Source organism: Phocoena phocoena, chromosome 8 (genome assembly GCF_963924675.1).
Source record: "Phocoena phocoena chromosome 8, mPhoPho1.1, whole genome shotgun sequence".
NCBI lineage: Eukaryota > Metazoa > Chordata > Mammalia > Artiodactyla > Phocoenidae > Phocoena > Phocoena phocoena.
Window position 1 is genome coordinate 97,376,677 of NC_089226.1, and position 72,089 is coordinate 97,448,765.

The 72,089-nt window shown below is 40.4% G+C and overlaps 2 protein-coding genes across 2 annotated transcripts in view; both read right to left on the reverse strand.

The window, feature by feature from the left end:
- Nucleotides 1–771: 771 nt before the first annotated feature.
- Nucleotides 772–41,413, reverse strand: AGBL2 (AGBL carboxypeptidase 2). Its single transcript, XM_065882103.1, is given in 18 exon segments — nt 772–945; nt 2,493–2,576; nt 5,070–5,180; nt 5,691–5,816; nt 7,533–7,599; nt 10,889–11,019; nt 12,066–12,166; nt 12,708–12,834; nt 14,884–15,040; nt 16,810–17,592; nt 19,404–19,557; nt 24,594–24,701; nt 35,643–35,884; nt 36,576–36,678; nt 39,621–39,730; nt 39,732–39,753; nt 41,025–41,088; nt 41,378–41,413. Coding segments are annotated over 18 exon segments (2,700 nt in total).
- Nucleotides 41,414–44,676: 3,263 nt separating this feature from the next.
- Nucleotides 44,677–72,089, reverse strand: part of FNBP4 (formin binding protein 4) — a 37,429-nt gene continuing 10,016 nt past the window's right edge. The window contains exons 7-17 of the mRNA XM_065882434.1: nt 71,041–71,376; nt 69,786–69,996; nt 66,322–66,446; nt 65,322–65,426; nt 64,293–64,426; nt 63,114–63,301; nt 57,907–58,217; nt 57,217–57,361; nt 56,145–56,479; nt 47,354–47,511; nt 44,677–44,767 (exon numbers count right to left, since the gene is read on the reverse strand). Of these exons, the coding sequence (XP_065738506.1) occupies nt 44,677–44,767; nt 47,354–47,511; nt 56,145–56,479; nt 57,217–57,361; nt 57,907–58,217; nt 63,114–63,301; nt 64,293–64,426; nt 65,322–65,426; nt 66,322–66,446; nt 69,786–69,996; nt 71,041–71,376 (2,139 nt within the window). The remainder of the gene's footprint in view (nt 44,768–47,353; nt 47,512–56,144; nt 56,480–57,216; nt 57,362–57,906; nt 58,218–63,113; nt 63,302–64,292; nt 64,427–65,321; nt 65,427–66,321; nt 66,447–69,785; nt 69,997–71,040; nt 71,377–72,089) is intronic.

Sequence of the window (72,089 nt, forward strand, 5' to 3'; positions counted from 1 at the left end):
AAAGGAAGCAGGTAAAGTCAAAACAGGAGGCCTGGCATGAACTGGAGTGACCCTTGTTTAACGTGACTCCTGCACGTTGACATGCAGGCTGTAGCCAGCAGATGGTGCTTGGTGCTTGCGAGGGATAGAATATCTAAAATATCTATTCACATAAGATTATGCAGTTAACCAATCAAAGGGAACAATTTGTGGGAGAGAAAGAATTTTAATCGGTGGGTTAAAAAATTTACATAACCATGCTGAACATAATATATGCAACATTGACTTCCAGGTAGTACATGAGTTGTTTTCTCTATGTGGGAACACCTCACCCTGAGCAAACCTGACATACCCCAGTCAGACTAATCATTGAACACTAGAAAGCTCTGACACAAGACTTTTAACACAGTAAACTCCCAGAATACGTTTAAAACAGAGTTTGCACTTTTAAAATTGATTTGCACATAATTTTAGAGAGAATATCTATTGGTTAAACTGAGGTATATCTGTGTTGTAGTTTCACGAGCACACACTTCAATTTCTGATAAGGGAAGCTTTTGGATACATCACAATAAAATTTCATTTTATGAAAAAATAATTTCGTTCGTGAGGTATGCATCTGGAGCGCACGGACACAGTGTAAGCACCTGGGGTGAGGACAGCGCATGGTGAACACACAACACAGAATACCACAAATGAACGTAATTCCCTAGCATACAAATCCCTTCGTTACAAGATGTGTCTAACCCAAAACACAGCAAGGAAGCGCCTGTGTGGCATGGCCCAGGCACCCTATGGGTAGGTGTATATGTGCAAGGATGGGTATACCACCGCGGTCGTACGGCCTCCCTTTGTGGCAGGATATCTGTTCCTGGACCAGTTTGGCTTCGTATCTGGAGCTCGCTCTTGGCTGGGGTTTGTGTTTCTCTTTGGAGAGCATGATACTGTAAATCCTGGCTTCTCTCTCTGTGCAAACAAGACATAAAAGGTGAACCACTTGATGCTGCAATTCCTGAAGTTATAGTTAGGGTTGGTGCTGGTTTTGCAGGAGTCAGTGAGAAGTATTTGCATTTCCCCTCAAATACCAAAGTAGCTGGCGTTGGTACAGGGCAGGCATCAATCAAGCACTTGTCCTAGTCCCTCTGATAGCCAAAGGAAGGTCCATGGGCAATATTTTAATTGCCCTGAGAAGTTTAGGGACTGCATTTTATAAGCTGTCTAGAAACATTACGCAAAGGAAGAGAAGAGCTTAATTTACAGGCTGGGAGACTGTCTCCTTTTTTAGACTCTGCTTATCTGACCTGCCACAGAATTTAAATGCCTACATCTGTTACAGAAACATTAAATTAGAAATTTAAAGAAAATGAAGTAAAAGTAAAGGTTTGGATGGCATTCGTCTACTACATTGTGTTTAACTGAATCCCTGGTTACATGTTACAGCCTAGCTTGCATGTTTCAGTGGTAGGATATGGTTTTAGCCACCCACAGACATCCTGCAGTGGATGCTGTATGAGGAAAGAGGACAGTCATCACTTATCAGCGTGTCAGGACAGAATCCTCTTTGATTTGACTTTATCTACATCTCCCTTGTCACTGCTCTGTTTCTGTTATATCATGGTGGTTGGACTATCTACCTTGGTACCCCTCCTAGAGGATCACGGCCTTAAGGGAGGGCTCATGTCATACAGTCTTCAAAGGGCCCCACACATAGTAGATCCTCCATAAAATACTGACGGGTAAATGAGAGCATCATCCTGAGAACTGCCAAGCAGCAGACTTGGGAAGACGGCAGGGACTTCACCTTGAGAGAATCATCCGTTCTATACCTAGCGCACCTACAGTAATCCAGTGGTCCTCAATCTTTGCCCCACCCGGACACAGGTGAACAGCACTTTGCCACAGACACAATCAGGGCTATTTGAAACCGCAGCTCACCAGCTGTTTCTTTACTTCTTTTTCCTCCCTCTCAGGAAAGAATATGCAAGTTCAAAGGAGCAAGAGAGATGTTATTATAGGGATAAATAGGAATTCATTCTAACTTATTATTTTAAAAAAGCAAATCGTTCACAAACCTCGGTACCGAATGATCACTGTAACAGTGGATGTGAAACACCCCTCACAACTGATGGTGACACCCCGGTTTGTTAACACCTCCTAGGGTTCAGAACCACTGCGTTCACCATCACTTTTTACCTGAAATGTTGCCATGGATTTACAAAATAATAGCTACCTAACAAATGTTCATTGAAATGAAACTAAATTCTCCGTGGCAAGCTTTCAGCCCTGGGTGGGCTTCCTCCATCCTGCAGTACTTTGTGGGCAATGCCCCTGGCTGGTCAGGTGTTTTGTAGCCTGAGGCTACATCTAACTACGTTAGATGTTCACCTCAGCAGAACAAATCCAAGGAGGTGATACTGTGTGGATTGCAGACCACCACCCCTCCAAATCACATAACACATTTGAAAAATAAATTAATTGCTGGCATATATATATACATATATCAGGTGAAATACCTGCATTCTCTCTTTATTCTTAGTCAAAATCAAGGTGGTCATTTTTGATGGGCCCAGGGAGGTGCCTTTGTCTCTTCCATTTAACTAAAATAAATGAACACATTTTCACTAAATTTTCCACTTGGACAAGTGTGATTATATAAAACACACAGAGTAATTTTTATACATGCATGTTGGTTCATTATGATACTCTAACATGGAAAGAGAGGCAGAACACAAACAAATAGTAGTTTGAAGAAAAGAAGGAAACTAATACTTATTGAATGCCTACCATATGCCAGGCATTTCACACACGGTTTCGCATTGAATATTCTCAACAACCTTGTGTGTAGATATTATTACCCCAACATTTTAGATGCAGCAACTGAGCCCCTGGGTGGTTAAGTAACTCACGGAAAACTACATAGTGGGGATGGAATTTGAACTCAAGACAGACCCCATAGCTTGTGCTCTTGCCATTATTACACTAGACACTGAATGGCCCTCAATGCTGAACAGAGATGGCTGTGCTTTGGGCGGGCTCCTCCGTGTAATGCTGTGGGACCTTATTCTATCATCCCTAACCACAGGGCAGCATTCCACACGAGGAGGGCCTCATGCACCCTATTTGGCTACTATTGTACCCAAACCTATTTTTTTTTTTTTTTGGTGGTATGTGGGCCTCTCACTGTTGTGGCCTCTCCCTTTGCGGAGCACAGGCTCCGGACGCGCAGGCTCAGCGGCCATGGCTCACGGGCCCAGCCGCTCCGCGGCATGTGGGATCTTCCCGGACCGGGTCACGAACCCGTGTCCCCCGCATCGGCAGGCGGACTCTCAACCACTGCGCCACCAGGGAAGCCCCAAACCTATTTTTATACATAAAAGAATCAAGGATTTTATAGCCACACTCCAGAGTACTAAAAGTTAGGTGAATTTGTCTCCTCTGTTTCCTACTGCATCCTACTCTGTATGTAGCTTCCTGCTTACTTGTTAAAATACCCAGCAGACCCTAAGGTCCCTGAGGCAGGGATAGTGTTTTGTTCAATGTTGCACTCCCAGCATCCAACAGACAGCCTGGCGCATAGTAGTTACACAATACAATTTGCTGAATGGATGGATGGATGGTTAAAGCAGCCAGCTCTTATGTTTTGGGTATAAAATCACAATTCACCAATATGTGATATCAGACTTCAGTGGTGTCTAATCCAAAGCAGTGTCAGTGTCCCCACCAATTTTAATGTTCCTCTGCTCCCAGTGGTACTGACAGTAAGAGTGACACAGGGCTATTGCACTCTTCACCCTCTGAGAGAGACGTACTAATTGGAAAAATCAGAGAATCTGTGTGACAAAAAGTCAAGAATGGAACAGAATAGAGAGCCCAGAAATAAACTCATGCATATATAGTCAATTAATTTTCAACACAGGAGCCAAAAATAACCAGTGGGGGAAAAGACTGTATCCTTAATAAATGGTGCTAGGAAAACTAGATATCCACATGTGCAAAAGAATTCAACTGTACCCCGTCTTATACCATACACAAAAGTCAACACAAAATGGATTAAAAATTTAAATTCAAGATCCCAAACTGTACAACTTTTAGAAGAAAACATAGGGGGTAAAGTCCTTGACATTGGCAATGATTTTTTGGATTTGACATCAAAAGCAAAGACAATAAAAGCAAAATTTTTTACAAGTGAGACTAAAACTGAAAAGCTTCTGCACAACAAAGGAAACAATCAATAAAATGAAAAGATAACCTATCGAATGGGAGAAAATACTTGCAAACAATATAATCCAGCCTTAAAAAGGAAGGAAATCCTGCCATTTGCAACAAAACATATGCACATGGGTGGAGGGCATTATGCTAAGTGAAATGAGCCAGACAAAGACAAATGCTGCACGGTATCACTTATATGTGGAATCTAAAAAAAAAATTCAAACTCATAGAAACAGAGAGTAGAATGGTGGTTGCCAGGTGCTTGGGATTGGGGAAAATAGGGAGAGGGTGGTAAAAGGATACAAACTTTCAGTTATAAAATGAATGAGGTGTGAAGATTACCATGTATAGAATGGTGCCTATAGCTGACAGTACTGTGTTGTATAATTTAAATTTGCTAACAGAGTAGGACTTAAGAGTTCTCAGCAAAAAAAAAAAAAAAAAAAAGTGAATATTTCTTTGAGGTGAAGGATGTGTTAATTAACTAAACAGTGACAATCCTTTCTCAATGTGTATATATATATATATATATATATATATATATATATATATATATATCAAATCATCATGTTGTAGGGCTTCCCTGGTGGCGCAGTGGTTGAGAGTCCGCCTGCCGATGCAGGGGACACGGGTTCGTGCCCCGGTCCGGGAAGATCCCACATGCCGCGGAGCGGCTGGGCCCGTGAGCCATGGCCGCTGAGCCTGTGTGTCCAGAGCCTGTGCTCCGCAGTGGGAGAGGCCACAACAGTGAGAGGCCCGTGTACCGCAAAAAAAAAAAAAAAAATCATCATGTTGTACACTTTAACCATATTACCAAAAAAAAGGTTTTTAATAAATTTTCCATGAGTGAGTGAAAAAAAAAAAAAGTCAAGCAAAAATACTACCTCATTCAACCTTGGTTTTTCATTTTTCATCATTGAAGAACTGGTATTCTCTGAATTTTTGAAAAAAGCAGGCTGCTTTTGCAGAGTGGAAGCAAACCCTGCCCCTTCCTAGAAGGATTGCAAAGAGAATATTTTTCAGTTGCTCTATTACAATTAATCAACTCATAATTGACCCAATTCACCCAAGAGTAAAACTCCCACCTCTGAAAGCATTTTCATCTTTAGAAAGCAGGGGGTATGGTGTGGGCGTGGCAGGCAGGAAGGAGGTATCCAAGTGTCCTTAGCCTGGACCAGGCCTGAATTCTCAGCCACCCGGAATCTCTGGTCTAGTTCTAGCCACCACTTTTCCATTACCATCTCCTTCCTCTGGAAATCCAGACTTGGTGGAAACCCAGACTTGCTATGCTAGAGTGTAGTGGAGGATTAGTGCGCTAAGCTGAAGTCTGCTTAGGGATATCCAGAGGACCCATGGGAGAGTTCTGAAATCCAAATAGAAAACTTCCCCCTGCCCTATTTCCCATTCCCTTTCTGGCTTAGAGTAAGCCTTAACTCTTTGTCCTGCTCCCTCTGTAGAAAACTCTAACTGGACAGTAGAAGTAGGCAACAGAGCTTTCTTACTGGGGCATCTTCTGTTAACTTTGACTCCTGCATCAAATTACTTTTCTGATACTGTTTATTTCGCTGTTTCCTAGACTGAAGTGGCTTCCTTTTTTTCTTCTTATACATCTTCTTCTTCTGATTCAACTATTCCAGAAAGTACAGAGAAATTAGCCGTTGATGATTCCAGCGGTACGCCTACCCACATGTAGCACTCTTTTCACACAACACTCAAGACACAATGGCTAACCCAGTATGTGTGCCCTCACAGTTTTGAACTGCTGTTGGTTTGGAGAATCAAAAAACAGTTCAGTTACCTCATTACCAGAGACCCCTCCCCACTTAACACCATCCAAATCCCCCTATTATAGATATACTGCCAAAGGGGCACCTATACCAATAAACACATATCTGTGATATAAAATTTGAAAGCACATTACTTATGGCAATATTGGCAGGTACAGATAATACTGATTATTAGATGTGTGCTTAATAGATACAGTTTGGTTGTTACCATAGGGTGGCTTTAATAATTAAGCAAATGAAGCTCAGGACTAATTTTCCAGGTACCTATGGTGTGGTGAAGCTTATACTGATGCTGTTGTAAATCCAGCTGAAGAAACCGTAGGGTCCAGTCTGATATGGCTGGTTCCTTCTGACACAGCCTTAAACTCACCCTATGATGAAGACACTTCTTAATGCAACTAGGAAATCAGGTGCACAGTGAACCACAACAAACATTTTGCTGTTTCTAAAGCTCTTATACCATCTATGTGAAGAACAAGTCTGTTCATTGATGGGGCAGAAGAAAAATTACTTAATATATGGAAATATAAAAAAACTACCTAAGACCATGTAAACAAACAAATTTTTTAAAAAGTATGGCTCATTTGTGGGACTCCCCTGGTGGCGCAGTGGTTAGCAATTTGCCTCCCAGTGCAGGGGACACAGGTTTGAGCCCTGGTCTGGGAAGATCCTACATGCCGTGGAACAACTCAGCCCGTGTGCCACGACTACTGTGCTCTAGAGTCCGTGAGCCACAACTACTGAGCCTGCGTGCCACAACTACTGAAGCCCGCGTGCCTAGAGCCCGTGCTGTACAATGAGAAGCCACCGTAATAAGAAGCCCGCACACTGCAACGAAGAGGAGCCCCTGCTCGCCGCAACTAGAGAAAAGCCCTTGTGAAGCCAAAAATAAATAAATAAATTTATTTTTTAAAAAAAGTATGGGTCATTTTTTTAAAATTTTGTTTATATTTTATTTATTTATTTTTGGTTGCGTTGGGTCTTTGTTGCTGCGTGTGCGCAGGCTTTCTCTAGTTGTGGCGAGCAGGGGCTACCCTTCATTGCGGTGCGCGGGCTTCTCATTACGGTGGCTTCTCTTGTTGTACAGCACGGGCTCTAGGCAGCGGGCTTCAGTAGTTGTGGCACACGGGCTCAGTAGTTGTGGCGCAGGGGCTTAGCTGCTCCCCAGCATATGGGATCTTCCCAGACCAGGGATCGAACCCGTGTCCCCTGCATTGGCAGGTAGATTCTTAACCATGGCGCCACCAGGGAAATCCTGGGTCATTTCTAACAACCTCTATCTCTTAACATGGGTTTCACTTTTAGTTAAACTTTTTTTCCCCACTTTTAATTAATTTTGGAATAAATATGGAGTTCTCGCATGTTTCCCCCCTAGATTTAAAAAAGAAAGTCATAGAGGACAAAATGAAAGACTCCAGGGCAGGGTAACCAGTTAGGATGTTACTGCTGTATTTTCTGCAGATCTTGGGATAGTTGAAAATTCTTCCAAATTATCCAGTAGTGTCATGCTTTCTTTAGGCTGCTACTTTCTGGGTGCAAGAGTCTCTATAATCTTACCTCATCTGTTGTGTTCAGTAGGTGAACAGGGAGACCATCTGAGAAGGAGCTGTCAGAACCACTGGTGCTGTTGCCAAAAGGAAAGGAAAAAGGGAAATACCTGTTATTAATGTCTAGGATGTAAAACGCCTAGCAGACCAGCAGCATGGGATTAGGACACCTAGTCTGCTATTTGCCCCCATTGTCTGTGTTTCAATTACTAAGAATTCTTGATAAGCATATCCATTCATTCATTCTGAACACCTACTGCATGCCAGGCAGTGCACAGGAAACAGAGATGAACCAAGTGGCAAAATAAACACTGGCCGGATGGGCAAAGCTGCCCTTGGCAGTGATTGTGAGAGACTGTAGGATTCTTAATGAGCGGCCCTGGAGAACGGCAGGGGACTGGGATTTGTCTGCAAGCAGGGGCTTTGTCTCGTTCATACCTGTCTAGGCACTACCAGTTCAGAGAGCAAGGATCTGACTGGGTACTCTTCAAACATGTGTTGAATATGCAAATAGATATATTTAATAACAAAGAATCTGTAGGTCAGAGATTAGGAGTATTACTTTTATCACCCCAATTCCCCCTTCAAAAGTTTTGGAGCACATCTAGATTGATCTCAAGTCCTCCCCACAAACTGTCCCCTCCCCTTTTCTTCAAAGGCTAGGAGGAATGAAGACACAGATAATCCATCCTTTCTTCCTTCATCATGTCCTTTGCTTCTGTGTCACATTATATTTTCCCCTTTCCTGGGGTGTGGTTGGCTAGAACTGAAAGCTGTGCTCTATGACACGTCCTCCATATATAAAAAAACGTCTTAGGCACAAAACTCAAATCTCCTGGGAAAAGACCGCACTTCAAACCACTCTTGCTCAGCACTTTCATTCTGCTCAGGCCCCCCCGCCCTCCCATCAGTGCACAATGAGGAGCCCCACAGCAAGGCAGCAGGAAGAAAGCCCTCTCTTCTCTGATCTAATTCCCAACTCCCTGTTCTCACAAGGCTTTTCCAGTCTGAGGAGTAGCCTTTGAGGCCACTAGATAATAGCCTCTGAAGTCCCTTTCGGAGGTAATAGAAAACTTTAACAAATGGGATAAAAAACATTAGATGCAGTATACCCCAGATGATGTCGAAAATCATGTATGTGCACGCAGACCAAGCAAACTCAAACTGGGCTTGCACACAAGTCTGCTTTTCTGTGTAACCGTGTGAATGGATAGGAGGAGCCCCATGGAGGCTGGTGCAGAGGTTGGCAGATTGGTTTCAGTAACTCTTAACTAAATGCCTCAGAGTATCCCTGCTGAGCCTGTCAGAATGCAGTCAGGATGCTTCTGAGTTGGTCCCCCTGGGCCCTATATGTATGACTTGATATGCGGGAGGCATTTTGTTTTTGAGGCTGAAAGTGAAGAGGGTTTGATGCAGTGGTCCTGGAGAGTTAGGCAAAGGATTCTGGGAGAGTGGAAGAGGCGACGTGGTGAATGGGACACCCTACCTGGGCTGCTGGTCTGGTTTAAGGTTCCTAAAGAGACATTTGGGAGACTCAGCCAGCAGAACTACTTTAGGACCCAGGATCAACGTGCTACATAGAGTGGGTGGGCGAGCCATCCCCTTCCCACTTTCTACCACAGACTACAGTGCAGTCTCTAGCAGAAGGCCGCCATGCCCTGACCAGAACCTTCTGACTGGGGACAGCTGGGGCGGTAAGCTTGAGTAGCAGGTGTTCTGGTATACCTGTGAAATAACCACCCCCTACCTGGGGGCTTCTTAAAATAGCTGTGGAGACTATTAGAGTGGGCCCGAGATCCTACATACTGAATGAACTCAACAAATATTTATTGAGCTCTCCCTATGTGCCAGGTACTGTTCTAAGTAAATGAGATACAGAGATGAACAAAACAAAGATCTCTGACCTTGTGGAACGTACACCCTAGTAGGGGGAGACGGGCAATAAATAACAGACACAACAAAGACATAAGTGATATAGAATGACAAATGATACAGAAGGTGGTAAAATGCTATGGAAAAAAGCAGAGCATGTAAAGGGGTTGAGGAACGGCAGGAGGGTGAAGGCAGGGGAGCAAGCTGCAATATTAGAGTAATGAGGGTAGAGGCCACACTGTAAAAGCTGGCGCTTAAGCAAAGACTTGAAGGGGGTGAAGGAATTAGCATTGTGAATATCTGGGGGAGAGCAGTTGGAACTGCCAGTGCAAGGGCCCTGAGGTAGAGCGGGGAGGCCAGTGTAGCTGTAGCAGTGTGTGAGAGGTGAGGGTGGAGGTCACAGAGGTAGCAGATGGCTAGATCCTATAGCCTTGTAGGCCACTGTAGGGTCCTTGACTTTGTATCTGAGTGAAGTGGTGGAGCCACTGAGGTGTTTTTAAACAGAGGAACGACACGATCTGATTTACTTTAAAAGAATCACTCTCCTGGTTTTCTTTTGGCCGTGCTGGTCCCTTCCTAGTCTTATTCGCTGGCTCTTCACGGTCTCTTTAACCTCTTACAGCTATGGTACCCAGCTCAGACTCAGCCCTCTTCTCTACTCTACCTGCACTTACTCCCTTGGGATATCTGCCACACTTAAGGTTTAAATATCATCTATCCATGATGACTCTCTCCATCAGACCTCTCTACACTGAACTCCAGACTCATATATCCAACTGCTTATTCCATATCTCCATTTAGACATCTACTAGACACCTCAAACTCAACATACCCAACACCAGATTCCTGATCTTCATCACCCCCCTAACCTTCTCCTCCCACTTCATCTTCCCCAGCTCAGTTAAAGGCAACTCCATCCAACCAATTATAGAGTCATTCTCTCTTTCTCTCATGCCCGATATCCAATCCATAAGCAAATCTTAATGTGTGAAACTTCAAAATATATCTAGAATCCAACCAATTCCCACAGCCCCAAACACTGCTACACCCCTAAGCACCATCACCCTTCTTCTGTATTATTGCAAGAGCCTCCCAATGAGTGTCCTGCTTAGACCTTTCCTCTTTACAATCTCTTTTCCACATAGCAGCCCCAGTAAAACCTAAGTCAGGTCACGATACTTGTGTACCTAAAACCTTCCGAAGGCTTTCCATCTCCCTTGAAGTAAAAGACAAAGGCTTCACAATTGCCTATGAGGCCCTACACAAACTGCCTGCCCATCTCCCTAACGCTTTCTAGAGCCTAGAAGAGAGGCTGTCAAAGATCAGGCACTCAATACAGAGTTGTTGAAGGAATGAAGTGCATTCAAGGGTGCCGTGATTTATTCAATATTTTGCACCTGAGGTTCAAAACCGACAAAACAACAGAGCAGGCAAGACAATTAAAAAAAAATATATAGAACCCCTATGTTTTTTCTTTGAAATGAAGTTTGTTACCTGGATTCAATGTCAGTCAAAGAGATGTCACTCCAGCTTCCTGCTAAATCCATATCTTGTCCAAGTTCTTTGAATTTTTTATGGATCTCCTGTTGTAAGAGCTCTTTAAGCTCTGCTAGACACTGCATGAACTATGGAAGTGAAAAAAAGAACTATTTTTGATTATTCATTTAGTTATTCATCAGATATTTACTAAGTATACGCTGAAAGGCACTTTATTTATTGCTGGGGACATAAAGATGAGTAAGCTGTAACCTCTGCTACTAAGGACGTGTTAACAATAAGTTACATGAGCTGTAAGAACAGACAGAAGCATTTTTAGGGCAGAATATCAGTGAACACTGCTTTAGTCACTTTTCCCTGGCTAAAGCCAATAATACACTTCTTGAACAATGCAAAGGTCAGATTTATTTTATTTTATTGAGTAGGGAAAGTTAGAATGGGGTTGTTCAGAATTTGGCCTACGGCAAATCTGATTTAACAGGCCCTATGTTGAGGTCAAAGTGTCTTTTAAGTATTTTTTAATTGAACAGTTGCATCCAGAGTGGTGCATGTCATGTGTTCCCAGGGCCGACATTTCAGAGGCGGTATGAGAGACGAGTTAGAGCCCATGAGTACAGGCTCCCTTTTAAGAAGGCGAGTGGTGATGCGAAATAGAAATAATCTCCTGGAGCAACAAGGCTAAAGGAAGCCTTTGTTTGTATTTAGGATGGGGGCAGCTTGAGAACATCTGCAGTCGAGGGGAAGAAGAAAAGGAAAAAACTGAGGGCACAGAAAAGAGAGGAGGTAACTGAGGCAAGACCTCAGGGAGGCCACAGGGGAGGCTGGCAAGTGCTTGAAGGACAGGGATAGTTCTGGAGAAGAGAAAGGACACCTGATTTTCTGAAATAGGAGGAAGGGAAGTAAGAATTGGTGCTGCCACAGCTAAGCCTAGAAGTGAGGGAGAGGGGTGCTGAAGGGAAGCTGGCACCATGGCCTCTGTTCTTGGGGAAGTATGAGGTCTTATTGTTTGCTGAGACTGCAGGCTGGGGGCTTTCTTATTTTCTTTGATTAGAAAAACTTCAGAAAAATATTAAGAGGAAAATAAAGATTGCCTGTAATCCCACCGGGCTGACTTCGGACCCATGTGAAAACGATCACAGTAACGTCACCATATTTCCTGAAACCCCATTTTTACCTTGGTTCTGTCAGGATCACAGAAATCCAGAAGGGTGTCACAGACATGATAACCCAGGGATGTTAGATCCTCAGGGGTAAAGTGAGTGTCTCTTCTATTGCCTGCGGGAAAAATCCATAACACTTCTTATTAAATCTTAATGAGCAAATGCAAATCTAATTTATGAATATCTCGTTAGAAACACCACCTATGATTCTAGAATATTACGCTTCTGGACAGGGTCTCTCTCCTTCTAGTTTTAGTTTGATTCAGGAGAACCTCTGACAATGAATAAGTTTACAATCATGATGGCTACAGTTACTGAGGCTTTACTCTGTGGTAGGCACTATGTCAAGTGCTTTACATGCACTGCCTCATTAAGTAGTGCCTGTAATGCAGGTACTATTATTATTGCCAGTAAACGGAAATTCAAACCCAGAGCTGTCTGATTTCCAGGGCCTGAGCAACGACTATGCCATACTGCCCCATCAGGTATTATGTTTCACACTCATATTTTGGGTTCTCAAATTTAACATTAAGGCACAGACAAGAAAATCTTCTACGTCAATTATTTCCCCAACATTCAAGGAGATTTCATCTCCCCAGTGCTTTGCTTGGCGTCCCCTTGCCATGCTGGCTTATGATATACAAAAGAGAGCTTACCCAGTGTGGACCCACCAAAGGTAGACTCCATGGTATAGCTGTTTAGGATTCCCATCCGCCACATCACGACTCGTCCTGTTCCTTCTTTGCACTTTTGGACTTTAAAATTACAACTATGGAAAGAGAACTAAAGAGAAATCCAAGCCCTCTGTTAATTATAAATTGGCAAACGTTAAGATGTCTAAAATTCACTAATATGAATTAAAAAAATGGTTCCCTTGGGTTCTATATGTTACTTCCTAACGTATGTTCCATAACGTACTAATTCTAAGAGATGTTACTAGATGTAACAGAGGAAAAAAATGAGTTCTGTTGGTCAGGGGGAAGAAGGTTTAACAAGACCAAACAGGCCTCCTCTGCGGGACTTCTCAGAGCATTTAATATGTTGTTGTGAACGCTGACCCTCCAAAGGGGAGAGAGTATATTCTGATTTTCATTGCTCATGAACCCTTCCTTTCCTTCGCCACCTTCCCCAGGGACATTTTGCAGGACTAGGGTTCCTTGAGGGCCTGTTTGGGAACGCTGGCTTACTTTAGCATTCAAGGCACTAGCCAGCCTTTCTAAGGTTTATTTTCTACCCCTCCCCAACTTGAACCCTTGGGTCTAGCTGCATTTGCCCTCTTTCTATGAGCTGTGTGTGCCCCGCCCCTACAGCCTCTGCCTAGAGCTCTTCTGCTGCTCATCACTAACGTTTCTGGCTTGGAGTTCAATATCCTCCACTGTCTTTCATGACCGCCCCAATTCTCTTTCCTCACTTGGAGTCTGTAAACATATACTTTGCAACTATCCCAACCTATCCTGTCCTGCTGAAAATGCTTTAGAGTTGGAAGGCGTCTCACTACCAGTGATTTCTGAATTGTGCTCTCTGAAATCCAGAGGTTCTACCGAGGAGCCCCAGGGCGCTCCTGCTGCAAGAACTGAGGAGGACACAGGACGGCAGGGTGCTGAGCCCTCCCTCCGCCCACTTCCACTAGCCCAGCGCTGCTTTTCATTGTTTTAAATGCTAGGTTCCCGATGGGATTTCATGTGAAGAAAAGAGATTCCTGGAAAAAACAGGAAGATTGAAAAAAGAAAAGGAAAAAGAAAGGAAAGAAGGGAGGGAGGGATAAAGGGCAGAAGGAAAAAAGGCTTCCTTTTTCTTTCTTCTCTGTTTTTACAGATAAGAGTAGCAGAGACAAAACATTTGTCCTGTATCTTTATGTGAGAAAATTTACACTCTCATTTAAATACTTTTCTGAATCCAGCCTTCTTCTTTCTTCTTTCCAATGACAGTTACATTTTGTGAATTTATTTATGATGTTGAAAACCAGCTTCTAAATCAATGCAGATACAACTGTCACAGAGCTGTTACTCAGCCAACTATTAAAGACTTTTAAGTTGTTTTTATTAGCCCTTTAATATCTTGCAGTTATTTGTGATCTTGTATTACATAAACGTTTCTGTGGAGGCTCATATAATATTAGCATTTTGCTATTAGCAATATTAGCATTTGTCCTTCAGTCCCTTCTTCCACTGCCAAACACAGGATGAAAGATGATAGAGAATTCTACCTACTAACAGTTTGAACCTGTGCCTAGAGCAATTAAAAAAATCATCTTTATTGAGATATAATTCACATACCATAAAATCCACACATTTAAAGCACACAATTCAGTGATTTAAAGATATTCAGAGTTGTGCGACCATTACCACAACCTAAGTTTAGAACATTTTCATCACCCCGAAAAGAAACCCAGTACCCCTCATTAGCAGTCACTCCCCATGCCATCCTCCCCACATCAGCCCTAGGCAATCATTAACCCACTTTCTGTCTCTATATATTTGCCTCTTCTGAACATTTCATAGAATGGAATCATATATGTGGCTTTTCGTGTCTAGCTTCTTTTACTTAGCATAATGTTTTCAAGGTTCATCCGTGTCCTAGCATACCAGTACTTAATTCTTCTTACTGCCAAATAACATTCCATTGTGTGGATATACTACATTTTACATATCTTTTCATCGGACACAGAGTAATTCTTAAAGCCACACGTTTCTAAATTCTTGAAGTCCAGGTAGCTGGGATTTACCCAAGATAATGGAGAGATAAAAGTGGCAAATCAAACACTGCATATAGGAAGCAATGAGTTATCCTTCCCCCTTAGTCAATGGACAGAAAATTACCTTACATGCTTACCTTATCTGGTGCATTTTTGCTTAACATTAAAGGAAAGACTCGCTCGTGAAGCCAGAACTTGTGATCATTGTTATTACAGCCGTACAGGAAGATATTACTCTTACGGCTGTGGCCGTGGAAATCACAATACAAGAGAACCTCCCTTTCTTCAAGAAGTCTGTTGGGGGTGGGGGAGGCAAACAAAGAACTCAGTGGATATACAGGGCATGAGCATGATCAAGGATCCTTTGGAGTCTCTTCCTTAAGGATGTCTGTTGATACTTTCCCCCCTAAGAAAATTTCAGCCCCTAATGACCTTCAAAGGACCCTATGCCCAACCTCAGCCCCTGCTGGAAACATGTCACCAGCACTCCTTGCCTCTGCCAGCCAGAGGAACTTGATGGAAAAGGGGATGTGGAAAGGGGAGATGGGTAGGCCTTGCATAAGCTGACAAGAAAGAGGAGAAAATCTACCAAAGGAAAGCCCACTCTGGTGCAGAACTGTGGAAAAGAGAGAGAGGTAGAGAGGGGAAAGAACCAAAGAAAGCCTTGGTTTCTGACATTCCAGGGCTAGTTCCTTTAAGACTCAGCTCTTCTTTGTTTCCTGATTACCAGGACACCTCCAAACATCTTCTCCATGATGAAGGTGGTGGTAACAATAATGCCCCACATTTACAGCGTGCAGGGTACTGTGCTATTAGATTACATGGATTATCTCATTGAATCCTCACAGTCACCACCCAGCACAGGTACTATTATCCCCATTCTACAGATAAGAAAGCAGAAGCACAGAGAGGTTAAATCACTTCCATGGTCCCAGAACCAGCCAGTAGTAAAACCAGGTCTCAAACCCAGGCCTGCCTGACTCCAATATATGCTCTTAGCCATTTTGCCTACCAACCCAACACAACTCTCAGCCATTCACACAGATATGGTGAGAAGGTGCGTGCGTTCACATATTCGTATCTGCTGCAGTTGCATGCCCAGCGAAATGGAAGCTCCCTTAAGGCGGGTGCTATTCTATCATAGGCTTCAACTGCTTTTATATATGCTTGGAAAATGCAGATTGATTTATTATTCTTTTTTTTTTAAAAAAAAATAAATTTATTTATTTATTTTTGGCTGCATTGGGTCTTTGTTGCTGCACGCGGGCTTTTCTAGTTGTGGCGAGCGGGGGCTGCTCTTTGTTGCGGTGATCAGGCTTCTCACTGCAGTGGCTTCTCTTGTTGTGGAGCACGGGCTCTAGGCACATGGGCTTCAGTAGTTGTGGCTCACGGGCTCTAGAGCGCAGGCTCAGTAGTTGTGCCCCACGGCATGTGGGATCTTCCCGGACCAGGGCTCGAACCCGTGTCCCCTGCATTGGCAGGCGTACTCCCAACCACTGAGCCACCAGGGAAGTCCCATTATTATTCATTCTTCATAAGAGGCAATATAAGATGGTAATAAGGCATTCAGACTCTGCAACCAGAGAACTAGCTCTATGACTGGGCAAGTTTCTTAAACTTTCTGGGCCTTAATTTCCTCATCATATACAAGATGGGGATATTGATTGTGCCTACCTCACAGGGTGAATGTGAAGATTAAACGGGTCATGTGTAATACTGCCTGTCGTACATAAGCACTCACTAATTGTTAGGTACTACTATTATTATTACTGTTACACAAGTCCCATCATGAAGACCTATGAACTCCTTGACTTTTGACCTTTTCCATTCAATCATTTCACTTATAAGTGAAATGCTTCTAGCTGAAATCTCGCATGTTCAGTTTCAACCCAAAGCTAAGACATGATTTAAAGTTTGAAAATGAACAAACCCAAGTGGCTGCAAAGAGAACGTTGAAGACTGTCCACAAAGCTATACCCGATTCCTGTGCCATGAGAAGAGATCTCATGCCATCAGATAGTGCTGACAGCGTTCAGAGTAAGACTAATAGATAAAAGCCTCACCTCTTGATCATGTTCCTGGTGTGCCAGATACAAGGAAAAGACTCCTTCAGAATAGTTTTATAATGCCTGTTCAAGTCCCTTCCAGCCAATGAACAACGATAATTCCCCACGATCACTCCGTCTGGATTTAACATGGGAACCACTTTGAAGATAAAGATATCTCTGAGGAGCTGGGCATCTGGGGAGTTGCTAAGGATGAAGTCCAAAAAGCCTTTCATAATCCAAGAGCCATTACTTTCCCCAGGGTGCACTCTGGCAGTCAAGACCACAGCTTTCTTTGCAGCTGCCTCTTGAGGGGTCCGGGCTGGGTTGGTGATGGTGAGCAGGTAGACGATGTTTCCTGCAAGGCTCCTACATAAAGTTCGGAGTTTGCAGAACTGAGATTGGACGGGGCTGTTTGCCACTGACAGGAGGAAGCACTGCAAGTCAGTATACGTATATGGGTAGAAGTGTGCAAAGAAGCAAGTGTCCTGGTCATGTGGAAACTGAATGGTCCATGTGAGACAGTAAAAGGGCTGCTGCCCATCATCCGTGTTGCTCCTATAGTACCTGATTTCATTTCCTTCTCTCCTCCAGCCAATGCTGTGGGTGCTGGCATCCAATTGGGAATACATGAGTGGCTTCATCCCTATAGTATAAAGGCTCTTGGGTTTCAGGAGGTTGACGATGGTGAAGCGATAGGTGACATCTTTTCTGGTGTTCTGAATTCGAAAATAAAACCACTGAGTGTGCTTATTCGTGTAGAGGTCAGTTCGCAAGGTGAGTTCATACTCATAGGTGTTTCTGTAATAGAGAACACAGAAGAATATCTCTATAACTCCACACGCCCCTCAAAAAACAAACATTGTTTCCCTCTGGTAAAAACAGATCTTATTACAACAGAAAAGCCTGCTACATCACATATTTATTTTCTTATTTCCCTAGTTTTCCAACTCACATATTAGGCTAGCAGGAACTTGGGAAAAGAAAGTTTATTCGGACTGGGACAGGAAGAATCTCAAAACTTCCACTGCTGCACAGCATTTCTGGGAGCACTGTGAGCTTCTTGGTATCTTTTGAGAGTATCCAATAGCAGTTTCTAACCACTTCAACACATTTCTCTTCAACACACTGAACAGCAGTGAAGCCAGAGCCCCATGTTGGCTGTTAGCTACATCCTGGACATCATCACTGTAGAGGAGATCTGTAAGCCCTCTGTGCTATTTTTATATCTGATCCTCACTTATTTGAAGATGAGGGGGCATCTCTGGAATGCTTTCACCTTGTTGAACTTGCAGAAGACAAAATACAAATGCCAAAAAGCATGGAAAGATATTCACCCACATGCATAATTAATGAAGTACCAATTAAAATAGGATGCCCTTTCCCCCTCCACCTCATCAACATTCCAGTGCTGCGAACCAGGCACTCTCACACACAGTTGATGGGGACTGAAATCACACTGGGAGGGCAAATGGGCAAAAACTAGCAGTACTGAAGTGATCAAACCCTGAACCAACAATTTTATTTCTAGAGTTTATCTCATAAAACCACAAATACTTAAAAATATAAATGCAGGGAATTCCCTGGTGGTCCAGTGGTTAGGACTCTGCGCTTCCACTGCAGGGGGCATGGATTCGATCCCTGGTCGGGGAGCTAAGATCCCGCAAGCTGCACAGTGCGACCAAAAAAAAAAATGCCTAAGGGTATTAATTCATTAAGCAAAATATTGTAAACATCTTAATTTCCCATCAGTTGGGGACAAGGTAAATAAGGTATGGAGTATCCATACAATAGGACAATAGGAATATCTGTGATATGGCCATAGAAAAATATTTAAATTTTATTAAGTGGAAAAAAGCAACATGTAAAACAGTATGTATACCACTTTCCTATTTTAAAAAATATATAATTTGTGTATATTACATATTATAGAGAGAGAAAGAAAATTAATGCATATACACAAAACTATAAACAGTTGCTGCATCCAGGAGGTATGATTATAGAACTGCAACTTTTATGGTATTTTTATTGAGACTGTAAAAAATTAATAACCAGAAACCCAATTAAATAGAGTTGGGAGACCAGAAGAGGGAGCTCTCATGCCCTGCAATGATAGCAGAGCCCAACAGGAAGAAAAAAAGACTCCTTTTCCTTCCTGGCAAGGACTCAGCCAATGAAAAGCCACGGACCCTTTGTTTACTGGAGCCCTCCCAACTTCCTTCTCCTCTCAGTGAAAGTGTTCTCCCTCTCTGGTAGTGTGGGACTTGCATGTGGCGTCCCCCGTGGTTGCAGACCCCGAATTGCAGTTCTCTGCCAATCCTGAATAAACGCATCTTTGCTGGAGAAATATCTGACAGTCTGTTTATTTCAGGTCAACGATGCAAATTTCAAACGTGCACTAATTTCTTTTAGAAGTAGAAAAAATAATTTAGATAAATTTTCATTCTGAAAAGTATGAGTCACAATGATTCCATTCTTCTTCATCGTCCTCACAATTACCTCTCATCACTTTTCTCTTTCACAAAAACACTCCTGATCGCTAACATGATTCCTGAAGACACTTCTCAGTCACTTCAGTCATCAGCCCTTTGGGAAATTCCTCTGTTACTCACACTCTAGTAGCTTTCTGCAGGTTCCCACTCTCAAACCTTGATTCAAACAGTAGAGTATCATCTTCTGGTCCTTGCAACGTGACTGCCAGTTCCTTGATAATCCCTGGTTTGCCTCCCACTCTGGAACTGGTGAAATAGGAATCTTCGGTGGGCACTGCAGAAGAGACAGACATACTCAGTCCAAGTTTCACTCAGAATCCATCTATCCAGCAAACATTAATTGAACCCTTCTGTGTTCAGCACTATTCTAGCTTAAGAACAATGAGTATTTAAATTTTCCATTGTCCTTGCTGAGACTTTTAATTTTTAAAAATGTATATATTTGAAGACCTACCTTTAAGTAGTTTAGAGGACTTCCTTTTGCTACCTGGTTACCCTTGGCAACTCAAATACTGCTTCTACCCATTTAAACTCTAATTTAAAAGGATGTTGGCAAAAAATTACATTCTAAGTGGAGCACCGGAAAACATTTGCAATCTTATTCTACAAGAACAAACAAAAAGCCAAATAGCACCTATTTATTAATTTAAAAAGAAGATAAAGGGGGAAAAAAAAGAGAGAAAATAAAGTACACTCCATGTCATTGTTTGGTATATCATTCCAGATTTAAATATAACAAAAATAGAAGCATGAGAAGAACTGGCACAAGTGCAATTTGTCTAAGAGGGGAAACAAAATATCATAGTAATTAGTGAAAAGAAAAGGTTATGATTGAAACTTTTTCTTTAACATTAAGCTAAAACAAAAAACATTACACAATTTATATTATTTTATTTAGGAAAATTTAGATTATAATCACAACCTCTTTCTAATCTTTGGAATAACAAAGAATCAATTGTTAATTTTTTTTTATTTTGGTGGGCTTACAATTTTTCAGACAAATTCAGTGAGAATGCCATGTGACATCTTTGATTTTTTGCAGTTACTTTTGCAAAACTCTTTTAGTCCCCACGGTTCTCCCAAGGATTCTCTTTGTACCACACTGTTCTTATCAGTTGTGTCCAGAAGAATCTATTTTGTCATCTTTTGTTGATGTTCTCTTTAACTGTTAACTGATAAAAAATTTCTAGATTCTCAGTTGTCAATGGCTTTGCAGTGGTGCAAGCAATTCTTTAACATTCATCAACTTCATACAATCCTGCATCTCTTCTAAGGATAATTTTACTATTAAAAATATTTATTTATTTATTTGGTTGCACTGGGTCTTAGTTGTGGCAGGCGGATTCCTTAGTTGCAGCTTGTGGGCTCCTTAGTTGTGGCTCACTGGCTCCATAGTTGAGGCACACAGGCTCCTTAGTTGTGGCATGCGAACTCTCAGTTGCAGCATGCACGTGGGATCTAGTTCCCTGACCAGGGATCGAACTCAGCCCCCCTGCACTGGGAGCACGGAGTCTTAACTACTATGCCACCAGGGAAGTCCCAGGATAATTTCAGTTTGCAATTAATTTTTTACTGTACTTGCATTATGTTGTCAGATGCTAACAATATCCACCATCAACAAGTGACTGATACCAGCAAAGATGCTGACCATCGGGCAGGACAGATACGAGAATTAAACAAATAGAAACATGTAGGGGTCTGATTTTATAAGTAGTCAGTTCATTAGTAAGTATATTCACATTATGATGACTTTTGCTTCTATACGCAACCTTGCCACTGTGGAGACTTAGAGAATAAATATTTGGATAATAAATGAAAGCAAAGGAGAAAGCGAGCATAAAAAGGAAGTAAAAACAGAAGCAGCAGCAGGAGTACAAGTAAATCCATTTAAGAGTTGGGGACCCATGTTATTCGATCTCTTCATGGAACCACAATCAAAGTACAGATCGGCAACCAGATGTCATTAATATAGGAATTTCAATATTTTCTTTAGTCTTTAAGGTAACTTAAAAACGATCCAGGGGCTTCCCTGATGGTGCAGTGGTTGGGAATCCACCTGCTAATGCAGGGGATACGGGTTCGAGCCCTGGTCAGGGAGGATCCCGCATGCCGTGGAGCAACTAAGCCCATGCGCCACATCTACTGAGCCCGCGAGCCACAGCGACTGAAGCCTGCATGTCTAGGGCTTGTGCTCCGCAACGGGAGAGGCCACCGCAATAAGAAGCCTGCGCACCGCGACAAAGAGTAGCCTCTGCTCACCGCAACTAGAGAAAGCCTGCTCACAGCAACGAAGACCCAACACAGCCAAAAGTAAATAAAATAAAATAAATTTAAAAAAACAAAACAAAACAAATGATCCAACTCATAGCCCACAGTAACACTTTTCAATAACAAAACCTCTTTCTTATTTTCCCCTCAATATCCTTACAGCAAGTGGTTGCTCTAGGTCTCCTAAGCTAACAAACTCCCAGATTCTCCCCGGAGCCCCATCTTCTCAGTTTTCTGTTTCTTCATTCCTCCAACAGTGTGGGCTCAACTCTCCTTGATGAATCCAAAGGACAAGAAGATCAAGACAGCTGCCACAAATGTGTAGTAACAGGACAATAAGGACAATTCACAAAAGCTGCCATATCAGGAGAATGATCTCTCAATCCCAGGGTTTCCTCCTTTGTAGAAATATGTCTGGATAGAACAGATGAAGCGGTGGCGATTCATGGTCATCTGATTTATTGAAAATGACTACAGCAAAGTCAACGAGAGGTGAGACAGGCTTATAATATCCAAGAATTTCTTGAGGTTGCAGGAGCAGTATATCCCCTACTATTTATAACCCAAGTCTACTGACTTATGATCTGAGTTTAAAGTCTCCCAAGCTCCTCCTCAGACATTCCATAAGGTGGAGCTAGGTAGACTATGAGTTGCTTCACCTTTTCTACCTCACCAGCTTTTGCCAAAATAGTAACGAGAGCTCAAAATCAAGGCAACTGGCAGCGGAGCACGTGTAACCACATCTCAGATGGGTCCTCTCTGCTAAAACTGGCTCATTTTATTTTTCTAGTTGTAGGAATGTAAACATATTGCAGTCCCTCCTTCCTATTACAGTTTTTTTCTGTAAAAACCTCCCCTGATTTCACTGACTTAACACATCTCATTTCTACTAATTATACTTGGTACATGTTCCTCCTCCAATAAAATAGATTTCTTTTCTGATCATTACTATCTATTAGCTTACTTCTCTTTAACATGATATATCTTTTCTGCCTTAAAGGTTACTATTACCATCTGTTTCACATCCTCCCCAGCACTTGTTATTGTCTGTATTGCTGTTATAGCTGTTTTAGTGGGTTTGAAGTTGATTCATCCTTTCCATAAATATCCTTTACTAAACGGAGGAAATTCTCTCCTATTTCTAGTTTTCAGAATGTTCTTATCATGAAAGGCCTGATTTTGTCAAATGCTTTTTCTGCATTGATTGAGATGACTGTTTTTTTTCCCCTTTGTTCTATTAATGTGGTGTGTCACATCAATTTTCTTATGTTGAACCACCCTTGGATTCCTGGAACAAATCTCCCTTGGTCATGGTATATAATCCTTTCCATATGCTGTTGAATTTGGTTTGCTGGTATTTGGTTGAGGATTTTTGCATTTATGTTCATGAGGAACACCAATCTATAGTTTTCTTGTGATGTCTTTGTCTGGCTTTGAATACTGGCTTCATAAGAAGAGCTGGGAAGTGTTTCCTCCTCCTCCTCTGTTTTCAAAGTTTTGAAGCATTAGTGCTATTTCATCTTTAAATGTTTGGTACAATTCAAACAAATCCTGTTAAGCCATCTGGCCCAGGGATTTCTTTGCAGGAAGATTTAAAATTACTAATTCAATTTCTTTGTCATAATCTGAATTTCTTCCTCAATCAGTTTTGATATGTTTTTCTAGCAATTTCTCCTGTTCATCTATGTTGTTTAATTTGCTGACATAAAGTCATTAATAGCATTACCTTGTAATTGTTTTGATTTCTGTAGAGTTGATGCTTGTGTCCCCTTGCATTCCAGATTTCTATAATTTGTGTCTCCTCTCCTTTTTTCTTGGTTGATCTGGCTAAAGTTCTGTCAATTTTGTTAATGTTTCCAAAGGACCAACTTTTGGTTTGATTTTCTGTATTACTTTTCTATTTCACTGATTTCTGTTTTTGTTTTATTTTGTTTTGTTTTTGCGGTACACAGGCCTCTCACTGCTGTGGCCTCTCCCGTTGCGGAGCACAGGCTCCGGACGCACAGGCTCAGCGGCCATGGCCCATGGGCCCAGCCACTCCGCGGCACGTGGGATCCTCCCGGACCGGGGCACGAACCCGTGTCCCCTGCATCGGTAGGCGGACTCTCAACCACTGCGCCACCAGGGAAGCCCTGATCTCTGTTTTTTTCTTTATTATTTCCTTCCTTTTGCTCACTTTGGATGTAGTTTGCTCTTATTTTTCTAACTTATTAAGGTGGAAGCTTATGTAATTGATTTGAGATCTTTCTTCCTTTTAAATACAGGCATTTAAAGCCATAAATTTACCTCGCAGTGCTTTGGCTGCATCTCATAAATTTTGATATGTTGTTTTATTGTCACTCAGTTCAAAATATTTTTGAACTCTTATGATTTCTTTAACCCATGGGTTACTTAGGAATGTGTTGTTCAATTTGCAAATATTTGTAGATTTCCCAGATTTCATTCTGTTGTTGATTTCTAATTTAATTTTACTGTGATCAGACAATATATTTTGTACGACTTCAATCCTTTTAAATGTATTAAGACTTGCTTTACAACCTAGTATATGGTATATTCTGGGGAATTTACCATGTGCCCTTGAAAAGAATGTGTATTTTGTTGTTGGGTACAGTGTCCTGAACGTTTTTATAAAAGACAGAAATTCTACCACTAGGATGCCTGCAAATTAATGCAGGAAACCACAGAGTAAATGACAGTCATATGCACATACTACAAAATACTCACTATGGTTCAGGAGGTAGAGAAAAGAAGAGCAAACTCCCCAAAGATCCAACATCTGATTTTCAGGAAGGGGAATAACAAGGAAGAAGCTATAAAAAGGACTCAGAACTATTAAGAAAACATAATAACATTTTAAAAAAATGATTGAAAATTTAAAACTGATTGGTCATGAATTTCAGGGCTCCCACTCAGGTTGGTCTGGAAAAGACAGTTTCTTTATCACTAAAATATGACTTTTTGAAAATCACTTTTATTATAGAAAATATGTTTATTGTAACTTGGTCATGATTAATCACTCACTGTTCAGTGTGATGACAATACCTGAATCTAACTGATAGACAACTGTGCCTTTTTCTTCTCCTACAATTTCTGGTGCCTTTTCATTTCCTGTAGGTTGATAGAAATATTCTGGTTGAGGTGGAACCCACTCTGAAAGGAGACATTAAGAAGTACAAAATAAGAAATAATACCAAAAAAAAAAGAAATAATACAAAAGGCACTTTATTAGAACTGACATGAAATCATAATAATGATTATTCAAATGGCTAGTAGGGTGGAATCAAACCAAATTCCCACCCTAAGTTTCCAGTGTGTTTGTAAATTAATTATGTCTTGCTTCTTTCTATAAAGACTATGGAGAAATTTTTAACAAAAAGCATATACAACAGAAGTATCAACTTTACTGTTTTAGATTTTTTTGATGTGGACCATTTTAAAAGTCTTTATTGAATTTGTTACAATATTGCTTCTGTTTTATGTTTTTTGGGTTTTTTTGCCACTAGGCACGTGGGATATTAGCTCTCCGACCAGGGATCAAATCCACACCCCCAGCATTGGAAGGTGAAGTCTTAACCACTGGACCGTCAGGGAAGCCCCAGAAGTATAAACTTTAAATAGAAGACCTAAAAATAAGGCAGAAAGGTCAATATAGTTGTTCCATCAACTCTTCAAAATTTGTCCCTGAGCTCCTGGTCAGGAAAATATGCTCAGCTACATATTTTTTATTAATATAGAGGAATAAGTATATCAGTTTCTTCAGAGGAAACAAGGTTTCTTCATTAACACTCAATTCTGAAAGATTTCTCATATGACACTTGGGTGACTTCTCAATATCATTTTAAGTACAGTAGCCAGTGATGAAAGCCAAGGGCATATATAAAGACACAACTTAAATTCAACAGTACATCAAAAGAATCACACACCATGATCAGTGGGATTTACTCCAGGGATGCAAGGATGGTTCAACATTTGCAAATCAGTCAATGTGATATATCACATTAACAAAAGGAAGGATAAAAATCATATGATTATTTCCATACATGAAGAAAAAGCATCTGACAAAATTCAACATCCATTTATGACAAAAAAATCTCAACAAAATGGGTATAGAGGGACTACCTCAACGTAATAAAAGCCACATATGTCAAGCCCACAGCTAACACCATACTCAACAGTGAAAAGCTGAAAGCTTTTCCTCTAAGATCAGGAACACGACAAGGATGCCTACTCCCACCACTTTATTCAACATAGTACTGGAAGTCCTAGCCAGAGCAATTAGGCAAGAAAAAGAAATAAAAGGTATTCAAATTGGAAAGGAAGAACTAAAACTGCGACTGACATATATTATATACAGAAAACCCTAAAGACTCTATCAAAAAACTGTTGGACCTAATAACAAATTCAGTAAAGTTGCAAAATACAAAATCAATACACAAAAATCGGTGCATTTCTATACACTAATAATGAACTCTCAGAGAGAAATTAAGAAAACATTCCCATTTACCATTGCATCAAAAAGAGTAAAATACCTAGGAATAAATTTAAACAAGAACTATAAGACATTAATGAATGATATTGAAGAAGACACAAATAAATGGAAAGATACTCTGTGCTCAAGGTTGGAAGAACCAATATTATTAAAATGTCCATACCACCCAAAGCAATTTACAGATTCAATGCAGTCCCTATCAAAATTCCAGTGGCATTTTTCACAAAAGTAAAACAAACAATCCCAAATTTTATATGGAACCATTAACGATCCCCAGTAGCCAAAGCAACCTTGACAAAGAAGAACAAAGTTAGAGTCACCATGCCCCCTGATTTCAAACTCTATTACAAAGCTATAGTTATTAAAGCAATATGATATCTGCATAAAAAGATACATAGATCAATGGAACAGAACAGAGAGCCCAGGGAATTCCCTGGTGGTCCAGTGGTTAGGATTCTGTGCTTCCACTGCAGGGGGCACTGGTTTGATCCCTGGTCAGGGAACTAAGATCCCACATGCCACGTGGCACGGCAAAAATAAAATAAAATAAAATAAAGAATAGAGAACCCAGAAATAAACCCATGCATCTATGGTCAATTAATTTATGACAAAGAACGCAAGAATATGCAATGGGGAAAGGACAGTCTCGTCAATAAATGGTGTTGGGAAAACTGGACAGCCATATGCAAAAGAATAAAACTGGGCCACTATCTTATACCACACACAAAAATTAATTCAAAATGAATTAATGACTTGAATGTAAGACCTGAAACCATAATACTTCTAGAAGAAAACACAGGCAGTAAGCTCCGTGACACAGGTCTTGGTGATGAGTTTTTGAATCTGACTACAAAAGCAAAAGCAACAAAAGTATAAAAAAGTGGAACTAAATCAAACTAAAAAGCTTCTGCACAGCAAAGTAAACCATCAGCAAAATGAAAAGGCAGCCCTTTATTTTTTTAATTTGGCCATACCACATGGCATGCAGGATCCTAGTTCCCCAACTAGGCATCGAACCCAGGCCCTGGCAGTGAAAGTGCAGAGCCCTAACCACTACACCACCAGGAAATTCCCAAAACGCAACTTTCTGAATGAGAGAAAATATTTGCAAATCATATATCTGATAAGGGGCTAACATCCAAAATACATAAAGAACTCATACAACTTAACAGCAAAAAAACAATCCAATTGAAAAATGGGGGCTTCCCTGGTGGTGCAGTGGTTAAGAATCTGCCTGCCAATGCAGGGGACACAAGTTTGAGCCCTGGTCCAGGAAGATCCCACATGCTGTGGAGCAACTAAGCCTGTGTGTCACAACTACTGAGCCTGTGCTCCAGAGCCTATGAGCCACAACTACTGAGCCCGCGTGCCTAGAGCCTGTGCTCCGCAACAAGAGAAGTCACTGCAATGAGAAGCCCGCACACCACAACAAAGAGTAGCCCCCCACTCACCGCAACTAGAGAAAGCCCACACACAGCAATGAAGCCCCAATGCAGCCAAACAAACAAACAAACAAAAAACCCAAAAAACCCCACTTCTACAGGGTAGGAACAGACGACCTTAAGACTTCTCAGCTATTGTGCCAACTCATAATGTGCCCCCCAACAATTTCCAAACACCCTAAGGGCAGTTCTGTCCCCAGTTAAGACACTGAGCCAATCCTTGTATCTTCAGTTTCATCTCTTTTCTTTCATGTTGAAGGCTTCATGGTTACCCAAACATGTCTTGTTCTTTTTCTGTTTCCTCTAACTGGAATACTTTGCTTTGATCCTTTCAATTGGATCACTTCTAACTCATCCTTCAGATTTCAGCTTCCGTGTCAACTTCTCTTGGAAACCCTCACTGAACTTCCAGGTTGGGGTTAAGTGTTCCCAGAGGGACCAAGTGCTATGCAATTGCCTGGTTCTATCTTTAACTTCCTCACTAGTCTGTGAGCTCTGAGTGTCTCCATTTGCTCATCACTATATCTCTAATACCAAGCACTATACTTAGCATATGGTAGATGCTTAATGAATATGCAATGAATGAATATTGTAAGAGGAAAGTGAGAAAATAAGAAACACCCAGTTGTTTATCAGCAGTCTTAAGCAGAGACATGAGTGTTCCAGCAATCATAAAAGTCCCCACTTCTGAAAACCCTTCATAAAATGAAGGCTAAAGATTGTACTTGCATCAAAAACTCAAAGATATGGCCAATAATGTCATAAAAAAAAGTCTCCACCATTCCCACAAGAAACTCCAATCAACTCAAAATATGATTAAAAAATAGTAGGGCTGGGCTCCCCTGGTGGCGCAGTGGTTGGGAGTCCGCCTGCCGATGCAGGGGACATGGGTTCGTGCCCCGGTCTGAGAGGATCCCATGTGCTGCGGAGCGGCTGGGCCCATGAGCCGTGGCCGCTGGGCCTGTGCCGTGGCGGGAGGGGCCACAGCGGTGGGAGATCCGCGTACCGCAAAAAAAAAAAAAAAAGAAAAAAAAAATAGTAGGGCTTCCCTGGTGGTGCAGTGGTTGAGAGTCCACCTGCCGATGCATGGGACACGGGTTTGTGCCCCGGTCCGGGAAGATCCCACATGCCGCGGAGTGGCTGGGCCCGTGAGCCATGGCTGCTCAGCCTGCACGTCTGGAGCCTGTGCTCCGCAACGGGAGAGGCCACAACAGTGAGAGGCCCGCGTACTGCAAAAAAAAAAAAAAAGTAAACGTTTCTGAGAATCTGAAAAAGAATATATATATATATATATATATATATATATATAAATATACATATATATAACACAATCACTGGGCTATACATTTGAAACATGACTTTATAAGTCAATTAAACTTCAATAAAATTTTTTAAAAAATGTTTTCTTCTTAGGACCTGCGCAGAAGGGGAGAGGCAGCACATCGAAAGGAGGGCCTCTGGAGTGTGGAGTTCCAGAGTTTCGAGGGAAAATAAATCTTCAGCTCAGAGAGGTCTAGCACTTTCCCCAGTGACTCATGATCAGCAAGTGGCAGATGGAACCAGGTTTCCTGACTTTCACTGTAGTGGGTCACCGTGCCTGAGAGTGATTAGAAGAAATTAAGCAAGTGAACAAAGAAAATTACCTACTGGGTCAATGAAAACCAACTTCTTTCCTCAAAGGAGTGGTTTATGTTTTGAAAAGTACCTTAGTGGGGAGACCTTCAAGATGGCAGAGGAGTAAGACGTGGAGATCACCTTCCTCCCCACAAACACATAAGAAATATATCTACATGTGGAACAGCTCCTAGAGAACTCCTACTGAAGGTTGGCAGAAGACCTCAGACTTCCCAAAAGCCGTGTGACTGAGAGGGTCTTGGTGCTCTGGCCGGGTGTCAGGCCTGTGCCCCTGAGGTGGGAGAGCCAAATTCAGGACATTGGTCCAGCAGAGACCTCCCAGCTCCATGTAATATCAAACGGCGAAACCTCTCCCAGAGATCTCCATCTCAATGCTAAGATCCATCTCCACTCAATAACCAGCAAGCTACAGTGCTGGACACCCTATGCCAAACAACTAGCAAGACAGGAACACAACCCCACCCATTACCAGAGAGGCTGCCTAAAATCATAATAAGGTCACAGACACCTCAAAACACACCACCGGATGCAGTCCTGCCCACTAGAAAGACAAGGCCCAGCCTCATCCATCAGAACACAGGCACCAGTCCCCTCCACCAGGAAGCCTACACAACCCACTGAACCAACCTTAGCCACTGGGGGCAGACACCAAAAACAACGGGAACTACGAACCTGCCGCCTGCGAAAAGGAGACCACAAACACAGTAAGTTAAGCAAAATGAGAAGACAGAGGAATACACAGCAGATAAAGGAGCAAAGTAAAAACCCAGAGACCAAACAAATGAAGAGGAAATAGGCAGTCTACCTGAAAAAGAATTCAGAGTAATGATAGTAAAGATGATCCAAAATCTTGGAAATACCATGGAGAAAATACAAGAAACGTTTAACGAGGACCTAGAAGAACTAAAGAGCAAACACACAAGGATGAACAACACAATAAATGAAATTAAAATTCTCTAGAAGGAATCAATAGCAGAATAACTGAGGCAGAAGAACGGATAAGTGACCTGGAAGATAAAATAGTGGAAATAACTACTGTAGAGCAGAATAAAGAAAAAAGAATGAAAAGAATTGAAGACAGTCTTAGAGACCTCTGGGACAACATTAAATGCACCAACATTTGAATGATAGGGGTCCCAGAAGAAGAAGAGAAAAAGAAAGGAACTGAGAAAATATTTCAAGAGTTATAGTTGAAAACTTCCCTAATATGGGAAAGGAAACAGTCAATCAAGTCCAGGAAGCATAGAGAGTCCCATAAAGGATAAATCCAAGGAGAAACACGCCAAGACACATTTTTTTTTTTTTTTTCTTTTTTGCGGTACAAGGGCCTCTCACTGCTGTGGCCTCTCCCACTGTGGAGCACAGGCTCCAGACGCGCAGGCCCAGCGGCCATGGCTCACAGGCCCAGCCGCTCCATGGCATGTGGGATCCTCCCAGACCGGGGCACAAACCCGCGTCCCCTGCATCGACAGGCAGACTCTCAACCACTGCACCACCAGGGAAGCCCCAAGACACATATTAATCAAACTATCAAAAATTAAATACAAAGAAAAATATTAAAGGCAGCAAGGGAAAAACAAATAACATACAAGGGAATCCCCATAAGGTTAACAGCTGATCTTTCAGCAGAAACTCTGCAAGCCAGAAGGGAGTGGCAGGACATATTTAAACTGGTGAAAGGGAAAAACCAACAACCAAGATTACTCTACCCAGTGAGGATCTCATTCAGATTTGACAGAGAAATTAAAACCGTTACAGACAAGCAAAAGCTAAGAGAATTCAGCACCACCAAACCAGCTTTACAACAAATGCTAAAGGAACTTCTCTAGGCAGGAAACACAAGACAAGGAAAAGACCTATAATAGCAAACCCAAAACAATTAAGAAAATGGTAATAGGAACATACATATTGATAATTACCTTAAATGTAAATGGATTAAATTCTCCCACCAAAAACACAGACTGGCTGAATGGATACAAAAACAAGACCCGTATATATGCTGTCTACAAGAGACCCACTTCAGACCTAGGGACACATACAGACTGAAAGTGAGGGGATGGAAAACGATATTCCATGCAAAAGGAAATCAAAAGAAAGCTGGAGTAAGTAGCAATTCTCATATCAGACAAAATAGACTTTAAAATAAAGACTATTCCAAGAGACAAAGAAAGACACTACATAATGATCAAGGGATCAATCCAAGAATAGGATACAACAATTGTAAATATTTATGCACCCAACATAGGAGAACCTCAATACATAAGGCAAATGCTAACAGCCATAAAAGGGGAAATCGACAGTAACACAATAATAGTAGAGCACTTTAACACCCCACTTTCACCAATGGACAGATCATCCAAAATGAAAATAAATAAGGAAACACAAGCTTTAAATGATACATTAAACAAGATGGACTCAACTGACATTTATAGGACATTCCATCCAAAAATAACAGAATACACTTTCTTCTCAAGTGGTCACGGAACACTCTCCAAGCTACATCACATCTTGGGTCACAAATGAAACCTAGGTAAATTTAAGAAAACTGAAATCGTGGGCTTCCCTGGTGGCGCAGTGGTTGAGAGTCCACCTGCTGATGCAGGGGACATGGGCTCGTGCCCCGGTCTGGGGAGATCCCATGTGCCGCAGAGCGGCTGGGCCCGTGAGCCATGGCCGCTGAGCCTGTGCGTCCGGAGCATGTGCTCCATGACGGGAGAGGCCACAACAGTGAGAGGCCCACGTACTGCAAAAAAAAAACAACAACAAAAAAACTGAAATCGTATCAAGTATCTCTTCCAACCACAATGCTATGAGACTCGATATCAATTACAGGAAAAAAAATCTGTAAAACATATAAACACATGGAGGCTAAACAATACACTACTTAATAACCAAGAGATCACTGAAGAAATCAAAGAGGAAATAAAAAAATACCTAGAAACAAATGACAATGAAAACACGACCACTCCAAATCTATGGGATGCAGCAAAAGCAGTTCTAAGAGGGAAGTTTATAGCAATATAATTCTACCTCAAGAAACAAGAAACATCTCAAATAAACAACCTAACCTTACACCTAAAGCAATTAGAGAAAGAAGAACAAAAAACCCCCAAAGTTAGCAGAAGGAAAGAAATCATAAAGTTCAGATCAGAAATAAATGAAAAAGAAATGAAGGAAACGACAGCAAAGATCAATAAAACTAAAAGCTGGTTCTTTGAGAAGATAAACAAAACTGATAAACCATTAGCCAGACTCATCAAGAAAAAACTGGTGAAGGGTCAAATCAATAGAATTAGAAATGAAAAAGGAGAAGTAACAACTGACACAACAGAAATACAAAGGATCATGAGAGATTACTACAAGCAACTATATGCCATAAAATGGACAACCTGGAAGAAATGGACAAATTCTCAGAAAAGCAAAACCTTCTGAGACTGAACCAGGAAGAAATAGAAAATATAAACAGACCAATCACAAGCACTGAAATTGAGACTGTGATTAAAAATCTTCCAACAAACAAAAGCCCAGGACCAGATGGCTTCACAGGCAAATTCTATCAAACATTTAGAGAAGAGTTAACACCTATCCTTCCCAAACTCTTCCAAAATATAGCAGAGGGAGGAGCGCTCCCAAACTCGTTCTATGAGGCCACCATCACCCTGATACCAAAACCAGACAAAGATGTCACGAAGAAAGAAAACTACAGGTCAATATCACTGATGAACGTAGATGTAGAAATCCTCAATGAAATACTAGCAAACAGAATCCAACAGCACATTAAAAGGATCATATATGATAATCAAGTGGGGTATATCCCAGGAATGCAAGGATTCTTCAATATATGCAAATCAATCAATGTGATACACCATATTAATAAATTGAAGGAGAAAAACCATATGATCATCTCAATAGATGCAGAAAAAGCTTTTGACAAAATTCAACACCCATTTATGATAAAAACCCTCCAGAAAGTAGGCATAGAGGGAACTTATCTCAACATAATCAAGGCCATATATGACATACCCACAGCCAATATCATTCTCAATGGTGAAAAACTGAAACCATTTCCTTTAAGATTAGGAACAAGACAAGGTTGTCCACTCTCACCACTATTATTCAACATAGTTTTGGAAGTTTTAGCCACAGCAATCACAGAAGAAAAAGAAATAAAAGGAATCCAAATTGGAAAAGAAGTAAACTTGACACTGTTTGCAGATGATATGATATTATACATACAGAATCCTAAAGATGCTACCAGAAAACTACTAGAGCTAATCAATGAATTTGGTAAAGTACTAGGATACAAAATTAATGCGCAGAAATCTCTTGCATTCCTATACACTAATGATGAAAAATCTGAAAGAGAAATTCAGGAAACACTCCCATTTACCATTGCAACGAAAAGAATAAAATACCTAGGAAGAATCCTACCTAAGGAGACAAAAGATCTGTATGAGGAAAATCATAAGACACTGATGAAAGGACTTAAAGATGATACAAACAGATGGAAAGATACACCATGATCTTGGAATGGAAGAATCCAAGATTGTGAAAATGACTCTACTACCCAAAACAATCCACAGATTCAATGCAATCCCTATCAAACTACCACTGGCATTTTTCACAGAACTAGAACAAAAAATTTCACAATTTGTATGGAAACACAAAAGACCCCAAAGAGCCAAAGCAATCCTGAGAACGAAAAACAGAGCTGGAGGAATCAGGCTCCCTTACTTCAGACTATACTACAAAGCTACAGTAATCAAGACAGTATGGTACTGGCACAAAAACAGAAGGATAGATCAATGAAACAGGATAGAAAGCCCAGAGGTAAACCCACGCACATATGGTCACCTTATCTTTGATAAAGGAGGCAGGAAAACTACAGTGAGGTATCACCTCACACCAGTCAGAATGGCCATCATCAAAAAATCTACAAACAGTATAGACAGGGTGTGGAGAAAAGGGAACCCTCCTACATTGTTGCTGGGAATGTCAGTTGGTACAGACACTATGGAGAACAGTATGGAGGCTCCTTATAAATTAACAATAGAACTACCATATGACCCAGCAATCTCACTCTTGGGCATATACCTGGAGAAAACCTTAATTTGAAATGATACATGCACTCCAATGTTCACTGCAGCACTATTTACAATAGCCAGGACATGGAAGCAACCTAAAGTCCATCAGCAGAGGAATGGATAAAGAAGATGTGGTATATATATACAATGGAATATTACTCAGCCATAAAAAAGAATATTACTCAGCCATAAAAATAATGCCATTTGCAGCAATATGGATGGACCATCATATTGAATGACGTCAGACCCAGAAAGACAAATATCATATGATATCGCTTATATGTGGAATAAAAAAAAAAGGGGTACAAATGAACTTATTTACAAAACAGAAGTAGAGTCACGGATGTAGAAAACAAACTTATGGTTACCAGAGGATAAGTGAGGGAAGGGACAAATTGGGAGATTTGGACTGACATCATAATACACACATATTATACATAAAATAGGTAACTAATAAGGACCTGCTGTATAGCACGGGGAACTCTACTCAATACTCTGTAATGGCCTATATGGGAAAAGAATCTAAAAATAAAAGAGTGGATATATGTATATGTATAACTGATTCACTTTGCTGTACACCTGAAACTAATACAACATTGTAAATCAACCATATTCCAATAAAATTTTTTTAAAAATTTGGTTGATAGAGTTAGTTGGAAACTCTTCTGTCGCTATGAAGGTAAATCTTTTTTTTTTTTTTTTTTTTTTCGGTACGCGGGCCTCTCACTGCTGCGGCCCCTCCCGTTGTGGAGCACAGGCTCCGGACGCGCAGGCCCAGCGGCCATGGCTCACAGACCCAGCCGCTCCGCGGCATGTGGGATCCTCCCGGACCGGGGCACGAACCCGTGTCCCCTGCATCGGCAGGCGGACTCTCAACCACTGCGCCACCAGGGAAGCCCAGAAGGTAAATCTTAAAAGTTCTCATCACAAGAAAAAAATGTAACCATGTGAGTTGGTGGATGTTAACTAGACTTACTATGAAAGTCATTTTGCAATATATATTGTACACCTTAAACTAATACGATGTTTTATGTCAATTATATCTCAATAAAACCGTGGGGAAAAAAACAGTAAAAACTACATTCTGGTATTATATACATGGTGTTCATCAATTTTACCAAAGCTGGTAAAAATACAACTTTTATAAAACTCAACCAAACATACTGAAATGGGAATAATCTAGAAAACAGATTTAAGTATTGATATATTTTGGCCTCTAGAAAGGTATCCTCCCATTCCAATAAACTCAGAAGCATTCTAGTTTATACATTAGTATAACTTTTGACTTTGGTGAGTGTATACCAGTTTCCCAGAGCTTAAACATGTTAAGGGTGAGCTAACAGACGGTGAATCTGTCCCGTCTTGTACTTTGGTATGTAGAACTTAAAACTGTAATATAGTCTGTCAGAACGGCAAGACCATGACACGTAAGTCACATTACCAATATGATGAATGTTCTCCTTGATGACTTCACATTCTATTGGCCATCTTGGAGCCTGCAGTGGCCCACTGGTGGAGAAAAAAGCAAAGAGATCTCGGGGTTCTCGAAGACGTGAGTTTACTTCACCAAGGTCATCATGAAGAAGCTGTCTGCTCTTAAGAAGTGGTGAACTCAGCATAAGGGAATCTGCCAAAGGGAAAGGGAATGAGTGAACAGTTTCCTTTTCTTCCTTGGGAACTTTACTGCTCAACTGTAACAAATATGTAAGTTTAAGCACTGTGTTAATATATTAGCACAGATACGCAATCCTATGACATGTTTCTCCTTCAAAGAGATTTAGTACGGGATGACAGCATCAAAACTATAAAATGTTAAGTTAAAGTTCTGCCTTAGTCTGTTAAACATTTAAATGTAAGCTTTAGAGTAAGTTAGAAGAAACTTTTTTCTTTTTTTTAAATCAACGTTAATGGGTCAAAGACATTTCAACAGTGGGTTACAAATAAAAGTTACTTAACGTGTGTTATTATTTTTGTCTAGAGAGAGGCAAAAAAGAAAACTTTCAATTCAACTACTAGCGTTTTAGAAAAAAAGGACATAAAACTTTATTAACTACAGTGAAACAATCTACAAATTAAATTTCAAGTTCATAATATAACCATTCAAAGGACAGAGAGACTTACAAAACAGGGAGGTGGATAGGGGCAGAGGAGTGAGCAGGGGCAGAAGAGAGAGAAGAGTTCTTGGGAAATAAAGAATGGGGAAAAAAATAAAAAAGAATGGGAAAAAAGGGAGGAAAACAAGGGTGTTCAAGGACAAAGGGGGAAAAAAAGGAAATGAGAGGAAGAATGAAAAGAAAGGGAAAGAGGAAGGAAAGGCTGAAGGCCCCTAGGGTGGTAACTCCCAGCTCTGGTGGGGAGAGCAGGAGGGAGAGACATTTCCTTACAGGAGTTTCCGTTTTCTGGTCTGGAAGGACATGAAATACCTCTGCTCACAGCTTCTATCTGTCTGTGCACAGTTGAAGATAGACAGGTAGGCCCTAGAAAGAGGAAGGAAGAGGTATGGTTGGTCCGATGGATCTTTCTTTTTCCTGCCCATGTTCCCTATACCTTTCCATCCCCCGCTCCCACTTTGGGCCCCTGCATTTCTGTGTCTAAAATATTTCCCCCACTGTTTAATGCAGGGGGAAAAGGCAACAAACATTTGAAAAGATGGTAAAGCTGCTCAATCTCGCTCATAAAGAAATGTAAATCAAAATGACAAGGAGATAACAGTTTTTTACCTAACAGACAGGAAAAACATTTATGTGTTTTCACACTCACCCTGGCAAAGGTGTAAGTAAACAAGTACTCTTGCTGACAAAAAGGCAAATTGGTGCAAACTTTCTGGAAAGCAATTTGGCAGTGTCTAGTAAGATCTAAAACACCCAAACCCTTGATTCGGCAATCCCATTGCTAGAAATTACTTTATAGATTTTCTTAACAAAAGCTCGTCAAGATACATATACGAAGATGCTCACTGCAGTAATGTTCAAGTAATAAAAATGTGCAAACAACCAAAGCATCCAACAAAAGGGAAGTTAAAATAATTATGACATGTTAATGAGATGGAATACTGTAGGCGCTCTAAAAAGAATGTTTCTTGTGCTCATATGAAAAGGCTCTATTTTTAAACAAAAAAATCGAAGATTATGTATAGGATCCCTATGAGAATTAAGAAGAAAAAATATATAGACACTTGAGGATATATTTTCTTTTTCCTGAAAAAAATGATTACAATAGTGGCTATATTAAGGGTGGGGCAGGGAGAGCTCTTAATTTCCTTTTGTGTTTTTCTCCTACCATTTGAATTTTCTAACCTTATACATATATTTCCTTTTCTTTCTTTTTTGGTTTCTTTCCTCCGTTCCTTTGTTCCTTCCTTTCCTTCTCTTCTCTTTTTTTTTTTGAAACAAGCACATTATAACTCATTCCTTTTTTACCTCCTTTGTACTTTTCTGGTTTAAAAAAACAACAATAACAACATAATAAATGCTTTGCTACAAAGATGAAGAAAAATATCTTCCTCACTCCAGTGATCAAAACGGGGGTGGGGGAAGGTGTCAGGTTATCAGTTATACTCTAACTAAAATTCATCTACATTGTTGTGTCACCTCTAGCAGCTGTCTTTGCATTTTACGTTTTTTTATTATATTAAGACTGGCAATTGTTTCTTATCAATGTTATTTCAAGTGTCAGCAAATGGGGCAGGAGGAAGCTGAAGGGGGGTGGTCGGCTGGCTCCTGAGCCATTCCATCTTAACAGTCTCCTTTGCTCAACCCTTGCCTTTCTATTCCCTGCCAGGAGCTCTGGGACACAGAATGGAAAAGCCTTCTGGGCACTGGGATGAGCAAAAATATAAGATACATATTTGAAAATGAAAATGGAATTGCTACATCAAAGGTTAAGTACCATTTTACATTTTCCACCTATTGCCAAACTGCCTTTCTAAAAAATCTTATCTATTCACATTCCTAACAGCAGTGTGGGAGAGTGTTCTCCCACCTCCTGACGGAAAAAAAAATATTTTTTGCCCAAATCTCATAATTTAAAAATGGTACCTTGACATACTGATTCGTATCTTTAATTAGAGGTGAAATTGAGCATCTTTTTTTTTTTTTGAAATTGAGCATCTTTTCATAAAGCCTGTTGACTGTGTTTTCTTTTCTATGAACTCCTTGCTCATGTCCTTTGTCCATTATTCTATTTGGTCATCTTTTACATATTGATTTGTAAGAGCTGTTATGTTAAGGAAATTAACCCTTTGACATATTTGTCACAAAATTTTTTTCCAATTATTTTCCGTGACTAATGGTATTTTTTCTATACAGAAATTAAAATTTTTGCTGTAAAAATTATCAGTGTTATATTTTATGGCTTTTGGGTCTTATGTCATTCATAGATTTTTAACTAGAAAAGGGACACAATCAGATTTGCACATAAAAAAGAACACTGCTGTGTGGAAAATGGACTGGAAGGGGGCATGATGGAACAAGAGAAGCCAAGAGACCAATTATGAGGCTGTTTCAATAGTGAGATGACGGTGGCTGGGGGAGGGTTGGGGTGGGGGCAGGATGTGCAGTAAAGAGAAGTGAACTGATGTTTGGTTGGATGTGTACTGAGGGAGAAATTCAACTGCATTCCTACCCTAGGATTCCAGAAGAAACGTGTGGAATCCCTGTAAAAAATTATTTTTGCTTAAGCTGGCTGGAATTGGTTTCCACCACTCTTATGCAAAGAGCCTTAACAAATATATCCACCAAAACTGCATGAAAAAAAATCAATGTGTTACTCTTGACCAAGGCGTTTTAACAAATTTTCTAATAATTTGGAGGAAGATCATCCAGAATGCACAGTATTTTAATTTAAACCTACAAAATCCAAAGCAGATCTAGAGAGAATATTTTTTTGTTTTATTTTTCTTTTCATTTAAAAATTTTTTCTTTGTTTTTTAAGAGAGAACATTTTTTAAAAAATTTATTTATTTATTTTGGCTGGGTTGGGTCTTTGCTGCTGCACCTGGGCTTTCTTTAGTTGTGGCGAGCGGGGGCTACTCTTCATTGCAGTGCATGGGCTTCTCACTGCGGTGGCTTCTCTTGTTGCAGGGCATGGGCTCTAGGCGTGCGGGCTCAGTAGTTGTGGCTCGCGGGCTCTAGAGTGCGGGCTTCAGTAGTTGTGGCGCACGGGCTCAGTTGCTCCGCGGCATGTGGGATCTTCCTGGACCAGGCCTCGAACCCGTGTCCCTTGCATTGGCAGGCGGACTCTTAACCACTGCGCCACCAGGGAAGCCCCAAGAGAGAACATTTTTCAGTGATACCAGAAACGGTGGCCAAGGCTGCTCCCTTGGCTTCTCCCACGTTAGGCCACGTTCTCCTGAACACCAGGAGCTGTTGCTCAAGGACGTGAGGGTTCTGGGGGTCATACAACACTGATTATTACTCACACAGACGCTTCTCCTTTTGCAAGGGGTCCGGTATCAAATCCTCTGTTTCCCCAAAAGAGCCACTCAACAGGTATCGAGGATTATTCTTCCCAACATGCTGGTGCGTAGCAGTTTGGTAAACTGCCCCTCTCAGCTAAGAATAGGCAGTTTACTGAAACGTGCTGGAAGGCTAGTTCATCACCTCCAACATGCAGGTCAACACCCAAACCACTACTACTAGCAAACCTCCTTCTAGTCACCACCTGCCACCACAGGCCTTTACAATGAGTACAACCCATTTTCCAAAGAGCTTTCACATTCCAATTTATGTGAATTAAACATCATTTTCTCCATTTCATGCTGAGGAGAAGACTTGAGAAGCAGTATGGTAAAGTGGAAAATTGGGAGGCAGCTATACGACCAAGTGAAGGCAAGTACTCAGAGTTAAAGTGCAGCACTCAGAGTGGGAGCTGCTTTGTCCTGAGGGCTCTGCTGAATCTGGTGAGCTGGAAATTCAGTTTTCAACAAATTATAAAATGAAATAGTTAATAAGAAAGTCTAACAAGGTTGATAGAAATAAAATCAATATAAAAACCTACATTTTAGGGGCTTCCCTGGTGGCGCAGTGGTTGAGAGTCCGCCTGCCGATGCAGGGGACGTGGGTTCGTGCCCCGGTCCGGGAGGATCCCACATGCCGCGGAGCGGCTGGGCCCGTGAGCCATGGCCGCTAAGCCTGCGTGTCCGGAGCCTGCGCTCCGCAACGGGAGAGGCCACAACAGTGAGAGGCCCATGTACCACAAAAAAACAAACAAACAAACAAAAAAAGCCCTACATTTTATTTCTAAATACCAGGAGCAAAGTTAGAAGATCAAAATTTAAAAAGAAATCACTTATAATAGCATACAAATATGCAGTTCTATGAAAAAAATTGTAAATCTTATTGGGAGACATTAAGGAGGACCTAAGTAAATTAGAGAATTAGACTATATTAATAGATGGGAGAACCTGGTATTGGAAAATTCTCATTTCTTGTCAAATTTGATCTATAGATTCAATGTAATCCCATATATTTTTTTAAGCATCACAAGCCAATTCTAAAATTATATAAAAAGGTAAGAACAGCCAAGACACTTTTGAAGAACGACAATATGGGAGGACATGTCTTTCCAGATATCAAGACTGTTTTGATGCCATGTGGTGTCATTAAGAAAGGGTGGTATTGGTGCAAGGACAGACAAACAAACCCTTGTATAAATGGACACGCAACAGAGGTAACACAGCATATCAGTAGGGAAAGGAAGTTCTTTCACTAATGGTGGTGCTGGAAAAATTCATCAGTTTATCCAAGCACAACTCTCTCAGTTGATCAAACAATTTACTTCATGAACCCAGGAAAGGTGATGCTAGATAAGAATGAGATATTACCTTTAAAGTAGCCATAGTACTGGAGGTGATGGTACATAAAGTCTTCATAGGCCTCAGGAAGAGTCTGTGAAACGAGAGGCCATCTCAATCAAGAAAGTGCTTTCATAATTGTAGAGAATTATTATAACAGCCTGTTATAAGAATAATACTGACTCTTAACAAAAATACACAAGCATTGTTGCAGAGAACACTATACCTCAGAACTTCTGTAAACAAACCATGTGAAAGACATTTGTGCAAATTATTCTATCTTTGGGATCAAGATCTCCAGCCAGAAAAAGATGCCACCAGAATATACCTTCGGATCTAGTATTGGATTTCTGTGGAGTGCCTGGAGAGGAGTGTGTACCGACCTGCTGCTTTAGCTCTGTTTCCAAAGCTGGGAACATGTTACTTCTGCATGGTATGCTGAAGACCCGTCAGTGACACCGACATCCAGCAACAATCCCTGACCAATTTCCAAAAGGGCAGTTGATTACATAGGAGAAGCTAAAAAACCAGAGCAGAACAAGTGAAAAACTGTAGAAATTCACCCACGTCCCCTCCCTCCGCTTCGCAGCTCCCACGCTACTTTAGGAAACCCTGCGGCACCGCTCCGTCTTCCCTGCCAACCCAACCTCTCCTCAGATAAACAAGGACCCGCCACGAGGCCCGATGCGCACCTGAAGAATCTGGGATAGCGCCTTGTCTTCCAGCCTCCTCCTCCGGTAGCGCCAGGACCCCTGCTGGCCCCATGCTTCTTTCCCCCCCAGTGAGGGAGATGCCCCCCACCAGGTCGCCTCAGAAAAGTGAAAGAAAAGGGGATGAGGGGTCCGGTGCAGTCGTCTCGGGGTGGGTGGAAAAGAAAGGTCAAGAGCCCGGAGAGTGGGCTCTGAAAACGTAATTCAGGGATTCAGGGCTTCCTGGTCAGGCAGAAAGTGGCGAAGGGCAGTTTCCCGGAGAGTCGCGGGACGGGGCGTAGAGATCTCCTACGACTGCAGAGGGAAGGTTGCTACCGCCTCCGCGCCCCGGCCCGTCCGGGGCAGCAGGGGTGCGTACAGAGCCTGTGGCGACAGAGGAGCGTGAGCGAGGCGGGGGACACGGTCCGCAGGTAGAGAAGCAGTCGCGCACCGACCACAAGACACTCTCGTCACGCTCACGGGACACTGCTTTCCTCTAAGGGCCCCAGTTGCCTAGCAACCACGAGACGGAAGCGGGAGGGCGAGGCGGATGGGCGCTTCCGGAGAGCGAGGCTCCGCCTCCGAGGAAGGGGTGGGGAACAGGAGAAAAGTCGAAGACTGGCGTTCAGGTACCAAGGATTCACATTCCTCCTTTCCTACAGTATTGCAGCCTGGCTTCGGGGGATTAGAAATTGCATTGATGGGGACTTCCCTGGTGGTCCAGTGTTTGAGACTCCGTGCTTACACTGCAGGAGATACGGATTCGATCGCTGGTTGGGGAACTAAGATCCCGCATGCTCCGTGGCCGGGCCCAAAACAACAAAAAAGCAGCTGTTCCTCAGCTTTAGGAAACTGTTTATTGCTTAAACGGAGCCGCTTCCCCTCTTTCACCTTCTCTCTATCCCATAGCTAGAACTGATAAATTACCTCCTACATTGAAAACCTACTAGTAAATTAAAACCACACATTTTGACTATCAAATTGTCAGATTCTAAAAAACGCTCCTTTCTGGCAGGCGAGGGACAAAGGCACTTCGTCCCTGTACCAATTCCCAGAAGTCTGGAAAACTGTTTGGCACTTAAAGCAAAAGCTTTAATGGCTAGATGACAGCCTCTATTTCCAGAAATATGCTCTATGCAAATTACAAGAAAAACAATTTGATTTTTTAAAATTTTATGGTACATTTTTAAGAATTTGATTTTTTAAAATTTATTTTTATCTTGTCTGCATTGGGTCTTCGCTGCAGCGAGCGGGGGCCACTCCCCGTTGCAGTTGCGTGGGCTTCCCATTGCAGTGGCCTCCACCCTGGGAGCATGGGCTCCAAGCACGAGGGCTCAGTAGTTGTGGCTCGCAGGCTCTAAGAGCACAGGCTCAGCAGCTGTGGTGCACGGGCTTAGCTGCTCTGCAGCATGTGGGATCCTCCCAGACCAGGGATCAAACCCGTGTCCCCTGCATTGGGCAGGTGGATTCTTAACCAATGCGCCACCAGGGAAGCCCAGAAAAACAATTTATATACAAAATGGTCACCGAAATACATGACGGTAAAAAACCAACACACAAGCATACATGACACTGATTAGACAATTATATGCATATAAATATACTAGAATAAAATTCTAACTATTGTTGTCTTTGGTTAACTTTACATGACTCTAAGTATACATAACTTTTGTGATTAGTGGAAAAAATATAAAGCGCCTTTTTTTCACAATATTAACCACATTACATCATTTCCAGGATTTAAGTAGGCCAAACACTAGCTAATATTACAGACTACAAGCTCCAAAATTTAAGTCACACCCTCTGGTACTAGAGGCTTGTTTTTCTAACCCCGTCCTCGCACCCCGCAACAGGCTCAAGATCCTGATGCTTTTTTTTCCTGGAGCTGTTCTTCAATGTTTGCACATACCTTACACTATAGTTGATTAGAAAAAACAATTGACTTAAAGTAAGTCTTGGTTACATAATCGTGGAGTTAACAGGCAAAACAGGAGCAAAAGAATAATCAATCAGAAGTATAAAAAAAGCTTTATTAGTGCATATATACAAATTTACAAGGTCAGAAACTGGAGAAATACAAACAGCTTTAAAACACAATTTGCTTTTTCTTCAGTTTAAAGTGACTTTTACCTGATTGTGATACAATAGAAAGTACAGAACAGTAAACTGCTTTTTAAATACTGGAATTTTATGGAGAATACATTCACACATAAATGGAAGGTGAATTTTGGACCAAGGTAAGACAATGGAGACACATCAGTACATACAGTGGCTTTTGTTACATTTACTGCCACATACGTGAGGAGGAAATTCTCAAAATCAAAGACGCAAACACCTGCTGCTGCCGCCACCTATACTGTAATTTAAATATGCCACCTAGTATGTGAAATGACTGAGCTATCTTTATCAGTTCTAGAATTTGTGAGAAAGAATACTCTGAAGAGTGTGGCCATCTGTTAGCACAAGGTGAATGACTTGATGTATCTCAGCACTTCAGGGGTGGCAGACTAGAGGAAGAGGTCAGAAAGAGATTCCTATAATCCCAGTTAAGCAAGGCAAAATATAGAGCTGCTTTCTTAATTGCACTTGTTCTGAAGAAGTTAATGAGAGAGAGAGCGCCACACTAGGAACTACAAGAGCCTCTATGAGGCAGGAAAATCCTTCACTGTTCTTTAGTGAGTCCTCTTACAGAGGTGTCATACGCATGAACCACATGTTCCAGACTGATGAGGTTAATGTACCTAACATGCTGAGTTTGCCAGTGTGAGAATAAAGGCAGCCAGGTCAGAGCATTCAGTCACCTTACCTTTCAGCAAAACAGAAAAATTACATTTCATAAACGTGGCAATTTTGTACGTATATACTCTTGCCCAGGAAATTCATATGCTCTCCCTCATGACATTTATAGTTTATTGACAACGGTAAGACTGGTTAAGACTTGGAAATGATTAAAAAAACAAACAAAAAAAAAACAGTAATAAAAATTATAAAAACTATGTGTTTGGAGCCATTTTTCTTCTCTTCAGTCTTGCTCGCCAATCTTCAGGAAGGGCTTCAAAATTAGCATTTCTCTCTGCCATGCCACTGTGAAAACAACGTACAGATTAAATTACTTCACTGGAAAGAAAAAGAACGAAAGTGTTTATTTCCTAGCAAATAAAAGCTAACTGAAACCGAAAATGTGATATATTTTATCTATGTTCATGAAAATGTTTCAAGTTTCTCAGCTAAGTACCAGCGTTGTTCTTCATCAAATTTCTTAATTGATAGGTCAACCAAACACATACAAAGCACTCTTCTCTATAGTTTTATTTATATGTAAGTGCATATTTGTGTTTATATCTCCCCAGCAACCACTGAAGCCACACAGAAGGAAAATAACACATTCTTGTAGAAGTATTTCTTGGCCCCTAGGAGTTATGATTCTTTATCTTAGATATATTTAACACATAGGAAGATAATATTTAACTCTTAACATACCATCAGGGACCGTTGGACCTAACGTTTTTGAGACTCTCTTTTGATCAGTTCTAATTAGGATTGATCTCTCATGGCTTATTCAATCATTTATAAAACCGCTTAAGACTCAGATTCTAGGGAATGCCCTGGTGGTACAGTAGTTAGGACTACATGCTTTCACTGACGAGGGCCTGGCTTCAATCCCACAAGCTTCGCAGCACGGCAAAAACAAACAAAAACTCAGGTTGTAACTTACAATTACCAGAATGGGTGCCTTAGACCCTTTTATAAATACAAAATGAGCTAAGATTAATTACAGAATCTTTGTGACTTCTGATCATCTTGAAATAGTTTGCTATTTCACCACTGTAGGAATTAATCATTAGTCAATTCCCAGCAACATTAAAAAAAGATTAAAATAGTAAGAAAGCTGAAGAATAATGGAATCATCTACAAGGATGATACAAAAGTTAAATAAATTATCACTAATACCATCCCTCAGTTTTCTTATTGTGTTGCCCAAAACAGTGCATCTCCTTTCCAGGAAGTAAAAAAGAAGTCTGGAGACAACATCTTCATAGTCTCCCCTACCGCTCCCCAATATTATACAATCAGATAAATGCAAAGAGACAGAGGCACTGTAGATTCTAACTGTGATGGTAAAATTGACTGGATAAGTAAAATCTCAGACTATGAGTGATAAGAGGACTATAATCTAGATGAATCTTCTCAAATTCAAGACTGATGAGTGAACATACTGAAGGAAAGCAACACATTTTTGTAAAAGTAAGGAAATGTAAGGTCAAAAAGGAAATACAGTATTCTCATTGAAAAGAACAACCTGGGACTTCCCTGGTGGTCCAGTGGTAAAGAATCCGCCTTACAATGCAGGGGATACGGGTTCGATCCCTGGTCAGGGAACTAAGATCCCACATGCTGTGTGGCAACTAAGCCCGAGCACCACAACTACTGAGCTCGTACACCTCAACTAGAGCCCGTACACCGCAACTACAGAGCCCACGTGCTCTGGAACCCACGTGCCACAACTAGAGAAGAGAAAACGAGTATGCCCCAACTAGAGAGAAGCCCTCGTGCCACAACGAAAGATCCCACATGCCTCAACAAAGATCCTGTGCGCTGCAACTAAGACCCAACACAGCCAAAAATGAATAAAATAAATAAATAATAAATAAATCTGAACAACCTCCTTCATCCAATATTTTGTAACAAGAACTGGGACCATCGATTTCATTTTCCTTAGAAACCTTTCAGGTTTTATACTGCTACATGTTAAAATTTATTTGATAAGGTTCATAAGTGGGACAAATGCTGAAAGCAGGTGTGTAGTGGCTGGAGAGAAACAGATATTTTAGGAACAAAAAAATTCACTGGAATGACTATTCCAATTAGTGTTTATGGATCTAAGAATGAAAATGTTTTGAATTATGAAGCAAAGATGGCTATCCTCTCCCAATTTTTTTTTTTGGCCACGCCATGCAGGATCTTTCCCTGACCAGGGACTGAACCCGGGCCCCTCAGCAGTGAAAGCGCAGAGTCCTAACCACTGGACCGCCAGGGAACTCCCCCAAATATTTTCATAAGTACTGCATTTATGGAGGTTGCAAGTGCCAGAACCAGAAGTAATGATAAGCTAGAACCTATCAGAGATGAACCTGAAATCTGGCACCATTTATGAGAGGAGTATGTTCCAAGTTACGCATGACAACTGAGCAATTAGTTGCATTCAAAGAATGTTGCTCATTTCAATATGTGTACCTTCAAAAACCATGAAAATAAATAAAAATTTGAGTTAGCTATGTTTAGATTCTTACTAAAATGTCTAATTAAGTTTTCTCCTCTTTATTTTTTATGTCTGTAAATTATTTATAAAATTTAAAAATATACATATAAGAGTCTCTTGGAGCTACATGGTAAATGGGGATGACTATTTTCCCCCATATGCTCAGGGTTAAGATAGCTCTTTGCCTAAGAGGAACAATCAGTGGGAAGTATTACAGATTTGATGTTTCTGATTTTGAAAAAGCCTAGATTATAATTTTTATAGGGAAATAAACATTTCTATGAACTAAAAACTACTTAGGTAAGTCCGTAAAGGAATCAAATTAAGGGCTATGATTTTAAGAACGTGATGGCTCTAAAACCACAGCTACAACCACCACTATCGGCGCCATCTATGGTTCTTTCTTTTACCTGACCAGCTGCTGCTGTTTCCACTCTTCAATTCGCTTCTGTGCAGTTGATTCTCGGTCCTCTTCACTGGAACTAGAATTCTCCTCTTCATCTAGCTCACGCTGGATACTCTGCCACTTCTTTACCAGAGATGGCATTTTGGTTTTACTCTTCTTTGCCTGTAACAAAGGAATATAATACATAAAACAAGTGCATGAGTCCTTCACATGAGATCAGGATCTTTTCCTTAGTTCGAAGGAATAAGTGAACTTCAAAATTAAAGGAACAGAAACACCAAAAATAAATACCATTCTAAGTTCTTGCCAGAAATTTCTACCAACTATAAACTTAAAGCTTGGTTAAAAATCTAAAAATTGGGGGGCTTCCCTGGTGGCGCAGTGGCTGAGAGTCTGCCTGCCGATGCAGGGGACACGGGTTCGTGCCCCGGTCTGGGAAGATCCCACATGCCACGGAGTGGCTGGGCCCGTGAGCCATGGCCGCTGAGCCTGCGCGTCCGGAGCCTGTGCTTCGCAACGGGAGAGGCCACAACAGTGAGAGGCCCACGTTCCGCAAAAAAAAAAAAAAAAAAAAAAAAATCTAAAAAGTGTAAATGTGGTGTTTTATGAAATCAAGTCAGAAACATCTTCTTTAGCCTTATTCTATGAAATTCAAAACTCTTGCCCTTGTCTCATTTTCTCAGAATTACAGTGTACCTGGGATTTCCCTGGTGGTCCAGTGGATAAGACCCCATGCTCCCAATGCAGGGGGCCTGGGTTTGATCCCTGGTCAGGGATCTAAATCCTGCGTGCACGCTGAAACTAAGAGTCTGCATGCCGCAACTAAAGATCCTGTGAGCTGCAACTAAGACACGGCGCAGGCAAAATAAATAAATAAATAAATGTTTTTTTTAAAGAAAAAGGAAAAAAGAATCACAGTGTACCTTTTTACAATTTTAAATGGATGCCGTGTTCACATCAAGTGAAACACAGTGCTGAGAAACAAATGACCAGCTTTTCTGGAAAGAGCCAACAGAGTCAAAGGCAACCATTAAATATGAAAAAAGCAAAGAGGTATATCAAAACATTAATGATGAGATTAGTTCTAAGAGGAGATACAATAATAAATTTTTCTATCAGCTTAACTTCATTTTCTAAATTGCCTATAATAAACATAATCTCACAGTAAAAAGCTTGTGATATTTATTACATATCCAACATGGCTTGCTCTATCACTACCTTCAGAGTTCTGATCAATGGCACTCTTTAGCAAAGATGCCTTCCCTGACCACCCTATCTACATGAAACAGTACCACCTCCCGACGGTCACTTTCTGTCCTCTTACACTTTTTTTCATTGCATTTTTAAACACTGAACATATATCTGCTTATCTGTTTCTGCAACCCAGTCCCCCCACACCCTCTCCAAGCCTACCAGAAAAGCTCTACAAAAGCAAAAGCAGAGACTTTGTTGGTTAGCTACTGAACACAGAGCTCCTAGAGGGAATGCCTGACACAGTATGTATTCAAGATATACCTGCTGATATTTGTGATTACGTCTTTGAATTTAGAGAAACACTGTATTAGACATTGATAAGAACCACTTTTTATCCCTGCGGTTTTGAAGACTTGGCCAGGTTACACTCTAAACGTGACAAGCAGGCACTCAAGTGATAGGTGTGACTGAGTGCTGTGTTCCCGTGAGGATCAGGTATAAGGACCCAAGCATTTTTTTCCGGCCTGCACTTAAGAGAAAACACATTTCTTGATTAAGTCCCCAAAAGAGTTGAGAAAATCAGCTTAATATTTTCAGTCTTTTAAAATTACTTGGCTCCCTGCTCGATACCCTATTTTGACTGTCACTGACAGTTTTTAACCTTCTGGGGAAATGCCCATCTATAGTACTTAAACCTTCTGCTCCACACACCTTCCCACATTCCATTCTGTCATCTCACCAGTGGTACAACCTGACCCACTGCATATACACCCTTCCAACAAGCTCCAACATAGCTCATCTGGGTTAGCATGGAACCAGCTGAGTAAAAAGTAACATGAATAACGGTCACCTGTGCATAGAGGGCTCACTGGGGTTACAAGCTCTCGCCGAACGTCTCCAAGTATGATTAAAAAACATAGATCTAGGTAGAGTTGTTGTGCTTTCATTCTGACTTCCATAGGATTTTGAAAATTTGTAGTGCATTTCATTTCTATTTGTCATGGGAAAGTACTTTATGTTTCAGAAGTTAATGTGTACTGCCGATCACATTCAAAACCATGGATCCCGAGTTGCACTGGCTGTTTGAACACGTTTTTAATATGGGAACACTGCAGCCAGAGGAATAAAGATTAAATGGCTAGAATGCCTTTTTTTCTAGTTTATTTTCTAGTAAACCGCACACAAAACTCTTCAGCAAAAAGACTGAAAATATACATTGGTCTTAAATATTCTTGAACATCAGAGGTACTGAGTATATATCTTATATTCTTTTTTTTTTAATTGGGGTATAGTTTTTTACAATGTTGTGTTAGTTTCCATTGTACAGGGAAGTGGAGTTCCCTGTGCTATACAGCAGGTTCTTATTAGTTACCTATTTTATACATATCAGTGTATATATGTCAGTCCCAATCTCCCAATTCATCCCACTGCCCACCCCCCCACACCCTCTTGTATTTTTTAAAAATGGCCAGTAACACTAAAGAGATGGATCACTGTTTTCAGATAACAGGTACATAAAAATGACATATTAATGTAGAATACTGGATTTTCAAAACTATTATTTCTATGACTATAAAAGCATGATTGGCTAAAAAATTACTTGTTGAATGAATGGAGGTGGAAGTAATTATCTCTCTTGGAAGACTGGAGGCAGGGCGCCAAGGAAGGCTTCGTAAGAGAAATGATTCCTGGGCACTGATCATTCTAACAATTTAATTATAAAAGAATGAATAGTAGTGGGACTGGTAAACAAAGTAAAGACACGTAGGTGGTCAACAGTATGTTGGCTCAGGAGAACTGTATGTGGTAGAGTAAGTTGTCTGACAAGAATCTAATTCAAGACATTATCCTGTCACTGTTGATTTTTTATAACACTTCACTGGGAGGGGAAAAGCTGATGAGAAAGTTTCTTTAGGAAATTTAGGGCATTCAAAGTGTTCATGAGGATGATGTCAGAAAGATGGTGGACTATGAAGCTCCAAGCCCTTGTTTCCCCATGGAAATACTATATAAACAAATAGAGACTGACTAAAATGGCTTTGTGGGAACTCTGGAAACCAGTCAAAGATCTTGAGCAACCAAGAGAACACCCAATCAAGAAAAACCCACACTAAAAACAGGAAATTTTGTGGCATGTTTGCTTGCCCTTGTTCCACACACCCTCCCCAATGTGGCTGGGATGAAATGGCCCAATTCTCAGTTCTCCCCCTCCAGGTGGAAGGAAAATAACTGGAATGTCTGATATGTTCTAGACTGTCTGTGGTTGCCTTAGGGACTGGTTTCAATACTGTCTTAACTTGGAGGTCAGCCAGGAATGGTGGCATATTTTGGGTCTCAGGTTGGAAACCGTGAAAGGCAGTAGCAGGAGCTGCGGCATGTGAAAACCACAGTGGGACAGAAGTCATGTGGACAGATGGGGGCAAAAGATCATGGGCAGGGGAATACAACAGAACATATAAGGCTCACAGAAGAAGCAGGTGTGACTCTCTTAGGGAAATTAAAAGTAAATACACAAGGGGAAAGGAAAACAAAAAAAAAGCACGTGTCCAGGGAACACATATGCCCAGGAAAGGCCTGAAAAAATGTTGCACTTTCATGTTGGACTCATTAATGAAGGTTTTCCTCCATACACAGTCAGTGTGCAAAGACTGGGAGAGTTTGTTATTTTTTCTAATGTGCAGTTTTCAACCAAAGATCACAAAGCATACAAACACATGCTGGGACTTCCCTGGTGGTCCAGTAGGTAAAACTCCACACTCCCAATGCAGGGGGCCCAGGTTCGATCCCTGGATGGGGAACCAGATCCCACATGCATGCCGCAGCTAAGAGTTTGCAGGCCGCAACTAAAAGATCCCATGTGCCACGACTAAGACCCAGCGCAGAAGAAAGAAAGGAAAGGAAGAAAGGAAGAAAGAAAGGTTTCAGATTTACTAGACAAAGACTTTAAAACAACTGTCCTAAATGTGCTCAAAGAACTATAGAAAAACACAAAGAATGAAAGGAAATCAGGAAAATGACGTGAACAAAATGAGACTGTCAACAAAGAGACAGATATTATTATTAAAAAGAACCAAAGAAATATTCTGGAGCTGAAAAATACATCAACTGAATTGAAAACTCACTATTTCAACAACAGACTCCAATAGGCATAAAAAAAGATCAGCAAAATTGATGATAGGTCATTTGAAGTTACTGAGTCTGAAGAGCAAAAAGGAAAAGAATGAAGCAAAGTGAACAGAGTCCAAGTGACTTACATGACATCATCAAATGGACCAATATATGCATTATGGGAATCTCAGAAGGAGAAAAGGGCAAAGATGTTATGTAAGAAATAATGGGGCTTCCCTGGTGGCGCAGTGATTAAGAATCCGCCTGCCAATGCAAGGGACACGGGTTTGAGCCCTGGACCGGGAAGATCCCACGTGCTGTGGAGCAACTAAGCCCGTATGCCACAACTACTGAGCCTGTGCTCTAGAGCCCGCAAGCCACAACTACTGAGCCTGTGAGCCACAACTACTGAAGCCCGCGTGCCTAGAGCCCACACACCACAACAAAGAGTAACGCCCACTCGCTGCAACTAGAGAAAGCCCACGTACAACAATGAAGACCCAATGCAGCCCAGAATATAAATAAATAGATAAATGTAAAAAAAACTGAGGGAGAAAAACTAAGATATTCCTAGATAAACAAAAGCTGAGAAAATTCATTACCACTAGATGTGCCCTACAAGAAATGCTAAAGCATGTCTTTCAAGCTGAAATGAAAAGATGCTAGATAGTAATTTGTCATACAAAAATATAAAGTTCTCTGGTAAAGGTAAATACAAGAACAAACATAAAAACCAGTATTATTGTGATACTGGTTCATAATTTTTATTCTTCTACAGATTTTAAAAGACAAAAGCATAAAAAATAATTACAAGTCTACATTAATGGGTACACAGTATATAAAGATATAATCTGTAACACCAATAACATAACAGAGTGGAGGTGCGTCTGTATAGGAGTTTTTGTCTGCAATTGACTGTACCAGTTTAAAATAGATATTACATGTAATTCCTACCATAACTACAAAGAAAATAAATATAGAATATACACAAAAGGAAATGAAAAAGAAACCAAAATGTGTCACTGAAAAATATCAACTAAACATAAAGGAAGGCAGTAAGAGAGGAAATGAGAGACAAAAAAGCTATTAAGACATACAGGAAACAACCAAAAGGAATACCAAATCCTTATCAGTAATTACTATAGTAAATTATTAATTTACTAATGTAAATGGATTAAACGCTACAATCAAAAAACACATACTGCAATGGAGCAGGACCCTATGGTCCCTTCCTGTCATGTCCTTGGTCTACATTTTGTCTGTGAAAAAACTTCAGCCAAAGAATAAGTGTAATTAGGGACCTCTCTAGCGGTCCAGTGGTTAAGACTCCATGCTTCCACTGCAGGAGGTGCAGGTTCAATCCCTTGTTGGGGAACTAAGATTCCAAATGCCGAGCAGCGCAGCCAAAAAAAAAAAAAAAAAAAAGTTTCATTGGAGAAATGAGAAAATGCAGAAACAAAGGAAAACAGTCAAATGAGACCAAGTAATACACGTTTAGTCATTAAGCATAGTTAAGGACCTTGAAGTTCCTTCTCAAGGGCTATAGATAATATTCTGAGCCACATCCTGTGAGTCGTCTTATACTGAAACCCCCACCAGGTGGAAGATGTTAACTACATGATGACCAGACTGTAGCCATGACATAAGCTGCCACAATTCCAAGAAATGGCCTCAAGGAAATGGGAACAAACCGACCCTGGAACTGAAGATTAATTGTACTTAAAACAATCACGATGATGCTGATCAGGTCACCGCATGACCAATTTCAAGATGGACTGTTAGAGCTGACAGTGCTGTTTCTGCCTGTAGCCCGCTCCCTTCACCTATGAAAGCTCTTGTCCACTGACTGTAAGTGGGGGGAGTCGGCCTCTGGACAGGAGTTCCTCCCCACCCCGGGTTGCCAGCATCAAAAATAAAGCAAACTTCCCTTTCCGCCAACCTTGCCTCTTTACTGGCTTCTGAGTGGTGAGCAGCTGGAACCCCCACTTTCTTTGGTTACAATACTGGCAGAATGGATTAAAAAAACAAAATGCAATTGAAACTGATCACGTCTGTAAGAAATTCATTTTACATCTAAGGACATACACAAGTTTAAAGTGAAAGGACAGAAAAACACATTCCATGAAAACTGTAACCAAGAGAAAGAAGGGGTAAGTGGATTACTACAAGACAAAACAGAAATTAAGCAAAAAACTGTTAAAAGAGATAAAGAACATTACATTAACGATAAAAGGGTAAAATCATACCACTTAAAATAGCACGCAAAAGAATAAAATACCTGAGAATAAATTTAGCCAAGGAGATGAAAGAGTTGTACACTGAAAATTATAAAACAATGCTGAAAGAAATTAAAGACCTAAATAAATGGAAAGGAAGCCTGTGCTCACAGACTGAAAGATTCAATATTGTTAAATAGGTAATAAGACCCAAGCAATCTACAGGTTAAATGCAATCCCTATCAAAATTCCACTGGTCTTTTATGTAGAAATGGAAAAGCTGACCTTTAAATTCATATGAAATTACAAGGGGGCCTGAATAGCCAATATTGAAAAAGAAGCACCAAGTCAGAGAACTCACACTTCTCAAATTCAAAACATACCACAAAGTTATAGTAATCAAAACAACGTGGTGCTGGCATATAGACCAATGGAACAAGCCCATATGTTTATGGTGAACTGATTTTAGATAAGGTCTACCATTCAATGGGGCAAAGAATGGTCTCTTCAACAAATGGTCCTGGGACAACAGGGTATCACACTCAAGAGAGTGAAACTAGATCTCTACTTGACACCATACAAAAATTAACTGAAAATACTGTCACTGTTTGCAGATGACATGATACTATACCTAGAGAATCCTAAAGATGTTACCAGAAAACTACTAGAGCTAATCAATGAATTTGGTAGAGTAGCAGGACATAAAATTAATACACAGATATCTCTTGCATTCCTATACACTAATGATGAAAAGTCTGAAAGTGAAATTAAGAAAACACTCCCCTTTACCACTGCAGCAAAAAGAATAAGATACCTAGGAATAAACCTACCTAAGGAGACAAAAACCTGTATGCAGAAAACTATGAGACACGGATGAAAGAACTTAAAGATGATACAAACAGATGGATGGAGAGCTATACCATGTTCTTGGATTGGAAGAATCAACGTTGTGAAAGTGACTATACTACCCAAAGCAATCTACAGATTCAATGCAATCCCTATCAAACTACCAATGGCATTTTTCACAGAACTAGAACAAAAAATTTCACAATTTGTATGGAAACACAAAAGACCCCGAAGAGCCAAAGCAATCTTGAGAAAGAAAAACAGAGCTGGAGGAATCAGGCTCCCTGACTTCAGACTATACTACAAAGCTACAGTAGTCAAGACAGTATAGTACTGGCACAAAAACAGAAACAGTAATCAATGGAACAGGATAGAAAGCCCAAAGATAAAGCCATGAACATATGGTCACCTTATCTTTGACAAAGGAGGCAAGAATATATACAGTGGAGAAAAGACAGGCGCTTCAGTAAGTGGTGTTGGGAAAACAGCTACGTGTAAAAGAATGAAATTAGAACCCTTCCTAATACCATACACAAAAATAAACTCAGAATGGATTAAAGACCTAAATGTAAGGCCAGACTGTAAAACTCTTGGAGGAAAACACAGGTAGAACACTCTATGACATAAATCACAGCAAGATCCTTTCTGACCCACCTCTTAGAGAAATGGAAACAAAAATAAACAAATGGAGCCTAATGAAACTTGAAAGCTTTTGCACAGCAAAGGAAACCATAAAACAAAAAGAGATCCCTCAGAATGGGAGAAATTATTTGCAAACGAAGCAACCGACAGAGGATTAATCTCTGAAATATAAAAGCAGCTCATGCAGCTCAATATCAAAAAAACAAACAACCCAATCCAAAAATGGGCAGAAGACCTAAAGAGACATTTCTCCAAAGAAGATATACAGATTGCCAACAAAGACATGAAAAGATGCTCAACATCACTAATCATTAGAGAAATGCAAAAAACTACAATGAGGTATCACCTCACACCGGTCAGAATGGCCGTCATTAAAAAATCTACAAACAATAAATGCTGGAGAGGGTGTGGAGAAAAGGGAACCCTCCTCCACTGTTGCTGGGAATGTAAACTGATACAGCCACTATGGAGAACAGTATGGAGGTTCCTTAAAAAACTACAAATAGAACTACCATATGACCCAGCAATCCCACTACTGGGCATATACCCAGAGAAAACCATAATTCAAAAACACATACGCACCCAAATGTTCACTGCAGGTGTAATGAGGTGTGACTGCTTAATGGGTACAGGGTTCTCCTCTGGAGTTATGAAAATGTTATGTAACCAGAGAGAGGTGGTGGTTACACCACAGTGTGAATATACTAAGTGCTACTGAATTTATACTTTAACTATCACCTCAATAAAACAAAAATTTTAAACTAAAATGTAAAGAGAGGTTTACTCTACCTTATCTTTCTTCCCTTTTTTTGTCTTCTCAGGTGCTGGCATTTTGGGAGCTGGTGGTGGTGGTGGGGGGGGGGGAGGAGGAGGAGGAGGAGGTGGCGGCGGCGGGGGCTCTATAATGGCAGTGGTGGGCACAGCGCCGCGGGCCTGGACTGGCTGCAATGTGGGAGCAGTCACTGCCACTGGGACGGAACACTCAGCATAGCTCATAATTGCAGGAGCTGATGCCAGTCCTAAGTAATTGGACTGTAGGTTCATTCCTCTGGCCTGATGACCCATTCCTGTTGCTGGATGGCTAACTGATAGTGCCTGGTGTCCAATCCCTGTTGCCTGGTGACCTAGAACAGAAAACATAAAACTATAAAAAGGACATCGTGGGGCTTCCCTGGTGGCGCAGTGGTTGAGAATCTGCCTGCTAATGCAGGGGACACGGGTTCGAGCCCTGGTCTGGGAGGATCCCACATGCTGTGGAGCAACTAGGCCCGTGTGCCACAACTACTGAGCCTGCGTTCCGCAACAAGAGAGGCTGCGACAGTGAGAGGCCCACGCACCGCGATGAAGAGGGGCCCCCGCTTGCCACAACTAGAGAAAGCCCTTGCACGGAAATGAAGACCCAACACAGCAAAAATAAATTAATTAATAAACTCCTACCCCCAACATCTTAAAAAAAAAAGAAAAAAAAAAAAAGACATTGTGACACAGCCAAAAAAAAGGAGGAGGAAAAGGAAATTGGGAGTTAGATCACCTACAAAGTGATTCTAATATACCACCACCCCCTGCCAAGAAACACACAAACCATCCCCCCAAAAACAAACAAAAAACCCAGTCACATTTTCTGGTGTTCTGAATATTTTAGCATTAAGGTACTTAAACATCAAGATCAATGATGTTGTGTAAATGCTCAGAAAACAACCTGGAAGGATATATGCCAATGTTAACAGTGGTTTTTAGTAACTGAAATAAATGCACATAAACTGTCTTTGCAATGAAAAGCCTTTAACATTAATTTATGATATCTAATTCTGGAAACAAAGATAATACACGGATGAAAATACATTTTAATCACAATGCTTACCTGTAGCTACAGCTGATTGGCTGTAGAGGACCGGAGAACTACCAATGGTAGCTGATCTCTGAACTGCTGCAGTACTAATTTCTGTAGCTTTTCTCTTTATTGCTTTAGTGGAAGGAGAACTAGAGATGGTACAGTCAGCTGAAGTCTGAAACAGAGATTCTAGTCAGTGGCTGTAGGCCCTGGTTAAGTACCCTCTTCTAAAATAAAACATGTAGGGACTTCCTTGGTGGTGCAGTGGTTAAGAATCAGCCTGCCAATGCAGGGGACAACGGGTTCAATCCCCGGTCCAGGAAGATCCCACATGCTGCGGAGCAAGTAAGCCTGTGCACCACAACTACTGAGCCTGCGCTCTAAAGCCCGCAAGCCACAGCTACTGGGCCTGTAAGCCACAACTACTGAAGCCTGCTCGCTGCAACTACTGAAGCCCATGTGCTCTAGGGCCCACATGCCACAACTACTGAGCCCACGCACCTAGAGCCTGTGATCTGCAACAAGAGAAGCCACTGCAATGAGAAGCACGTGCAGCACAATGAAGAGTAGCCCCCGTTCGTCGCAACTAGAGAAAGCCCACACGCAGCAACAAAGACCCAACACAGCCCAAAATAAATTAATTAATTAAAAAAAAATAAAACGTGTCAATCATGCCCCGGTCCTCCAAAACTTTTCAGAATGCCAGATGGCATTTCTCACCTGGCTAGTTACAACTGTGGTTTGTGCTGAAGGTTTCAATGGAGTATCCTCCTCCGTTCCTGGAGCAGGAGGCTCCTCACTTCCTTCATCCTCCATCTCGACCTCCTGGATCTCACCATCTTCTGCAGGAGGAGGAGGAGGGGGAGGGGGAGGCGGGGATTCTGGAGGTGGAGGCGGAGGCGGTGGCATTTCCAAAGGTAATGGAGGTTGAAGCACAGGCACATTTGACTGAAGAAGGGTCCAGAATGGAGTAAGTGGCATGAGTGATGAAGAAGAAACTTGGCCAGAAAAGGACTCTTTACAAAGAGAACCTATGAAAACAAATAGGAGTCAGGGAAAAAGCAAGACTAAAACTCCATGAACACAGAAATGTTCAACTGATTATACAGACAAAACCTGTCCCACAGACATCTATTCTACACTGATGTCACTGAAATATTAAACTCAGTTCAAAAATGACTTCCATGAAAAGATAAATTTATAGAATTTACTGTTAGCACTCGCCCCAGCTGTGTTATACTAGTCTTGTTTTCTGGGTACAGATTTATGGCTGAGTAAATGAAGCACATCACATCAGCTTAATGAGAAATTCAGTCATCTGAACCTGAAGTTTATTTCAAAGATACACAACTAGAAGCCAACATTCTGGGGTCTTCTTTATTTCAAAAGTGAGTGAATGATGTGCATTTGCAATACTGATTCCATGTACTTAATCTTTTAGTGAGCTAGATAAGTAATTAAGGATGACCCAGAGAAGTACACATTCAAAACACACGAACTCTCCCCATTTCAATTAATTTGGGTTACTAAGTTTCAAAAATCCATTTGCAAGGGGGTATTGTCAATCCTATCATTCCTTCACACCTTTGTGTGAATTATTCATTTACTAAATCACAGCAACAAATGAGGGAGGGTAATTTTTTATTCCTGTGATGAGAAAAGGGAAATCAGGGAGCATGAATCTTCAAGGTAAATGATAATGATAAATATAACACAGAGAAGAGGTGTTTGAAGATATGGAGGATTTGAAATGGCTGCTGAAGTTAAGAAATTATAGCTGAGGAGCTGCAGGGTTAGCTTTCCTCAAAATTTGCAAAAGTCATAGTAAATTACTACCCTTTCTCTGCTGGGAAAAGATTTAAAGATTAGAGAAAATAGGAAGATATACTTACTTGCAGCCTTCCCCATCCCTCTTTATCGTCAATAGGGAAGTTTCACAATATTTGGGACTATTAGATATATATCCCAGGAATGCTGAAGGGGATTTTCTCCCTAAAATCATAGAATTTAGGAGTAGAAGAGACATGAGAAATCGTCTAGTTTACCCCTCTCATTTTAAAGGTAATGAAACCCAGGAGGGAAATGACTTGCCCAAGATCATATAGCTCTTAGTGGTCAAGTCTGACCCCTAGTCTAGTGCTTTTTTTTGTTTGTTTTTTGTTTTTGGCCGAGCCGTGCGTTTTGCTTGCAGGATCTCAGTTCCTCCACCAGGAATTGAACCTGGGTCACAGTAGTGAAAGCCTAGAATCCTAACCACTAGGCCATGAGGGAACTCCCCTAGTGCTATTTTAACAAGATGTCCTGGTGAAATATCAGGAGTCTAAGAGCGTTAGAAATCTCAAATTTCACTTCTCACGGAGTAGAGATCCAGATGCCGTCACCTGTCAAATTCCATGGTCAAAGCAGTAGATTAAATAACGACTCTATTATAAAAGGCTCTAGAACAAGGATAAGGCCTTTTACCTTACTTTGCTCAAAATACAGCACACTGGCACTCAACAGTGTAAAACCAAAGCAGCCATGAACCATTTGGCTTTTAGAATAGCTTCACTTTTTTATGGAACAGGTAGATGATACATTACGTAAGAGACTTGAAGAACATAATTCACACGGTTACTCTAATTATTTTGAGAAACTGCTTACTACCAAGGAAAAGGGAACTGAAAAATATTCACCAGAAAACAAGAATGTAGTTTTCCAGCTAAAAGACTTCAAGTGTCTTATTAAGCTTTATGAATCTCTACACTAACTGGTAGACAGTTTGGGTATGGGCAGGCAGTCTACTACATTACATAATAGTACATCAAGATTACATCAGAACTGAGGAAGTAAACACTGAGGATTAATAACTTATTAAACTTCCTTTTACTAAACCAACCATAATATATGGTAGGTAAACAAATTTGTCAGATTTATATGTTGGTAGGTTTCTCATCTAGAAGCATAATGCAATACTGGTATGTTTATGATGGTGAGAAGCTGCTATGCAGAGGAAATCAAGAAAACACAGTAGGTTCAAGATTAATAATGTGGTTTACAACCTTCAACAAAGTTAATCAGAAATAATTGAGCTTTCTGTAAATAGGAAACAAACTAGACTTGATAAATTTAGATCATACAAGGAGCACTTTTAGAGTTAATATTTGAATCCTAAACTAAGTTTACTCAAAACATAAAAGCTGCATCGTAACACTGATAATTATCTCTTTTAGCTTAAATACAAAGAATTTCGAGAAATCCTAGTTTGAATATCCATGGATGTCATATTACACACTGCTTCTCTTCATTTCTAAATTTAACCCAGTTGAGGTATTTTGCCATTTAAGAGAACATTAAGTCTGAAGTCCAAGGAGAGATTAAAATGGTATATACATAGCTTTTATTATGTGCTAATAAATTTTTTAAACTATCAAGCTTAAAAAGAGAATACCGTGAGGATACAAATGTTGAATTCTCCAAGAACATATTTTTTCTATGAATCTTTACTTATATAAATAGAAAATCAGGCTTTCTTTCTTATAAAGGTAGGCTTCCTTTATTGTTTTCCTATATTCCCCCCAAAAGTATTATTGCTTAGTATTTTGAGGCAAGAGGCCAGTTTATCAGTTTAAATCAAGAAATTATTATAGAAATAAGACTTTTTGGAAAAGCAGCTTAACTTAACCTGACAAAAGCCCAGCAAAACAGACATGTTGGGTATCTTGAAGTATCACTCATCTTAAGAGATATAATATCAAATTCAAACATGCAACAATGAACAAGGATTAAAAATGAACAGAACTTTGAAACTTTCTTGCTCCTCAGTGTATACGTTTTCTTCTTTAAAAGATTTTAACCACTGTTGGGCTGACAAAAAGCAAGCATTAGACACTTTCTTTACAGGCTTAAAATAGTGATTGGTATTGCTCTTCAATTCCAAAGACCTTAGTACAAGATTTGGATTTTATTTAGATCAAGTTTATCATGTGGTTTTAGTAGCTCTCAATCAAGAGGCTCAAATATATAAGCTGGTTTACCAGTGGCTTTTTCCTTTATCAGACAGTACCAACTGCGTGTCATTAACAAAGGGAGAAAGTAACTTAATGTGTAACTCTAAGGTATTCACACAACACTTAGCATTAGCAATTCTAGAATATTCAGCTTTAGAACATATAAGAAGGGACATTAGACACTGGTCAAGAAGGGAATCACCAAACCAGAACCACCATCAAGCCTCTTCAGTTCACTAACTATTACAAAGTAAATAAAACCAAGTTACTAGACGTATCTACTATTCACTACCCAAAGAATGAGAAAGTAATCTAAAGAAAATCTCTTCATAAAAATGGTACACCCTGTAACTTAAGAAAATTTTTTTCTGAAATATGAAGTAGAAAACCACTTTTTTGCTATGTTCTAAAATTATCTGCAGTCATAGGTGCCTATTTTGAGTGACCTGATAATGATTCTTAGGATATTTAAGAAGTTAACAAAATCACTGGTACATGACCATTTTTATTTGGTACACAATCAGAACTTTTCTACTGGGATTAGGGAGCCAGTAGAATACAAAATATTATTTTTGATTAGCAGAGGACGTAAGAATTCAGCTCTTCACTCCCATCTTACAAAAAACTATCTTTTTATCCTCAAAGGTTTGTGACTTTATTTTTTGATTTAAAAAAAATTGAAGTATAGTTTGATTTACAATGTTTCAGGCATACAGCAAAGTGATTCAGTTATACATATATATACTTTTCAGATTTTTTCCATTATAAGTTATTACAAAATATTGAATATAGTTTCACAAAGGTTTATGACTTTAGAAATCATTCCACAACACTCTTACCTTCACATGCTATCATTTAAACAAACATCTACCAGTTTTTCAGATTGAAAGGCTGTTTGTTCATCACAGTCTTGACTATGCTTCATTAGCCACTTATTTTTGTCATTCCAAGAAAGATGGGGACTTCGAGGAAAAAAAACAATGTATCTTCTTCCATAATAAGGAAATCAAGCAATGGTTCTTCAGATTCTCAGAGTAAATGAAAAACTGTGAAAGCCTTTTTTTTCTTTTTTAAATTTATATAACCAGGGCTTCCCTGGTGGCACAGTGGTTGAGGGTCCGCCTGCCGATGCAGGGGATGCGGGTTCGTGACCCGGTCCGGGGGGATCCCATATGCCGCGGAGCGGCTGGGCCATGAGCCATGGCCGCTGAGCCTGAGTGTCTGGAGCCTATGCTCCGCAACGGGAGAGGCCACAACAGTGAGAGGCCCGCACACCGCAAAAAAAAAAAATATATATAACCAAACTGAAGTTCCCTAACAGTACTTTAACTGGATTGAGCGATCTTAATTGTTTTATACGAGAATATTGATGATTTGCAATGATCAATTATTTTGCTTCTCTGAAACAAGTATGGTCCTAGTTTCACAGCATTTATTCAGATCATTTTGGTTTGTAACAACCATACTTCCTACGAGATTAGTGAAGTGTAAAAATGAGGTTGCAAAATCAGCAGACTAAGTGCTCTACAGAAAGGCAGAACAAATCTCTTATTACTCCACATAAATATCGACCATTTAAGTAACTGGTTCCTTAGCATTAATTAGAATTCCTGTTATTGGAAATCCACAGCTTCGTCTGTGGCATGACAGAATAGTTATAGGACAATCTTTTAAAATCAAAATACACCGGCTCATAATTTTATTTTTTAGCAGAGTCTGGCTGGTATCAATACTACGCTTATTTCCAACTAGTCACTACCTTAGTTTTCTTCAATATAAGCCCTGCATTCTTTTTTTTCTTTTCCTTAGGGCAAGCCGTTATCTTTTAGTTAGAAATTTATGATTATGATTTAAATTATTTTCTTTTACATGTTAATACAAGTCTTTTTTTTCTCTAAAATAATTTCTCTCCAATTAATATAGGGTAAATTGTCCCACCTGTGGAATTCTCGGAAGAGTCTGTAGAATTTGAGTCAGTGCCAGTTTTGTCTTTCAAGGTCTGTTTAGGAAGAGTCTCGTCTCTACTTTCTTGTGCTTGGCTTTCTTCCTCTTCCTCCTCACCATCTGGGAACTCCCACTGAGACTCGCCCGACTGTTCGTTTACATAGAAATATCGTCTATGATCCCTAAATTACAAGAAAGAAAACACATGTTTTAAGACCCATTCTCCTACAAAGACACTTCCATTTGGTCCTGTCCCAGGACAGCAGTCTGCTCTCACAGGGACGAACCTCTTCTTAATGGACTGCTATTCACAAAGGCAACAAAGAGCTTTGACAATTGAGGATGGAGAACCAAGGATAATTCAAAGCTATTTGCACTGCCAGCAGCTCTGTGAATACAGCCCTGAGCCCTCTCACTCCAACAGATGACTTAGAAAAACACCTCTCACATCTTTTTTTTTTTTTTTTTTTTTTTGCCAATGCTTAACAGGGTTTCAAGTTTCATTAGCAAAGGGACTCAATCTCCTAGAACACTAATTTCCCTTCCAAAGAAGAGAACGAAGTTTGCGAAAGGTGACTCTTCCCCTCTTGAACCGTGGAATTCACATTTCATACTCTTGATACCAAACACAGTGAAAGCTAAAGAGAGGGAGAGGATCTGGGAGCTGAAAAATAAAAGAGCAAAGATTTCAAATAACGAAAAAAAAATCAAGAAAAGCCAAATATAAAAAGAAATGTTTTCATCTGACCTGCTGGCAGAAGATAGTAATCTTGTTCTTCATTCACATCTTCAGCCACGAAGCTTTCCTTAACTTCACCGAGGTTAATCAGGAGTAGTTGCTTCCAGAGGTCCTGTAAAGCGCACAGAGCTCTCGCATGCGCTTAACCCCCAAGCCCGCCCTACTCCGTGCAACAACACTCTGGAGTAAAAACCAGCTTTGTCCAATCTTGGGAAAAAATCCGTTACATGGAACACTTTAGACATTGCTTTTTGTTTCTCCAACGTGTGGCTGGCCCAAACTCTGCAAGTGCTCGGGGTGCTCTGCCTGCCCAGCACCGCTAACGCAGCTGCTCTCAGTCTCCAGACAGGCTGTCAGGTCGTCAGGTGGTGGTGATCACAAATCAAGTCTGAGATGTCAAAGGTGAAAGGTGAAAAGGGGAGAAGAGTGCGTACCTGTCCCAGTGGCAGGACCAGCCTTTAGGAGTGGCGTTTATTTCATACTGTTTTAGTTGTTCTGCTGCATCCTGAAGTTTTCGTTTAAGGTAGTTTCCATTAAGAGCCCCTTCCCGCCAGTCTGCAATCCGTGTCTAAAATAAAAAAGCAGTAAGTTAAAGATTTATTATAATGTCAGGAGGCAGAGGTAAAAGGGACTTAAGTCTTCTGGTCCATGATGTATACTCTGGCAGCAGACTAGACCGAACGGGAAAAGAAATCCCAGCCTAAAAAATCTTGTTTGCTCTTCAGAGTTCTCAAAAATGAGACTGGACCCCAGTACTGTCAAATCTCCAACATCTGTGAAAATGAGTAGCAGTAGTTTTGTTTTTCCCTTTGGACTATATTAAGATGGTTCCCCAGTAACTTTATTTTTTGGGTAGATAGTTCATTCAATTAAGTAATGTTATTAATCAAAATTAAAGGTTTAGTTCTCAATGAAATCAGTCAGCTTCCTACAGGAATTCCTTACCTAATCCTATTTATTGTAAAGTACACAGGTTACAAATAGGATCCAGAACTTCTCTTTTTAAGTAGACCTATAGTGAATTCCCCGGCGACCCAGTGGTTAGGACTCCTCGCTTTCACTGCTGTGGGCCCGGGTGGGGGAACTAAGATCCCAAAAGCTGAGTGCCACCCCTGCCTGCGCCCTGCCAAAGAAGTCTATAGTGCTTTAACACTTATAAAGTACTTTCAACATTATGTGGTCTCATCATCACTATGAACAGAATTTTAATTTCTTAGAAAAACAGAATATATGCCAATTCAAGGGGGTTAAGTATCATCATCATACACAAACTCTCAGTATTTATTTCCATAATTATGTTTTGCTTTGGCTAATACATAGTTTTATTTCCTGGGTTGGTGGTTCAAATATACATCAAGATTAAAAATTTAAATTTAGGACTGAAACATAAATAAGACAGATTCCTCACACACACAGCATTTCATTCAAACATTGACTGCTTGTACTAAAAATGGCTAAATTACCTCAGTCTGTAAAAGTAGCACATGAAAGTTGGAGATGGACTGCCTATTAATGCCTAAGAATTCAAATTTACTTGTCAGGGTATTTGCCAGTTCTCCAATCTGAAACTGTAATGCAGGAAAGAAAAAAAAGGAAAAATAAAAACAGAGTGAGCAAAATTGTCTTTATTATGTAAAATCTTTCATTTATCGTTGAAGATACTAGAAAAATGGGTCTGCCTATAAACAGCCTTTCTCACATACCGCAACTAGTTATGTACAAGATAAACCCTAATTTACAGTAAAATAATTCACATAGCAAAGTGTTAAATAATGAGACAAGGTCAAGAGAAATTAGACGCACTATCTACTCTAATACGATATGGAAGTTGAAAATAGGTCCTAAATGACATAACCCCCAATATTGTCCAAGCCATCATTTATCCATTACTAATTGCTTACACTAGCCCCACACTGAACAAAATTAATTCTCCCAGTCCCATCTACACGGCTGTACACTAGCTGGTGAGTGGACAAACTCTTTCAAGTTAAAAGAATATGCTAAGTGGTTTTTCCAACAGATCACACTTTAAGAGCCACATGCTTACTTGGTCCAATTCTTCTCATGACATTAGCAACAGAAATGAAATTGGAAACAAATATGCCTTTGTGTAAGGACAAGTAGTTCATGCAGGAATTAAATTTGTAACTTGAGTCTCTTTAGTACTTCCAAACTAGAGAAGCCTATATTTGATAAGCTACTGCTTTCCAATGGAGACTTACTTATAAGTAATTAAGCATTTAGAATTTATTTTTAGATAATTTCTCTACATCAAGTCAGTCTCATAGCTCCTTATTTCAGCCTTAAATATAACCTTTTCACCTAACCAAATAAATGATTTATATTTGGAGATAGTAAAGATTACTTTTTACTACTTGCTAAAAGAAAGTAGTTGGCCTATTTAAAATGGTTCGCCAATTTAAAAATACTTATTTGTCAAATTGCATTAAGTAATATACATACTTTCAAGTCCTGTTCTTCTTCTACTTTAGGTGCTGTTTGTACTTTAATCTTTTCTGGAGATTCTTCTACTTCCATCTCTTTGTCCGAATTTTCATCTACTTTTTCTGAATTTTCAGCACCAATTGCTAAAAAAGAAAATATGTGAAATTAAATCAAAAGGACTGTAAACAGAGGTCCTACTCTATAGCACAGGGAACTATATTCAATATCCTCTGATAAACCATAATGAAAAAATATTAAAAAAAGAATGTCTATATGTGTATAACTGAGTCACTTAGCTGTACACAGCACAGATTGGCACATTGTAAATCAACTATACTTCAATAAAAAAAATAAAATTAAAAAAAAAAAAAGGACCAATACTAATAGAGCCCCAAATACATTTTCTTACCCTGTAGCAAATATCTGAAAGTTATTAGTGCTCTCCTTTGCCTGTTTTCTCCTTACATGTTAAGGAAGCCCTAGTGACTTATCAACCTACTGTCTCTAAAGAGCCAAAAAATTTAATCCTTTATAATCACCTTTCTTTTTTTTAAAATAAATTTATTCATTTATTTTTGGCTGCATTGGGTCTTCACTGCTGCACACGGGCTTAGTTGTTTCACGGCATGTGGGATCTTCCTGCAGCAGGGCTCGAACCTGCGTCCCCTGCACTGGCAGGCAGATTCTTAACCACTGCACCATCAGGGAAGCCCCTATAATCACCTTTCTTAAAATGTGTCTATATACATGATTTACTTTGTTTTACCACATTACCAAGAAGTTTCTGCTTTCCCTTCCTCCTTCATCTATTAATCTTTTCTAATCTTCTCTTCCAGAAAATCATGGCTTCAATTATTTACAAAAGCTAGAATATCTAACGGTTCTTTATCAAATGGGTTTTGATAAAAAGGCTTTCAGGGCTTCCCTGGTGGTGCAGTGGTTAAGAATCCACCTGCCAACGCAGGGGACACGGGTTCAAGCCCTGGTCCGCGAAGATCCCACATGCTGCGGAACAACTAAGCCTGCGCGCCGCAACTACTGAGCCTGCCCTCTAGAGTCCGCGAGCCACAACTACTGAGCCCACGTGCCACAACTACTGAAGCCCATGTGCCTAGAGCCCGTGCTCCACAACAAGAGAAGCCACTGCAATGAGAAGCCCGTGCATCGCAATGAAAGAAAGCCCATGCGCAGCAATGAAGACCCAACGCAGCCGAAAAATAAAAACAAATGAATTTATTTTAAAAAAAAGGCTTTCAAGACCAGAGCAGCATATTAAAATACCAAATAACTCCCTTCCTGAACTGGTTAACACCTGTAGACAGCCTTTACTGGACCTACCTACTCTTCTGGTTGGTGCTGTCTGCTGGTAGTGGGAATCTCCAAAAAAGAATAGGTAGGTTTACCACATACTTAAATGGACTAAAAGATATGAACTCTTTGTTATGTGTGCTTAACACCTGCTTACCAAACTAATCCACATGTACAATGTAAATCAATCTCTCTGGAGGATCACAGACTAAAAACAAACTTGAGTACCTTTTCTTAACGCTGGTTAATATTTGATCTAGAGAAGAAATGTGACTTTAACATCACTCTCAACAGCTTTCATTAGCCTAAAATTTTGTATTACAAAAAAAAAAAAAAAAAAAATTTTGTATTAAGTACTTAACCTTTTCATACAATGGCCTTGTTCTTTTTATTTGATCATTAATATTCCTTCTGCATTTTCATATTGTCTAAAACCAAATCTTTCTGCTCTCTCACTTACTAGTTTATAGTTCATTGGTATATTAGACATCTTACAGTTGATGGCAGGTTTAAGAATTTAACAATTTTAAGCACTGCTAGAGCTCTAAGACTTGATTATTTTGGAGGGCAGTTAGGCAGGATCTATCAAATGAAAATGCACATACCCCTTGACCTAGCAATATACCACTGGGAATCTATACTATAATGGTACTAAAATCTGCATAAAGATAGATGTACCAAGATGTTTACTATAGCATTATTTTAATTGTATAGTATCATTAACTAATGAGTATAATATATTTAAAAAACACCATAAGCACTCAAGTAACTACAACCCAGCCTAACAGAAGACTATTAATAACGCCTCAAAGCTCCCTGTGCCTCTCCCCCAACACGTTCACACCAGACACACCCTGATGGTGTTGGTAAATGCCTCTACTTTCATCATGGATAGATCTTTAAGCACAATATTTCTGCTTAGCTTTCAACTTATATACATGGAGCACTAACATATGCATTCTTCTGTGGCTTTTTAAATTCAACATTATTGTTCCTGACATTAATCCATGTTACTGCGTATAGCAATGGATCATTCATTTTTTACTGCTGCTCAGTATTCAATTGGAAGAATACATCACAATTTATCCACTACTCTTTTGATGGATATTTGAATGGCTAATACTTATACTTTTTTGGGATAAAATGAATGTAATATTACTTCTAAGAGTGAAACAAGGACACAAATGTCCATCAATGGGGAAAGAGTTAAATGAAGACATCTATACTATTCAGTAGTTAAAAACAATCTTCAAGACCCTGTTAAACAAAAAAGTATGTCTAACAATCCATATGGTTAATCTCTCCTATGGTAAAATTTACATATGCACATCATACACACACAAAACCACCAACGTATATAAAAAAAGAGGAAAAGGTCTAGAAGAATATATGTAGATAAAAAAATAAAGAAAATGGACCTCAGGGTAGGGCATGAAAACAGTGAAAAGACGAAGGGGGGAGGGGCACTTTTAGAATTCTACTTCATATTCTTCTATATGGTTGATTGGAAAGAAAAATTCAAGGATGTTTGCATTTATTTATTCCCTGTGTTTTTGTTTACTTGTTATTTTTAAACTGTAACCTATAAGGTACCTTCTGCTTGGTACACTCAGCTAAGGTTTGGTGATTAAAATTAGTTAGTTCTGGTAACAGACTGCAAAAATGCAGCAGGTTCTCCTCTATATTACCCTGAAGATGACTTGGGTCCTCATGACAGTACCAGACTATCTACACACCCAACCAAAGGCTGGACAACTTGTACACAGAGAGGGAAGATGAGGCTGGGTTTGCCAGAGGTGGGCTTTGCCTGCCGTGTTTACCAACTGGTAATAGAGAGGTAAAGAGAATCCACGGTCTTTATGCAGATTATCACAATTACCGTAGTGAGTGATAAAAAGAAAAGGGAGGGAGAGACCCAATCTCATTTTTTTGTTTTTGAGGGAGAAGTTATCCCGAATCAGTAGTGAATACACAGCCCGATGGATTCTAGCCTCTCAATTTCTTACTGCTCCACTAGAGGTGGAGCAGGAAAAGGCAGAAGTTTCCTTCCCCGCATTTCCTAAAAGGGTAAAAGTGCTATATCGTTCTATTTGCTGAAGAGAAAACAGAAAAGGGTAAGAGGGATTTCTCCTCTACATCTTTCAACTCTCAAGTTTAATTAAAGCACGAATTACCACTTTCTCCATTTTCTGGCGTCTCTCGTCCAGTTTTGCTGGAACTCCGGCTGGTAGATTCTGGACTGGTAGCTCGAACAAACATCTTCCATTTTCCTCTTTTAGACATAAGTCTACGCATTCCATCTTGAGATGCTGGCTGGCTGATATCAGAACACGGACTAGACCCTGACACACTACCATCTCCTTCCTCCAAGGCTCGCAGCTCTGCCTACGACGAACAGGAATTAACTGTTTACCAACGTTTATTTGTGTGAGTAGCAAGAATGACAGCCATGTGTTTTTGGAATTTAAATCCTTTGAGGACAAGAAGTATTTTTTAATACATTTTTCCATCAGGATTGATCATTATGCTCCAAATTCTATTGTTACTCAATAAATGTTTATTCGTGATTACAGTTAACAAATACTGATTTAAAGGGTATAGGTTCTAAAGATCCATGAACAAATTTTCTAATACATGTACACAAAGGATAAAGCTCAACTTTCGCTGGTCCCTCTCCATAGCTTCAAATTTTTCAAAAGGGGGAAGCTTCAAAGTGATTTACTGCTATAACACCTGTTAAGACTTTGCTTTGTATATACTCAAGGCAGCAGTAGATAAAACTGTTCCAAGAAAAATCAGGGCAGAAAATAAGTAAAAATCAACTTCTCAATCAGAAAGTTTCCTGTGGATCATTTATCTTAGAAGGAAAGCACATGAAATAATGGGTTCCTCTTAAATTCTCCTGTTATCGTCCCACAAGGCCCACTTTTCTTTTTCCTTTTTTTTTTTTGGCCGCATAGAAGTCTGTGGAATTTCAGTTCCCTGACCAGGGATGGAACCCAGGCCCAGGCAGTGAAAGCGCCAAGTCTGCTAGGGAATTCCCATAAGGTCCACTTAACTATACACACAATACCACAGGTGATCACTGGAAGTCAACTTGTACTTTAACTGTTGGGTTAAAAACCAAATTATCACAAGAATTCGCAATGTTTGTCTGTTAAGAAGCTAAACCAAAGATATACATTACTTACTGTATCTATCCTTAAATCATAACAACGTTAGTCTTTATTGGTTGTCAACTACCAAAAGCATCATCAGGGACCAAAAGAACTACAACTCCATAGTTCAAGTTTTTATTACATAAGCATATCTAGGTGAAAGGATAAGAAAAACAAAATCCCAACGATGGCTGTAAATTGAGCACAGCAATCCCAGAGTATGACAGTTCCGAAGGAAGAAAATACATCTAACAGAACTTCAAAAACTTACTTTTTTCCTTTCCAAAACCAGCTCCAGCTCCAGGGTATCTTGCTCTTCTTCCTCTTCACTTTCTCCAGACTGAACAACACTGCAAATATCCTCCTGAGTAGGGTCTTCCACACCATCCAACAGACTTTCTTGTGGCTTTACTATTGTTGCTTCTTCTGTTGTACTTGTTTCTTTCTCTTCTGAAACTGGCTCTACTTCTTTACAAATTACTTTTCTTCTCCATCTCTCTTCTTCCTCTTTTATTCCCTCAGGCAATAAAGGAGCAAGCAGTGATGCTGCCACCCCTTTCTTCTCCTCCTCATTATTTGAGAGAGCTTGAATTCCTTCATTCACTTCCTGTAAAGAATAAAATAATTTCGCTTAACTTTCAAAGAAATCTCACCTAAATATACAGTACATTTAATTGTTCGTGTTAAAAACGACCATAGGGCTTCCCTGGTGGTGCAGTGGTTGAGAGTCCGCCTGCCGATGCAGGGGGCACGGGTTCGTGCCCCGGTCCGGGAAGATCCCACATGCCGCGGAGCGGCTGGGCCCGTGAGCCATGGCCGCTGAGCCTGCGCATCCGGAGCCTGTGCTCCGCAGCGGGAGAGGCCACAACAGGGAGAGGCCCGCGTACCACAAAAATAAATAAATAAATAAATAAAAATAGAAATAAAAACGACCGTAATTTTCAGTCACTGGATATTCTTAAAAACCACTGACTCGGGCTTCCCTGGTGGCGCAGTGGTTGAGAGTCTGCCTGCCAAGGCAGGGGACACGGGTTCAAGCCCTGGTCTGGGAAGATCCCACGTGCCACGGAGCAGCTGGGCCCGTGAGCTACAAATACTGAGCTCTGCGCGTCTGGAGCCTGTGCTCCGCAGCAAGAGAGGCCGCGACAGTCAGAGGCCCGCGCACCGCGATGAAGAGTGGTCCCCGCTTGCCACAACTAGAGAAAGCCCTCGCACAGAAACGAAGACCCAACACAGCCAAAAATAAATAAATGAATAAATAAATTTATTAAAAACAAAAAAACAAAAAAACAAAAAAAAAAACCACTGACTCCCATCAGA